This window comes from Leuciscus leuciscus, assembly GCF_965113295.1.
Source record: "Leuciscus leuciscus genome assembly, chromosome: 15".
Classification (NCBI taxonomy): domain Eukaryota; kingdom Metazoa; phylum Chordata; class Actinopteri; order Cypriniformes; family Leuciscidae; genus Leuciscus; species Leuciscus leuciscus.
The window spans coordinates 22,657,726-22,718,673 of record NC_138739.1 but is presented as its reverse complement, the minus strand read 5'-3'; the positions used below and the strand labels follow the sequence as shown (position 1 = coordinate 22,718,673).

Below are 60,948 nucleotides of genomic sequence, written 5' to 3'. Positions count from 1 at the left end.
TCCTTTGGCCCGGGGTGAAGGTCATGCTGGACTCACTGTAAACTTTGTTTCTGTGAAATGCTGGATGTTCAGGTTATTAAATATGGGCCATTGAGTTTGTGGCACTTGCTTTGTGGCAGTTTGAACTAGCCTTGCAACTTCAATAACATTGTAATGTTTTCTGCATGTTATGTTTGTTGTTGCTGTGGAGCTGAATGATTTTTTACTTCCCAAACAATCATGAGTGAAGCGTCTCTAATGAGCTGAGAATTCATTGAAAATGGTTTCGGATTTCATATCTTTTTATAAATATGACACTAAGATACATTTTAATTACCCATATGGTTGCTTAGAGGTTGCCAGGGCATTGCTATGCGGTTGCTAGGATGTATTGGGTTGCATTACGGCTGCTGAGGGATTGTTAGTGGTTGCCATAGTGGTGTTCAAGGATCTGCTAGTGTCTTTTATTTTATGCGCATTGCTGTGCAGTTGGTGGGTGGTTGTCAGGGCAGTGCTTTATGGTTGCTAAGGTGGTCTGTGCTTTGCTATGTAGCTGGTTAGGCATTGTAGGCGGTTGTGGTTTCCAGGGTGACTACATGGTTTTTCAAGCATTGCTAAACGATCTCTCAGATATTCTCTAAAGCTATATTTTAGAATATTGCTATGTAGCTGCTAAGGTGTTGTGCGTGGTTGCTATGGTTGTATGTTGTATGATTTGTTGGAGTGTGGTAAGTGGCTTTTAGTATGCTACTGCCAAGATAGTGTTAGTTAGATAGTGTATAGCTGGTTGCCAGGGCGTTGCTATGTGGTTGCAAGTCTATTCACAGGAGTTTTTAGCGCATTTCTATGGGTTACTAGGTGTTGCTATGCGGTTGCTAAGGTATTCTGAGTGATTTATCATAGAGTGCTATGCAGTTGGTAACGTTTTTAGGCTGAGTTGCTGAGTAACTAAGGCATTGTGTGTTCTCAGTAGTTTTAGCGCATTTATATGCAGTTGATAGGGTATTGCTATCCAGTTACTAACTAAGGTGTTGCTATGCAGTAGGGCTGGGTAAAAATATTGATTTCTCTATTTTAATCTATCTGTTTCTATGCAGTTACTAGGGTATTGCTATGCGGTTGCTATAGGTCAGTTGATAAATGAAGACATTGTAGAGCACCTGCCGGCATACAATAAATCGCAATATGATATGAAACAAAGTCTCAGATTTCACATTCTGTACATTTTATTACGAAATTAAAAAAACAAATACCGTTTTGGCGCTCTTTAATCTGGCGCGAAAACTTGGTGTTGCAGCATCACATCCAGCAAAGGCAAAGCACACGTGAGTGACGTGAACTGATCATCTCTTTACTATTTACACGAAATATGAATGAACATTAGAGGTATGTTGAAAGATACAGTAAAACCTACCGAATTCCGTAACAGATTAACAATATGTTATTCTACCTCAGAAAAGTCATTCAGTGACCAAAAACTCGTTAGTCAGCTAGAAAAAGCAACTTGCTAAATATAAACCATATTACATAGGCCTATTCATTATATAATTTTACTGTTCTTCACAATTTAAATGTTAATATTGCAAAAACCGAATTGAAGTAGAAACGGTTATTATAAAGTTAGTATTATAACTTTATTATTATAGCATAGTTTTCAGCATTAGTTGAGAATTTTTCTTGAGAAAATTTGCCATCTGATTTAGCCTACCGTATGCAAATGAATCGATATCGATATGGCACAAATTTGTGTCAATACCCAGCCCTACTATGCAGTTGCCAAGGTGTTCTGAGTGTTTTTACATGCGCATTGCTATTCAGTTAGGCTACTAATTTCGTTGTGGTTTTCAGTTCATTGCTGAGCACTTGTAGGTGGTTTTAAGGGTGGATTTTAATGCACATGGTTAGGGTGTTACCCAGCTAACAATTTAACGTTCTGGGAACGTTAGTTTTTGGTTCCCAAGAACGTTCCCTATTGGTTAGCCAGGCAAGTTTTCTTTACGTTAATAGAACGTTCCCTATAGGTTAGGGGAACGTTCCCGGAAGGTTCTCGGAACGTTCCCGGAAGGCTCTCCTAGCGTCTACACATCCTGATATGCCTGTACACAAATTATAGGTCTACAAAAAACATATTCTACATTGTTTATTGTTCAAACACTTAAGAATCCTATGAATATATTATTATTACAATAAATTGAATTTACAGAAACTATCATTAATAAGTAAATCAATCAGTTTGTATTAAATAAATAAATCAGCACACAATCCATGTTTTTGTTGATTCTTTGTTTAATTATCAACCTAAAATAAGTCATCAAAAACAGCGTTAGCAAAATGTATTCAGGAACAGTAATTTACATTTAATATTTCAAACATGAAAATATTTCAATAAAAAAAACTGCACAAACATTTTAATTAAAACTATCTTTTTGCAAACTGTAGCCTATAACTTACAACAAAATTGAAAAAGTCTTAATTTATATACAATATACATGAATGTGCCAATCTTCACTCCGCTCAAAACATTTAAACTCCCAAAACCATCTGCAAATTTAACAAGAAAATAAAAAGACAACGCGTTACATGGACACACAATCCCATGCCAAAATTCAAGCCCTGTAATGGCATTAATATTCATCCGGAGCAAATGAAAAGAGTGAGGTGGGATTGTGTGTCACAAGCTGTAGGAGATATGAGAGCACGAGCACTGCTGGTATCGTGTATTTATTCAGATATTTCAGCATCAATGTGTATAGAAAAATGTATATATTTGAAAACACTACATTGCATTTATTTATATTGCACTATTTATTATTTCAGACTACAAATCAAAAAAGGAATGTTTTATATAGGGGTAAGGATACCCATTAAGCCTATGTACCCTTTAAGCCCACTTTCGACTCTGAAGTCAAATAAAAAACAGAGAAAATAATATTCAAATCTAGTGAACTCTGACCTGCGAATTTGCTCTACATATAACGTATAAGTCTCACCTCCAATGAAGAATTTGAAAACCTGTAACTGCTGTGTTGTTTATGAGAGAGAAAGAGAAAAAAGTTTGAAACTATATCAATTTTTTTTTTTTTTTTTTTTTTGTGACTTTACACCTACAAATTCCACTGTCACAGGTGCTCAGTTTTGCTATAATGATGCCCTCACAGAACATGGTAATAATCAGCCATCCATGCAAAAGCAAAGGTCGGTGTAGTTTACAGGAACATCTGTCCAGGCCAACATCTGATGCCTTGATGCCTTCCGCTGGGATCCCAGAAAACCTGAAATAAAAAAAATAGTACAGTTCAAAATCTATCATACATACATCTCATCTGGTATCACAAATTATCATTCCAGGTTCACTTTAAGATATTGAATTGCACGATATTGAAAAATTTAGAGTTTATTTAGAGATATCAGCCGTATGGCTAAGTGCAGGCGCTAACGGCTCCGGGTTTGTATCTGGTAAATTACCCCACTAATAATGCCCAGAATGGTACCAAACTTCTACAGTAGTACAATTAGGTTCTGTACTCATTAAAAGAGGCATTGGAAAGTTTGTAAGTACATCAGGAGTTTATTGAAAGCAGTGAAACCAACAGCGAGAGATGGGAGTTTTGTTGTTTGTCAGTTGTTGATGACGTTTCTGGTTTCCATCTGCTCTCGCGCAACACACGTGCGCGCTCCAGTGTTTGATCACGCGCATGCGCATTAAAACACTTCAAAGTCACGCAGCATTTAAATAAACATATAGAATTAAAATATATAACATAATTTAAAATATCATTAATAAAAAGTTATTGCGAATAGATCTGAACGTTGTTGGTTATCTTATAACCTTAGGGGACCGTACTGACGACGTTGTCAGTTGGTAATCTGCCTGTTAATAGTAAGTGATATTAAAATAATAACCTGCAGAGAACGTTCCCAGAACGTCCTCTTTAGGTTATAAAAATAAAAACTAAAATAACCTGCAGGAAACGTTCTAGGAAGGTTCTCTTTAGGTTATAAAACTAAAAACTAAAATAACCTGCAGGAAACGTTCTAGGAAGGTTCTCTTTAGGTTATAAAACTAAAAACTAAAATAACCTGCAGGAAACGTTCTAGGAAGGTTCTCTTTAGGTTATAAAACTAAAAACTAAAATAACCTGCAGGAAACGTTCTGGGAAGGTTCTCTTTAGGTTATAAAAATAAAAAAATAAAATAACCTGCAGGGAACGTTCTGGGAGGTTCTCTTTAGGTTATAAAAATAAAACCTAAAATAACCTGCAGGAAACGTTCTGGGAAGGTTCTCTTTAGGTTATAAAAATTAAACCTAAAAATAACCTACAGAGAACGTTCCTAGAACGTTCTTATTTGGTTCCCAAAAAAAGAACCAAATGAGAACCATATGGGAACGTTAGGGGAACGTTCTGTGTTTGCTGGGTTGCTATGCAGTGTTTAATGTCTCGTTTCCACCAAGCGGTACAGTACGGTACAGTACAGTACGATTCGGGACGGTAAATCCTGATCCGTCTTGCGTTTCCACCGCCAACAGTGCCATAGCCTACTTAATAGGCGTGGTGTAGCCTGTGCCGGAAAGAAGTGATCGACGTCATTTTCGCGCGAAGAAGAAAGCAACATAGTAAACAACAATGGATGACATACAGTAGATCTAGTTCTTGCTTCTCGGCATGTGGCTGTTTATCACAAGAAGCCACGTTGCCAAGTCCGGACTTGCCAGGTCCGACTCAGGAGAATGACTCCCGAGGACGCGGGAACAGCGCGTTCTTGAAAGCGTCACTCAGCTCTCTCTGCTCCTCCGGGTATCTCTGTGTACATTTTAGGCAATAATAAAAGGAAATATGTTATAAAACACCACTCTGCCTCTTTTCGTTTTCATTTAAAGCCACACAAATGTGGTTCAGGCAACACATTGATATATTCACTGCATGTATAACGTTTGCCTATTTATAACAAAACAAAATATAAAACAACCCTGCCTCTTTTCGTTAAATTTTTTTAAATATTAAACATATTACTATGATCCAGGCAATATGTGCATTTGTACTCTGATCATCTTCACGGTAATAAAATGAATGACAAAACTCAACCCTGTCTCTTTTTGTTAAATTTCAGTTTTATCAATAATAGTCATTATATAAGTAAAAAGGTAGAAGCTATACAATAAGAAATAAAGCAAACAAATCAGTCAAACATACAAAGTCAGTGCTCTACTCTAACGTTCCAACGGTAAAGTTAAATAGCCCAAATATATATAAAGTTATGAAACTTCACTTAGCCCTCAGCCAAAACGATTGGCCAGGGAACAAATTATAGATTCACGAGACCAAATATCCCCCGCTAGGTAAACAGAATTATATCTCACGTTATAACCACTACAGACGTCAGAGTCAGCGGCAAACGTCAGAACGACTAGCCGAGGAAAGGCTGTTCCAGGGGGGGTACATGAGCGCCGAGCGCCCGGTGATCGCCTGGATCTCACAACCTGGATCTCACAACCTGGATCTCACAACGTGGATCTCACAACCTGGATCAAATTTTCATAAATCTTTACACATAAACCACAGATTTGAGCTTTAAACAACTACATTCTCGCCTGAAAAACTGAATAACAATAACAGTAGTATTATATATCAACTGTTATGTCTTCTTATGTTGTCATTCCCCTTGTAGCACGCGCAAGTGACGATTCTCTGTCAATCAATCAACGTTCTGCAGTGAGTCTAGCTCCACCCTTTAGGTACTGTGCTAGGTCCCCCAACGGAAGGGTACAGAAAAAGTGGTACGGTACGGTTCGGCATTTTGGTACCATTCACACATTTTGACAGTGGAAACGGAAATAATTACGTACCATACCATACTGGGTACTGTACCGTACCATACCTTAGGTGAAAACGTGCCATAAAGTTTTCTCTGTGGTTTTTAGTGAATTGCTGAGCATTTGCTAAGGCAATGTAGCAAATGTGCAGGGTGTTACTACTGTATGTTGTAGCAAGTGTGTTTTTACTAGTTTTAGTGCATGTGCAGCTGTTAAAGTATTCTGAGTGGTTTTTCATGCAATGCTTTTCAGTTCCTAATTTCATTGTGGTTTTTAGTTCATTGCTGAGCTCTTGGTTTTCAGGGTGTTCAGAGTTGATTTTAGTGCATTGTTATATGGTTACTAGGGTGTTGCTATGCAGTTGCCAATGTGTTCTGACTCCTGAATGTTTTTTCATGAATTGTTATGCGGTTGCTAAGGCTTTCTCTGTGGTTTTCAGTGCAATGCTAAGCAGTTGCTAAGCCATTGTAGGTGGTTGCCAGGGCGTTACTATGTGGTTGCAAAAGTGTTCTTAGTAGTTTTTAGTGGTTTTCTATTAATTTCTTAGTTGTTTTGACTGCAATTAGCACAGTAATATGCATTTGCTAGAGTGTTCTGGGTGGTTGCATACTGACAAAGAGCCCAACCTCAAGTCTTCATAATATTCCGGTCTGTAGCAGATATGGCTCAAGTCCCTCTTTTAAGGACCTTGTTTATCATCTGCTGTACAAAAACTGTCCAATCACTTAGAAAAGTAATAGCACACCTCTTCTCAAAAAGACGAGTCAATGCATGATGCGTTACATGACAAAGTTTAATATTTAGCAAACACTCTTAATTATTATGTGGCACAAAAACCCTCAAGAGAATTGGGTCGACAAACTTTAAAAAATAAATTAAAAAAATAAATAATGACCACTTTTAACCTGACATGCACATAATTTTGTTTTCTTTTCAAAGTGAACATTTTTATCTCTGTCAATAGTTTCACTATTCAGCAGACAGACACAATAGCAGGAACTCTCAAAGTCTCAAACTGATGACACAGCAGAACCGCAGAGTGAACACTGCTGTTTTTAACTTTATTGAATGTCTGCTTTCCAATTTCAATCTACTGCAATCTAATAATCTAATAATACTTTTTAAATTACACTTTTATTCTTTTTTCAACAAGTGCACTTAAATAAAAGTCTAAAAAGACTCTTGAAGGGAAATAGAATAAAAGGTATAAAAGTTTTTGATTGTTCAAATAATATTTTATCAATCCAGTAGGTCAAATGGTAGAGCAATGCGCTAAGGACTCCAAGGTCACGGGTTGAATTCCCACAGAAAACAGCAACTGATAAAATATTTTAGATAAACGTGCTGCTAAAGGCACAAATGTTGCTGTTTAAATATCTTGTTTTCTCACAGGTTTCTCACTTTAAATAACAAGGCGACCTTAACTCTAACCCTAACTCTGCTGGCACTAAATGTCTGTGTGACCCTGTGAGATAAAGAAAAATGTGCTAATGCTCAATGTACCGTTTTCAAATTCTGCTGAACCCAGCAATCTTGTCAGCTGACAAACATGGACTTCCCAAACCAACATGGAAGCGATGCAGTGGAGGAAATCCGGTGATTTTCCTGTCAGGAAAAGATGTTTTTCTCACCCTTACTCTTGCTTGAAGCCGCTGTGTGGTCATATCAAACCTCTCTCGCTCTGTGTCAAGCTGCTCAACATGCAAATCCTTGAAAGCACATGAGCAAAAAGGTCTGAAGAGGTTTTTCTGGAGATGTTTGAAGTCGAGATATCCAGTTGTGTCCTGTGACTGGAGATTGTGGCCGGTCTCGGGAGATGCTTTTTTGTTTGTGTTACATGTTTATCTGACTACTTTTCAGGAGTTTTTCTGGCTTTGAGGAATTAGACATGTCTTATCTTTTCATTTTGGGACTCACGGTACTGTGGACTATACAGATTCAAGTAAGTTGCTTTTTTTTTGTAATTGATCAGTGTACTGGTACTGAACCATTATACATTTGTATGGGTGGTATAATTTATAATACTTTTTAGACATGTACAGTTCTGTGCTGATGCTGTGGTATTCTTTGAAATAATATGTAAACGCCTTGTAAAAAGTGGCAATACCATGGTACTTTGCTGATGCCAGATGATAAATACTATGATACTTTGATTACTATGATAGATAGTATGATAGACCCCAAAGCTGTCCATCATACTATCTATAATAGTATAAATCAAAGTACCATATATTATCGTAAGGTGTTGAAAGTGAAGTCTATGTCTTTAAGTAACTATTTAAATGATTTGTTAAAAGCTGTACCATGGTATTCTTTGAATGATCATGTAAATACTACACTATATGAATATGCACTTTTAAAATAGTACTATGGTATTTTTGTTTTTGGATCATGGTAGTACCAAGTGTTATAGTATTTACATGGTACTCCACGCCACGGCACTTCCTTGAATACCATGGTACATCCACTAAAAAAGTTATATTGTCATAGTACCAGGTTCACTTTTTTTTTTTTTTTTTACTGATCACTGTAACATGTTACTGACCCATTAATTTTGTAAGGGTGGTATAATTAAATTTATAATACTTTTTTGGACATGTATTACCATAGTATTGCAAAAAGTGGGGGTACCCTGGTACAGTACTTTGCTGATATCTGATGATAATGCCATGGTACTTTGATTTATACTTTGTTATACTCATACTATGTTATACCAATATTTTGGGCCAAAAATCCCATGGTATTTGTCCAAAGGAAAATTATAGTGTCATGGTAATTTTAGTACAAGTATAACACATAGTCCATGTTATATATGTAAATGGTTTGTGAATATGGATATGGTACCATCATAATGAATAATACATATTTGGACCTGAACCATGATAATTCCATGGTATTTTTATATAGATACTATGGTATATGAATATCCTAAACATGTGAACTCAACATACCCAGATAGTATCCAGATGTGGGCCACATGTTAAAATTAATGTGAGCCTGAAGTGGCCCACATGTAAAATAGGAAATATGGTCGAACTATCCTAAGCTACATGTGGGCCTTTTTAGGCAAAGCACCACGGCTTATGGCAAACTGGATGGGACCCTAAAGTGGCCCATGTGGTAAATGGAGAATATTTCCCAAATATCACAAAACAAATGTGGGCTACCGTTTGAAAAAATGTGGCACACTCGGAAAAAGTCTAATCTGGGTGTAAACCAAAAGTGGCCAACATACATTGTAGAAAATGTGTCCCAATTATATTTAAAAATATATAATATATATCAGGGCCAGTTTTGACAAAGACATGGGACAGTAATCGCTGGTGAATATACAAAAGTACAAATGTATTATTAAAAACAATGCTAATGAAGGCGTAAAACGTAAAAAATCTTAAGTAATATTTTTCACATTCTGAGATGTGACCCACATTAGGGGCAGGATTGGTATATTTGCTTCATTCATTCATAGCTGACATGTAGCTATGCTGTGACTTACATGTGGCCCAGATCTGGCAAACAGGACCATCATTCCACGCGGTATGTGGGCCGGATCTGGGCCATAGCAGTTTTGCTATCTGGCGGGGTATCAAAGTTTCGTACTATTATCATCACTAAAACATGGTACTTTGTACCACACTGTGAAGATTTACATTGAAAGATTTGATTTTCTCGTAAAACTCTTTAATTCATTTTTCGTGTTGAGTCTCATTGGGTTTCTGTCGTTCCAGGCCACCCCTAATCGCTGCGATTCGCCCGTTACAATCCTGAACAAAACTCCCTGCACATCCTGCGCTGTCGCCGCTGCCGTCGTCTGCCCGAGAGGGTTCAGGAAGATCACCAAGAGCCCCGAATTCTGCAGGTGTGTCATTATCCAGCCCTTTCCTTTCCGTTCGCTCAGTATGTTTGTGTCTAATGTGTTATTGTCCTGTTTCAGTTATGTGGTGGAAATCGGGGATCGTCAGGTAGAGCAGCAAGGGTGCGCTCATACCTGTCAGGGGGTTACGACAGTCCAACAGTGCTGTCCGGGCTTCTGGGGGCCCCTGTGCTTGCGTGAGTTACAATGACCCCAAAAAACACTTAAGATACACAAAAAAATTCATGAATGTCGTTGCTTTATATGAAATATACAAGTATATGTAATATATACCGTAGATAAGTCCTTACATTTTTTAGGGCCACCATTTATCAGTTTTTCCTGAACTCTACTAGTCAAGTACAGTGATATCACTTAATGGTTAAATGTCTGAGCTGGTAACACAAAGAACTGCAGGTTGAAAGTTACTGTAAGTTGCTTTGGGTATAAGAAAGTATCTACTATGTGATGAATTTCCTAACCAGTCCTGTGTGTTTCTCCAGCTTGCCCTAGCTGGTCAGAACAGACGTGTAATGGTCATGGTACATGTAATTCTGGAAAATCAGGAAATGGCACCTGTGTTTGTGATGTAAGTGCATCTGAGTTTTAATTTTAATGTCAAACAAATTTATGTTAAAATAGATGCTTTATTTATTTATTTCAATTTTATTTAAATAAGTCTTGCTAGGGTAAGTAATAACAAACGTAATAATAATATAAATTTATAGAAAATTAGAGTTACTTTTTTAATTCGCAACACAGTTATGTTATATGAATTGTTATATTAATTCACCAGTTTCTTTGTTGGTATATTTATTTATTTACTTTAATTAACTAAGTTGCTAGTTCAATTAATATAATTAATAAATAATAATAATAATATAACAATACAAATAATAATATAATAATATTTTCAAATATGTTCAAATACTTACATTTTATATTAATTGTAGCTTAAAATTCGGTTGAAATATATAAATAAACAAATAAATAAATAAACAAGCACTTATGTGTTTGTTTATTAGTAGAGGCCAAAAGTGATATCCAGCCTAGAAAAATGGACATCTTCACCCTTATTATTAATATGAATTAATGCATGCATAATATGCATTTTATTTAATTTTATAAAAAAAATTATTAAATAAAAAGAATAATATCTTTTCCTGTGAGATTTTAGTTTTTATCTTGAATAGTAAAATAAAACCTGTAGCTGTAATTTGCCAAATATTTTTGTCAAATAAATACCTTAATTACATTTAGTGTTTTGTTCTTCCCTCATATTTATAATATTTTAAAAATATAAACATTTTCCACATGCTTTGATGGTTCATTTGAACTTGTAGGGTTGTTAAAAACAAATATCCCCTCCGGACATCACTTTTGGCGACTACTGTGTGTAAGCCTTGTTGGGGCAAGACAAGTAAATGTTCACTAAATAACTAAACAAACAATTTATAATATATTAGAGGGACGCTTTTAAATGTTAGGCTCTTCTATTTCAGTTTTATGTTAATTCAGTAATAACATGTTTTTTGCTGAAATTTATTTAAATATGTCTTGTTCAGGGGTATTTGTAACTTATAATAATAATAATCATCATCATCATCAACACTTTTACAGGAGGGATATACAGGTTTTGCGTGCCAGAACTGTTTGAATAAGAATGCCTATGGAGACCACTGCCGTTCAGGTCTGTTATTTGTACGACAGTAACTTCTGATCGCAATAAGTTAATAATAACCATTTTTGAAGATAAAACGGTCTAACTGTAAAACTATTGTAGAGTGCAGCTGCTTGAATGGAAAGTGTGACTCAGGACCCGAAGGAAATGGCGAATGTTACTGTCAGCCGCCATATATAGGACCAAAGTGCGATAAAGGTAATTTAAGTTAATCCACCCATTTCTCATTGAATATACAATTGCTTATCATTAAATATCATTATAAGTTAAATATCATTATGTTGATTTTGCTCTGCAGTTTCTTCATATTGTCCAAGCTGCCCTCCATACTCATATTGTAAGGGAGACGACACAGGCGCCGTGTGTGAATGTCTGAAGGGATACAAAAAGATCGGACAAGAGTGTATAGGTACTTCCCTGACCCTGATGTTTAGCTACATGCTAAACAATAAATACATGTAGTGTTTTATGTCATGCTTTGTAAATTTTGGTTAATTTTCCTCTCATTTTAAAAGTACACCATGTAACTTTTTTTTTTTTCCAAATTAACAAAATGTAAATGATGTCAATACATCATCAATCCTTCTTCCCAAACGTGTTTTTGTCTTACCCTGATTAACTATGGTGAGCCTATTATAAGTGTTTATATTTTAGAACTGTCGGGATGTTTTTTTGCGGGAAATACAGTGCGTCACTCGCCTGTGCGTGTCTCGTCATATCTGGAAATAGAGAAAAGTTGACAAATACTTTGACACGTGTTTGACGTGGGAGTGTCAGAGGTTAGTTGTCACAACAAGTGGGAAAGTGGGAAACCTCCAGAGAATCACGCGACAGAGCTCGTAATAAAACAAGAATCAACATTGGCTTGGCTTTTCAGAGATGGCGAGAACTGAGGGATTTGAAATGTTGTAAAAGTGACGCATAGATGCCGTTTTTATTACTCAACAGATGAGTAAGGTCTTTTATTGAACAGATAAACTGTCATATGTAGCTCTCAAACAGAGTTCATTGTGAAGCATTATCTATTGTGCAGCGGCGGTTCATTATGGTTGTTGTAGCGCTGTACTGGAATTTATTTACAAGGAAGTACCGTGTATATTAATGGGTAAAGCTACAGTAACGTCTTCAGCTAGTCAGCTTGAGATCCTTTCCGTCACGCAGAGCCGAAGCACAACCAAAACAATGTTCTTCTGCAAAATGCAGTTTTTTTTTTTTTACCACTAGAGGGCCAAAAGTTACATAGTGTACCTTTAAATACAAAAGAGGCTAGTCCCTATCCATCATCTCTTCTACCCTGTTCCAGGTGTGTGTTCGCCAGGAATATGTGACGTGAACGCTAAATGTTCATTTAGCGGTGGGAAGTTTCAATGCGAGTGTGAAGAGGGATTCAAGGGAGACGGATATCACTGCGTTCCCATCAACCCCTGCGACACTAATAACGGAAGCTGTCCTGTGGAGTCCACCCTCTGTGAATTTACAGGCCCAGATAAGGTGAGCAATGCATTGTGGGATGGAATTTGAATCTGAAGCTAATGTAGAACTCAATATTGTTTGTTATATGAGATTTGTGTGCGTTTCCTCTCCAGTCGAAGTGTGTGTGTTTGCCCGGATCAGAGTCACCTGACCCGTCCAAGGGTTGCAAGCCAAAGCCTGTCTGTACGCCGGGCTCATGCCACAGCAGCGCTCGCTGCGAGGTGAACTCCAACGGCTCGCCCAGGTCTGTCCCGGTGCTTCCCTCACAATAATAATACGACAGTGCCACACTATTCACTGAGAGAATCTCACAAAACCTTTCCAAAACACGTTCAGGTCACATTTCACCCAAAATCAGAAGAAAAAACATATTCAATTATATTTTGTTAAATGAAAATTAAGCAAATTTTTTAGTTCATTGCAATATTTTTCACATATTTCAAGATATTTTACATCACATTTCTCATTGCCGTGATGCATCTGGATGATTTAGTTAAAAATAGTGTAATATTGTTCATTTAAAATAAGCATGATTTGAGATTAATAAATGATTTTATGCATTGTGATTGCACTTTCCTCCTGATTTATCATTACCGTAATGCAAAGAAATGTAATTATCATTATGAAATATATTATATTTCTGATTTGTCTCCATCTGTCAAAGGATGTTTAAAATGTTTTTATATATTTACGTATTAATACATCATGATAGTATTTGTTGTGCTGCTATTGATTAATGCTGATTTTAATTACAAAGTATTACAGTAATTTTAACTGTATTGCAGTAATGATATTCTAAAGATACTTATAGATACTTAAACATCTGGATGCATAATAGTAATATTAAAGAAAAAAATACTGAAGAAAACTTGTTTAAAAGTTAAGAAATGTTGTTTAATTAAAGTAAAGCGTTTGGACCATTGCAATTTATTGAATTTTGACATGATTTTCATGACAATTTTACACCACAGTTGTCATTGCTCTTGATGCATCTGCATGTTTTACTTAAAAAGGCTGTAATGAAATCATTTTAAATTTAAATCAATACAAAGATTTACATTAATTAATTGTGTATGCATTGCGAAAACTTTAATCAGAATTAAGCACATTTCCCCCTAAATTCTCATTGCCGTAATGCAAAGAAATCGAATTTTCAATTGCTTAAATGTACGTTTAAATAATGTCACAATGCAAAAAAAAAAATTCTAAATGGTTCTTAAATATGCTTATTTTTCTTAACAAAAATATCAAATATATTTTAACATACATAAATTGTGTTTTAATGCCTCTAAAAGTGCTAATTATAAAAATGTACGACTCTTCCCTGAATGTTATGAAAATATTATATAGACATTGCATTAACTGCTCAACGGCCCCCCCTTGGGGTGAATCATTTATGCATGGCAACTTTAACACAAATCTGTGTAGTAATGTAGTGAATTGTTTTCATTGATGTTTTCTGATATTAATTGTGACAATTGGCGACAACATTTGTATGCCACATTATTTCCAGTGTAAAGAGATCCGTGGTAATGAGTGATTCTGTCGCGTCATGCATAGCTGAGATGTTTGGCTCAGATGCTCGCTGAAGGCCGGGGTATAAACCGAGACGTTTCATTTTTTTCAGATGCCGCTGCACCGCTCAGCAGATTGGCGATGGCAGACGTTGCTATGGTAACCTCATGGAAAGAGTTCTGGAGCTGGACAGAGAGGGCAGTCAGGCAGGAAACCTCACTGGAAGCATGCGCTTCTTTGGTGGGTCCTTTGAGATCACCAAACCCACTTTTCTGGGTTTTTTTTACATGCAACTTTAATGGAACACTTCAGCCTGTTTTATCAGTTTGAAAGCAGTATTAGATGTGCTTACAGTGTGTTCTGGCTTTCAGAGCAAGCGTGCGAGTTCATTCTGAGCCAACACGGCCCATTCACTGCGTTCATTCCTGTGGGGCAGAATCCATTCCAAGTGGGTTGAAGCACACTGAAAAACACACAAACAAACAGTCTGTGTTTCATGTCCTCATTATGTTTCCTGTTTTTTGTGACAACTTCCCGCTTGTCTCAAGCAGACACTTGTAGGAAAATCCTCCAGCAACATCCTGAATGCAGTGTGTAAAAATCACCTCATCCTTGGACAGAAACTTTACAGTGATCTGGAGGGGAAAGACATGTGGATGTACGGAGGAGAAAAGATCAGATTTAAAACAAAAAAGGTATCATCTATCTATCTATCTATCTATCTATCTATCTATCTATCTATCTATCTATCTATCTGTCTGTCTATCTATATATCTACCTATCTGTCTGTCTGTCTGTCTGTCTGTCTATCTATCTATCTATCTATCTATCTATCTATCTGTCTGTCTGTCTGTGTGTCTGTCTATCTATCTACCTGTCTGTCTGTCTGTCTGTCTGTCTGTCTGTCTGTCTATCTATCTATCTGTCTGTCTGTCTGTCTATCTATCTATCTATCTATCTATCTATCTATCTATCTATCTATCTATCTGTCTGTCTGTCTGTCTGTCTGTCCAGCCCGTTCTCATCCCAAGTCGTCATATACTGACGCTTTTGACATTTCGTCTACATCGAACGCACATGGCACCCTTTAAGGCCAATTTATACTTCTGCGTCGAGTGTACGCCGTAGTGTACGTCGTAGGCTACGCACGTAGGCGACGCCGTCGTGAGCATTTATACTTCTGCGAATGTCTGTGTTGCTCTGCAGTTACACCGCCGAAACGCTAGTTGGCGCGGGTGGGTTTTAATGTTCCAGTTCCACTGTGTTTACATTCCTCGCGGCTATTTTGAGTTTAGGTTTCTACGAGCAATGGCGACTGAAGGAGTCATACAGATGGCTGTATTTCCGCACTTCTTCAAGCAATCTCTCGGTCACTTGGTCTATTTCCATGGCTCTTCACTGATCTTCGGAATTTAAAAATGGCGGGCGGGCGGTGCAGAGTGCAGAAGATCATTCCGGAAATGCGTAGGAGGAAAACGCGATGCTATCCAGCCGACCAATCACAGATTTTGCGGTCCGCGTCGCCGCGACGCGTAGTTACATTTTTGAGGAGGTGCGCGTCAGGGTACGGCGAAGGGTACGACGTATGGTACACGTCAATGCGTATGCTACGCCGTACCTTCTACGCGCACCCGACGCAGAAGTATAAATTGGCCTTTAGCGTCAATATGAGACGTAGATAGATATGGGCCAGAAGGCGCCTCCTAGCGGTCTAACCCTAACCCTACCCCAGACCTAAACCTACCCATAACCGAACAAAGCTCTGTGCGTATCATATTGACGCTAAAGGGTGCCATACGTGTGCGTTCGATGTAGACGAAATGTCAAAAGCGTCAGTGCATGACGCCCTAGGTTTCACTATAAACCACGATAAAATGTACTGACGGTTAGTATTATCGTTAAAAATGTAATTAGCATTAAAACCGTGTTTGATTATCGCGATTTTAATAACTCACTGTAAATCCTGTCCAGCCAGCAACAGTCTGACGCAGGCGCAGCGCGCAATGTTGTTGTTTTTTATTCGAGAAGGAATGGCGAAAGGCAGTGACCGTACTCGGGAGATTTTTCAGCGTTTTAAGGGGACCAAATCTGAGGTGTGGTCATATTTTGGCTTTTACCAAAGTCCTGAGTGAAACTTAATCGAGGATGGTCACTACAATAAGGGGGAAAAACTTCAAATCTGCCGAGTCCTCTTGTGTGACCATCACCCACTGTTTATAGCGAACGCAAGGCAAGTTAACTTACCAAAAACTACGTCTGGGAAATAATTGGGCACAAAATGTTGTTTTGAGTTGAAATATTTTATCTCACTCACTTGAAATAAACGTGAAGCTTCCGCGAATAAAAGTTCGCAGCAAGTGGCTTTGAGCCAAAGACGAACGAACAAATTCAAACAAGACTATCATTGTACACTATTACACCGATTTTTTTTTTTTTACCCCACAATTACGGACACATATTGAATTGAGATTAATGTTTTAAATCTTACCTGTTTATAAATCCATTTTATACAGCGTACAAAACAATCGCCCAAGAACGGAGACGCAACACGGCAACTTGTATTTGAATGAAACGAGAGAGCGCGTGCGCGTCCGTTGCGATACATGGATCTGCGCTGTGTTATAATGCGTTGCTATTGACGACAGTCATTATAAGGAAGAAAATGCCACAGAATATAATCTTGCTTGAAAAAGTGCATAGAGCTGCTTGTTTTATTTGTTGTTTGTTGTTTTTCAAATATTAAACTGTTTTTAGTGTGAGCATCAGTTCTTTTTGAACACTTTCATCTCGTTTTACAAAACCGTGATAATATTGATAATCACGATAATTTTGGTCACTATAATCGTGATATGAAATTTTCATACCGTCCCATCCCTACTATCTACCTGTCTGTCTGTCTATCTATCTGTCTGTCTGTCTATCTATCTATCTATCTATCTATCTATCTATCTATCTATCTATCTGTCTGTCTGTCTGTCTGTCTGTCTGTCTGTCTGTCTGTCTATCTGTCTGCCTGTTTATCTATCTATCTATCTATCTATCTGTCTGTCTGTCTGTCTGTCTGTCTGTCTGTCTGTCTGTCTATCTATCTATCTATCTATCTATCTATCTGTCTGTCTGCCTGTTTATCTATCTATCTATCTATCTATCTATCTACCTGTCTGTCTGTCTGTCTGTCTGTCTATCTATCTATCTATCTATCTATCTATCTATCTATCTATCTATCTATCTATCTATCTATCTATCTATCTATCTACTTGTCTGTCTATCTACCTGTCTGTCTGTCTGTCTATCTATCTATCTATCTATCTATCTATCTATCTATCTATCTATCTATCTGTCTGTCTGTCTTTCTGTCTGTCTGTCTGTCTGTCTGTCTGTCTGTCTGTCTGTCTGTCTATCTATCTATATATCTACCTGTCTGTCTGTCTATCTATCAGTCTATCTATCTGTCTGTCTATCTATCTATCCATCTATCTATCTATCTGTCTGTCTGTCTGTCTGTCTGTCTACCTATCTATCTATCGATCTACCTGTCTATCTATCTATCTATCTATCTATCTGTCTGCCTGTTTATCTATCTATCTATCTATCTATCTATCTATCTATCTATCTATCTATCTATCTATCTATCTATCTATCTATCTATCTATCTATCTATCTATCTATCTACCTGTCTGTCTGTCTGTCTGTCTATCTATCTATCTATCTATCTATCTATCTATCTACTTGTCTGTCTATCTACCTGTCTGTCTGTCTGTCTATCTACCTGTCTGTCTGTCTGTCTATCTATCTATCTATCTATCTATCTATCTATCTATCTATCTATCTATCTATCTATCTATCTATCTATCTATCTATCTATCTATCTATCTATCTATCTATCTGTCTGTCTGTCTGTCTATCTGTCTATCTACCTGTCTGTCTGTCTATCTATCTGTCTATCTATCTGTCTGTCTATCTATCTATCTATCTATCTATCTATCTATCTATCTATCTATCTATCTATCTATCTATCTATCTGTCTGTCTGTCTGTCTGTCTGTCTATCTATCTATCTATCTATCTATCTATCTATCTATCTATCTATCTATCTATCTATCTATCTATCTATCTATCTATCTATCTATCTATCTATCCATATATCTATATATCTATCTGTCTGTCTGTCTATATATCTATCTACCTGTCTATCTATATATCTATATATCTATCTGTCTGTCTGTCTGTCTGTCTATCCGTCTAGTCTATCCTAGTCTGTCTTGTCTAGTCTAGTCTTTTCGTTGATTTTTGCACGTGTCTGCAGCACTTCATCCTGATGAGAGATCCAGACGTATTATTTACTATACTTGAGAGTGACATCCCAGCTTCCAACGGAATAATTCATATTATTGACAAGCCCTTTACTCTTACTCATATCGAATCCTCAAACAACAACATGGAGGTAAAGTCATTCTTTCTATTTCACAACCAACTGATCTAGTAATATCTGATGAATGATACACAGCAACACCCACTAATGTAGATGTTCTTTTCTGCAACCTCAAGCTCTCCTCCAAGACCATCGGGGAGATTTTCAGAGAGGATGAAAGGTTCAATCGATTCCTGTCTCTGGTTGATGTGAGTGATCTCCTATCGGGCTCGCTTTCTGCATTTCTTCACTGAACCCAAGCATTCAAATATTTTGTCTCTTTCTGCTGCAGAATTGTGGAGCCATGCTACCAATCAGAGGTTCAGGTCCTCTTACAGTTTTTGTTCCAACCAACAAAGCCATCGACAAATTCAGAGACGGAAGTCTTATGTACATGCTGAATGATGTGAGCTGCCCATATGTGTTTTTTGTCTCTGATGAAGCTGGATATGTATAATCAAGTTATTTGGATCCAAGTTTTACTCATTGTTTTAATCAAATCCATAGCATATTTATATATTCGTTCGTAACACTGATTTTTCATCTCTTTGTTATAAAGGCCAAACCAAAGCTTCAGACGCTTCTGAAACACCATATGTTCTCCCTGGCCGCTGTAAGTCTCTCTTTGACCTCTGGAATGTAATAAATGGTTTCCCACAGTTATTTTGACGTTAAAATGGGGCATTTATGTACATCGCTTTGGAGAACCCCTGAAATGGTTTGACGAATGCAGTTTTCTTGAAATGTGAAGTTGGGGAAGCACATATTATCTTTTTAAAAGTTTTTATAGTGTTTAGTTTGTCACAGCCTGCAAAACCATGATTTGCTTCATGCTAATGCTAGTCATTTGCAAGTTATTTATCCTGTTTTAAACAGCATTTAATTGGACAAAAAAGGGTACGCCCCTGAGCAGTAGATGATTTGGGTGATATCTAGTTCTGTGAAGCTCTTGCGAGATTAGCATTTGCTACCTCAAAGGTTAAGAGTAGGGTTGCTTCGAGACTCAAAATAAACGCTATGTACAAATGTTGTGTCAGATCTTTGGCCATTTAGACAGCCATACTTTTGGACCATTTTCCAACTGCTAAAAGGTTACTGTCAATTTCAGTACACTATTTGTCAATGTCAGTACACTAGCATATATATATATATACAGACCTTTTCCAAAAAATTTGAATATCATGGAAAAGTTAATTTATTTCCATAATTCCATTCAAAACGTTAAACTTCCATAGATTATAGATTCAGGGCCCACAACTTAAACGATTTCAAGTATTTAGTTGTTTATTTGCACATAATTTGGGCTTCCAGCTCATAAAACCCACGAAAACAGGATTTAAAAAAATTGGAATATTACATGAAATCACACAGTAATTACACAGTGATACCATGGTCATTGAACCAGGTTTTGGTTATTTTGGCAGTGTGGGCAGGTGCAAATCCTGCTGGAAAATGAAGTCAGCATCTCCATAAAGCTTGTCTGCTGAAGGAAGCATGAAGTGCTCTGAAAATGTCCTGGTAGACGGCTGTGTTGAGTGGACAGCACAGTGGACCAACACCAGCCGATGACATGGCTCCCCAAACCAACAGAGACTGTGGAAACTTCACACTGGACTTCAAGCATCTTGGACTGTGTGCCTCTCCATTCTTCCTCCAGACTCTGGGACCTTGGTTTCCAAATGAGATGCAAAATTTGCTCTCATCAGAAAAGAGGACTTTGGTCCACTGTGCTTTATTAAATCCAGAGTCAACGCAGCCGTCTACCAGAACATTTTCAGAGCACTTCATGCTGACTTCATTTTCCAGCAGGATTTGCACCTGCCCACACTGCCAAAAGAACCAAAACCTGGTTCAATGACCTTGGTATTACTGTGTAATTACTGTGTGATTTCATGTTATATTCAAATTTTTTGAAATCCTGTTTTTGTGGGTTTTATGAGCTGGAAGCCCAAATTATGTACAATTAAACAACTAGATACTTGAAATCGCTTAAATTGTGGGCCCTGATTCTATAATCTATGGACGTTTAACGTTTTGAATGGAATTATGGAAATAAATAAACTTTTCCATGATATTCAAATTTTTTGGAAAGGGTCTGTATATGTAGCCATAAACTAAAATCTCCAAATTTGATTTAATTAGTCTTTTAATTAGTCTTTAAACTAGTCAGTAAGTGCAGTATTTAGTTGACTATTTGGGTCAGTGACTTATATAATACTAAATGTATGTTTGAGTTTTTAAAAAGTTCCATAGTTATGCAATGGATAACATATATCATATCATATATCTTATACTTAGATCACTGTGGACCAGCTCGCCAGCATGTCTGAGATTACGACCATGGCCAATGAGATCTTAAGGATCAATGCCTCTGAGGATGTAAGTGACTGTCCTTCATGGATTGCATTGGCTGTAACTCCTGATGGCAATGACACATTTTTATAAGATTTGGGGCAAATGTGTTGGGCCTCATTCAGTGTACAATACAACAATTTGGTGACTTAGTGGCAGTACATTAAAAAGGAATTGAAAATAATGGGATTCTTGTTTTTACATCCTCTCAATCAATCCACAGGGAAGAGTCTTTTTGGGTGATAAAGGAATACTTCTCGAAACGAAAGACATTGTCGCGGCCAATGGAATCATTCACCTGATCGATGGAGTTCTTGTACCTTCCTCCATAGTTCCCATAATGCCCCATCGTTGTGACATTAATGGGAGCAGGATCATATTTGTAAGTGCCTTTTTATTGGGATCTTTTTGTTAATGTGTGATGACATAATTCTTGTATATGTGGCCAGTATCAACACCAGAATCTTCTCTAGGACAAGGCACTAAATATTAAGCAAATTTATGTGAAGTAAATAAAATCATAGGTTAATTATAGTCATCCGACATTATAATTCTGGCTTCTGCATGAACTGGTCACAATATTTAACACAACTTTAATAGGCTAACACAACTTTATTTAATTTTAATAATAATAATTTTAAATGTTTTTCACAGTGTACTTGCATGGCCAAGTTTCCAAATGGAATTGCAAAAAAACACTGAAATTGATTAATTAAATATGTACATAAATATAACTTTTTTTTAAATTAATAATAATATAAATAATTGTATTTATTTATTAATTGTTTGTTTGTTTGTCAAATACAATTCATTTATTTATTTTGGTAAATAAAGATTTTCTATGAATTCTATACATTTTATTGCTTCTCTCCATAGGGTTCCTGCGTCCGATGTAGTCATCTTTATGAGACACAATGTCCACCTGGAAGTGTTGAGCTGGTAATACTAATTTCAGTTATTTATTAACTAAATCAGACATCTTTAATCAATACGCAATTGTTAAAAGACATTTTAAATGAATGGGTTTTCAACATTACAATTACAAATGAAGAGAATCAGAACATGAGGACCACTGACAAGAGTGTTGAACATAATTTATTCAAACAAAAGCTGCATTTGGGCTTTTTTTTCCCCACTTGATAGACAGGTCATCTTAAAGACTGCGAGCCACTTCCTGATCGCCGATGGTCATACTTGTTGTTCGAGGAAGGCTGTGCCAAATACTGCAACATTACTCAGATGGTATGAAAACAAGGTCTTAGTTCCTTCAAATGCATTGATCAATAAATATTCTGAATTATTTATAATGAATAATCTGTGAGATGTTTTGCCATCTTGTTTGCAGACGCCGCAGTGTTGCAATGGTTTCTATGGGCCGGACTGTAAGCCGTGCATTGGAGGTTTCCAGCACCCATGTTATGATAAAGGAACTGTAAGTATGTTAGTATGAAGACACTATGAACGCGACTTCAGCAGAAGAAAGTGTTGCTGTTTATTTGTCATGTCTCCGTCCGTAGTGTTTTGACGGCATCTATGGAAACGGCTCCTGTAAGTGTGAACCAGCGTTTAAGGGCGTAGGGTGTCACCTCTGCTCAGACCCCAACAAACATGGAGAGAACTGTGATGAAGGTGAAGTTATATACCTTATATGGTTTTTTTTAAGTACTTTGTTCTGTCTCTTTGACCAAACCGTGACCCGCCGCTGATGCAGTACCAGCGGTCGTGACCTTCTCCTCTCCTTGCGCTCTGTTCGGTCCTGTAGATTGCCGCTGTGTCCATGGCGTCTGTGATAGCAGGCCTGGCAGTATGGGGCTGTGTAGGAAAGGATCCTGTCTGGAGGGGTTTTCAGGGGACCTTTGTGACCAGACCCCCACCCCTTGCAATTCAGACGGCGTCCTTGTGCACTGCCACGTTCACGCCAAATGTGTCTACAACAATGGACAAACCATGTTAGTGTCACTTGAGCATGATGTGTAGATCATTATAGACTGCCCGGATGTTTATTTTATTTTATTTTATTTTTTAAATAGTCAGGGTTGTTTTATTTAATTGTATTTCATTTTAGAATTTTTTTTAATGCTAGATTGTTTTACAATCAAATACTTTTACCATGCAATGCCCATCATTTTATTTTATTTATACATTTTTTACAGTCAGGGTTGTTTTATTTAATTTTAGATTTTTTTTTATGCTTGATAGTTTTACAATTTTACCATGCAATGCCCATCCTTTTATTTTATTTTATTTTATTTTATTATTATTCTTTATTTTTTTACAGTCATGGTTGTTTATTTTATTTTATTTTATTTTATTTTATTTTATTTTATTTTATTTTATTTTATTTTATTTTATTTTATTTTATTTTATTTTATTTTATTTTATTTTATTTTATTTTATTTTACTTATTTTATTTTATAAATGTTTTAGATATTTTTGATTGTTTTACAATCAAATACTTTTACCCTGCAATTCCCATAATTTTATTTTACTTTATTTTATTATTATTATTTATTTTTTTACTGTCATGGTTGTTTAATTAATTTAATTTAATTTAATTTAATTTAATTTAATTTAATTTAATTTAATTTAATTTAATTTAATTTAATTTAATTTAATTTAATTTAATTTAATTTAATTTTAGAAATGTTTTTGATATTTGATTGTTTTACAATCAAATACTTTTACCCTGCAATTCCCATCATTTTAATTTTCTTTATTTTACAATCAGATTTTTATTTTATTTTAGACAACATTTTCGGCCAGTATTTTGACAAACGTTATTTTTACGTTTTTTACAACCCCATACTTTTACTCTGCACTGCCCATTGAAGCAATCATCTTAGCTGTATCAGTGTCTTTGTGTTTAACTGTTGTAATGTGCCGACTTGTTAATCTTTGGCGTGTTATTGATCTATCGCACATTGTGCTGTAGGTGTGTTTGTCTGCCTGGATACGAAGGAGACGGTTACACCTGCACTGAAACCAATCTCTGCCTCCATCCTGAGAGAGGAGGCTGCGACGTCAATGTGAGACACATGTATTTCCCTTATTTTCCAGCAGTTTGCCTCTAGCCCTCAGATGTAGAACAAATATAAAGTGATGTCTGCCTTGTTTTTACTAGAACATCAGAATTCAGAAGTTGCAGCGATTCAAAGTCGCCCCTTTGATTCAAACTGACACATGAAAATGATTTCCAGCATTGGCCAGGGTTGAATTTTGGCACCTCAACAAAAAGTAGATAACAGCACTGGAGTTACTTAAGGATGCAATGTGTAAAAATAAAACCCTGATAATTCTGATCAGATTACATCTTTTATAATTTAATCAGAGCTGTATTTTGCTGGCACAAAAGCAGAAGGAACCGAATGTTTATGTCAATAGAATGAATCAGATTTTTCATTATAAGATTAACATATTCGCTAGAATGTATTAGTAATTTCATTAGAAATATATTATATTTTAGTAGAATAGTCTGAGGGCATTATGAGCAAAGCTAAGAAACCTCTGGCCCTTTGTGAAAATTGTTTAGCTATAAGAGTGAAGATAATATTGAAATAATAATAATAAACTAATTGGCAGTGTGCCACCATTAAAAAGAAGCCAAGAAGGTTAATAAATAATTGTAGAGGGAGATTGGGGATGAGCCCAAAAAAAAAAGGAAAAAAAATTAGGATGTCCTAATTTCGACTTTTTATGTCATATTCACATTTTACCAAAGAATGTTTTTTTTTTCTTATGTGGTGGAAATGGCCTTTCATAGCAACTCCTACAGTGTGAAATGTATCGCTACTTATATTATATTAGAAAGTAGTCTGTAAATGTAATTTCTCCCACCAGCCTTAGTTACATCAGCAGAAGGTTAGGAAATGCTATGAAAACCAGCAGAAATAGTATGAAAGCCAACTTTTGTATTCATTATTATACAACCTGCTGAAACATGCGCAATATGACAATGTTCAGGTATTTAAGTCGGTTTAACTCTTTTTGTGTGTGTGTGTGTGTGTGTGTGTGTGTTTAATAGGCCATGTGTACGTACGATGCTGGAAAGGTGAACTGTGTTTGTATGGAAGGATGGACCGGTGATGGGAGTCTGTGTGTGGAGATCAATAACTGCCTGCTGGAGAGTCGTGGTGGATGTCATGAAAGTGCAGACTGCTCCCCGACTGCCCCAGGACAGGTAATGATCCTGATACCATCACATGGATTGATAAATAACCTGTTAGTCTAGATGGGAAGTGCCCAAAAAGTGAAAGTGAGGAGCATTTATGGGTACAAGTCGGGAACCGGCCTACCTTACATATTTCAAGGGTGCTGAGTCCAAAAAAACTGGTTCCCAAGCAAAATTTTGAGTTTTTGACCTTCTAATTTGCATATCAAAATGGCCGCCAAATTGCCTATCTTGCTCAGTCGTTGGACCATTTTTTTTGTAAGTAGGCAATCAAGATGAGGAAATTAAGTTTCTAGATCGATAGTCAAGGGTCAGAGCAAAGATATAATGGAGGCTCACTGCCTTTTTTATGTATATATTTATGCAAAATACCAACTTTTAAGGTGAAATTAAGCATTATTTGTGTCATTTTTTAAGGCCGACATACATATTCAATCAATATCACTCTTAAATGTTCCCAGTGTATATATGATATGTGATGTATTCCATATTACATAATAACTAAGAAAAAACACCATTGCAAGTTGTCTGAGATTTCATTTTTTATGCAAATTAAGGCGAGACACTACAGGTGAATAGGGTAACATTTTTAACTAGCAGATATCACCATGAAACTTTCACAGTTGATTACCTACATTAAGATGAGAAAAAAAATGTATTACAAGTTTTCTGTAATTTAATGTTTAAATATGCAAATTAGGCAATATCTAATCAAATGTGCACTAATTTGCATATATTTAAAACAACGAAATCTGAGTATTGGATAAAGCCAGGTTAAAAATGATTTTTTCATTGTGTTCACATATTAGATGGGAAAAAAAATACAGAGGGATTTATGGATATCTACTTTTGTTATCCTGTAAATCAGAATATACTGTCAATAGCCTTAAAAAAATGATTTTCGCCATGTTTTTTGGAATAAAATGTTATATAAATCAGGCTAGGAATAATATATTTACAAATCCCTCTGTAAATGTCTTCATAATATAACTAGGTACAAGACTGGAAAGTTTGGTGTATAGGTGCTACTGAAGTGGAGCGTCATCCATGTGGTTTCCTTAGTCTGCTTCCGAAGCCTTCACCGGCCCCAAGCAGGAGGACGGCACCGCCCGTCTCCGCCCCTTAGCCGGCCAAAACGCCAGGCTAAGCAGCACTCCTGAGATGGGCAGCTTGGAGTTAGGGCTCAGTTCTTCTCAGGAGCTGGTAGCAGGACCACTCCTTCCCCCGGTGGAGGGCCGGGGGAGAATCTTTTTTCTAAGAACTGATGCCCCTTCCTCCGAGTCCCAAGAGGCCATGGATGGCAGTGTGCGACGCTCTGCCTCGCCACTCTTGTCCCCCTCTGTCACCAGACCTCTGTCAGAGCAGGCCCCCCGTGGAACACTGGTCCTTCCCTGGCCTCCTCTGTCAGGATGCGGCAATGACCGTGCCCCCACACCGGGTCGCTACGCCGCCCACGTCCGGACCGTTCATTCCACTTCGCTGCCCTACCGAGGGTACGTCTGTGGTTCCCATGACCCCGCTGGTTCAGTTCTTGGGAGCCTGGCTAGAGCTTCCCAACCTGTCCCGCTGGGTTGAGAGAACCACCAGGCTCGGCTATGCGATTCAGTTCGCACGATCTCCTCCCCGCCTCCGGGGAGTCCGTTACACTATGGTGGGTGGCAATGCCCCTGTTACTGGCGAAAGGTGCAGTCGAGATTGTCCCTCCAGCCGAAATGAAGTCCGGGTTCTACAGCCCTTACTTCATTGTACCGAAGAAAACCGGTGGGTTACGGCCAATCCTGGACCTGCACGTCTTGAACCGATCCCTTCACAGGCATCCGTTCAAGATGCTCACGTGCTTTCATGGCTTCAGCCTCTCCCTAGAGAATGGAGACTCCATCCAAAGACAGTTCAGCTGATTTGGGATCAGTTCGGGGACGCACAGGTAGACCTGTTTGCCTCCCACGACTCGTCCCATTGCGGCACGGACACACTGGTGCACAGCTGGCCGCGGGGCCTTTGCAAGTATGCATTTCCCCCAGTGAGCCTTCTTGCACAGACCCTGTGCAAGCTCAGGGAGGACAGGAAGAAGGTAATTTTGGTTGCCCCTCATTGACACAACCGGACCTGGTTCTCCAAACTAGTCCTCCTCGCGACAGCACCTCCTTGGCCAATCCCTCTGAGGAACGACCTGCTTTATCAGGGACGGTGCACCCTATGGTACCCTCATCCCGATCTTTGGAACCTTCACGTGTGGCTCCTGGATGGGATGAGGCAGGTTTGAGTACCCAACCACCAGCGGTAGTGGCTACCATCACTTCCGCTAGAGCATCGTCCACGAGACATGCCTACGCGTTGAAGTGGAACCTCTTCGTCACCTGGTGCTCTTCTCGCAGAGAAGACCCCAGAAAATGCCCGATCAGTGTCGTGCTTTCCTTCCTGCAAGAAGGGTTGGGCCGAAGGCAGTCTCCCTCCACCCTGAAAGTGTACGTTGCCGCTCCTCGGCGAAGAAACATATCTGCATGGTGCCAGCATACTTCCTTATATACCCATGAGGTAAGGCGGAGTTACGCAATGCAAATTCCGCAGACCCATGGCATTTCTTTGCCAATGGCTCGTTTTATTTCTCGAAGATGAGAGGCTTTCTAAGCGAAACCCCATTCGTCGTCATGATGTAACGTCTCCGTTCCCTACTCAGGGAACGAGGGTTACATATGTAACCGAGACGTTTTACACCCCCCTCTCAGAAGCCTTGGACATTTGGGACAATGTTTCAAAAAATATTTTCTCTAACCTCAAACCCTTTCTCCCATATTGTATGTAGTAGCAGCAACCATGTGTGGCCCACTATAGTCTTCTATCAAATAGCAGTTTTCATTGGTTCCATGAGAGTGGGGCCAGCCCATAAAAATATCTTAAATTTTAACGTCTAGTCGGTCCACAGTCTAATTCTGCTCTTTTTGGTTTTCAACTATTGTTTTTGTCTGACTTTTATTATGAAGTTTTGTCTGTGGGTCATAATTTGTCATTTTCTTTGCAGTTTCATCTGAGATGCATCTGAAATCGGTCACAAGTTCACTTGTTCATTATAGTGAATGGCACATGTACTTTATGGAGAAAAGAGAAATGAAATTGAGTGAGCAGCTTAAGATGACGAAATTTGTGTGTGCCAGTAGAAATAACTATTTTACACCTTAAAAAATAATGCGATAATAACTTTACATGGTATAATGAAAATAAATAACTTGTTCACTTGTTCTCATATTCATGTCATATTTAATAGATAGTTCATTCATTTTAATAGAATAATAATACAAAAACTACAAAAAAGAATTAACACAATGATATAATTTTATTATTTTTACTTATAAATTTGCCATAAAAAGCAATAAATAGAGCACATAATACATGAAAGCTGTATTCCTTTCAGGGTTATCTGGTTTTGGTTATTTTTAGTTTTCTCCACATGGACTCTGTTTGTGTTTTCACCTTGGTTAGCTTGTCTTCATGGTTGTTAATTTGATTCATTACTCAGTTCAGGTGTGTGTTGTGTTCAGGTGTTCATGTCTCATTATCCTCTAACTACTTAAGTTCAGATCAGTTTGTGTTTCGTGTTGAGTCTCGTCTATGTGTAGTTGTGTTTGGATGTACCTCTTTGGATTACTCTGTTGGAGCATTAAAGCCTAACTTTCGTCGTCGATTCTTTGGTGTTTTTGTTTTCCGTCTTGTTTGTGTTTTGCTTGGGGCCGGTGAATGCTTCGGAAGCAGACTAAGGAAACCACATGGATGACGCTCCACTTCAGTAGCACCTTTACACCAAACTTTTGTACTTGTACCTAGTTATAGTTATATTATGTTATATTATGAAGACATTTACAGAGGGATTTGTAAATATATTATTCCTAGCCTGATTTATATAACATTTTATTCCAAAAAACATGGCGAAAATCATTTTTTTAAGGCTATTGACAGTATTTTCTGATTTACAGGATAACAAAAGTAGATATCCATAAATCCCTCTGTATTTTTTTTTCCCATCTAACATGTGAACACAATGAAAATTTTTTTTTAACCTGGCTTTATCCAATACTCAGATTTCGTTGTTTTAAATCTATGCAAATTAGTGCATATTTGATTAGATATGGCCTAATTTGCATATTTAAACATTAAATTACAGAAAACTTGTAATACATTTTGTTTCTCATCTTAATGTAGGTATTCAACTGTGAAAGTTTCATGGTGATATCTGCTAGTTAAAAATGTTACCCTATTCACCTGTAGTGTCTCGCCTTAATTTGCATAAAAAAACTTGCAATGGTGTTTTTCTTAGTTATTATGTAATATGGAATACATCACATATCATATATACACTGGGAACATTTAAGAGTGATATTGATTGAATATGTATGTCGGCCTTAAAAAAATTACACAAATAATGCTTAATTTCACCTTAAAAGTTGGTATTTTGCATATATATACATAAAAAAGGCAGTGAGCCTCCATTATATCTTTGCTCTGACCCTTGACTATGATCTAGAAACTTAATTTCCTCATCTTGATTGCCTACTTCCAAAAAAACTAGGGGAAAATGGCCCAACGACTGAGCAAGATAGGCAATTTGGCGGCCATTTTGATATGCAAATTAGAAGGTAAAAAACTCAAAATTTCGCTTGGGAACCAGTTTTTTTGGACTCAGCACCCTTGAAATATGTAAGGTAGGCCGGTTCCCGACTTGTACCCATAAATGCTCTTCACTTCTTATAGAAGGCCATTTTTCAAAAATCCGTCTAGACTATGTGAGGATACAGTTAACCTGTAGGACAGAAAAATATTAATATATCAATTGTCTCTCCTAGACAGTATTGAGATTAAATGGAGCTCTAATTGAAAGCCTTTTGCATCTACGTGTCTTCTCTAGTCCTTAAATTAGTCTCTAGTCCGGGTCAATTTGCCCAGAACACATTTTCGAGTTAGAAATACAGGTTATCCTAAGATGTTTTTTCTTGGAAGTTTGTGTTGTGGAATGTGTGTACGAAATTTCTATAGCGATTAGGATGTTAGAGGGTCAATTTGACATGTAATTTGTCAGTTTCTCAACTAGCCTCTGATGATATTTATATAATTTTTTTTTGCATTTGACAGTTTGAAGAAATATAACTGTGTTTAAATTTGGCTGGGAATCGAACCCATGCTCTATTTTTTAAGCTTCAGAAAAGCACACAAAAATACACAAAATGTATAATATTATAATATAATTTATAATATTCACATTTTGTGAAAAAAACTTTTTTTTTTTAAACCCTAAAAAAACCCCCAGTTCTTATGTTAACTTTTTTGTAATGTTTAAGAAGTATTGATGTTAACATTTTACTATTTTTACCTGATTTTAATTTTAATTTTATTTTTTCATAGTGAATGAACAATTCATTTAGTGAATTGTATTCAATCCAATTAGGGGCAATTTGACCTGGAACCACGATCATGGTATCCAGACATTTTACGTAATGCAAGGGCTAGACATCTCAATAATGTTTCAAATACCAAAGTCTGCAATCAAGTCAGAGATCTCAATATGAACTCATATATTTCTCATCAAATTCTTTGAATTTCAAATGCTCTGAGCTGCTATCCACAATTATTTTATAGCTCTGTACTCCTTATTGTTTGACAACTATTTTCTGACTTATGCAAGTTTGCAATTCTCCGAAGGAACTTTAGGAAAGAGACTGAATTTATACCAGAAAAATTACCATTGCACATCCAGACCTGAGTTTTGCTCGACTTATCTTTCTGTTCAGAATGAATGTAGCTGCAAGAAAGGCTACATGGGAGATGGCATCGTCTGTAAAATCGTCAACCCCTGTTTGTCCGATAACGGAGGCTGCCATTCTCTGGTCTGTATTTCATCCTTGCCTCCAATGTACAACATAATAACCAGTCAAAATGAGGCTAAATTTAAGGCTAAAACTCCTTTATGCTAGTATGTAATGTTGTGTAACTGCCCGAAAATGTTTCCAGGCCTTGTGTAAATTGAAGAGTCCTGGAACACGTGAATGCACATGCCCAAGAGAATACGAAGGTGACGGACTCACGTGTTATGGAAACATACTTATGGTAAGATGACGCATTCTTTTAATCATAAGGATTTAAATCGGCTGTCAACATCATGGACACACACAAATACATATACACAATGGACATATTCACAATAGATTTGTTCCAAAAAACTGATTTGGATCAAATTAATTTGTTACATATGTTACATGTACTTACCATAGTAATAACAGTAAATTAAACTAATTTAACTAAACCTCAACCAAACCCTAATCCTACCCTAACCCTATACAGTAGTATACATGTTGTTAAGTAATATTACTCAGTACTTAAATATATAATTACACTGTAAATACACCTTAAAATAAAGTGTAACCCATTTCTTTATTAATGTTTTTATTTTCAGGAGCTAGATGGAAATTCTATGTTTTATAATTTCAATCGCTACCTTAAAGTAAGTACATCTTTACTTGAGTAAATTGTCAATGAGTCTGTTTACAAAAAATTATAGTGACCTGATTGAAAGAAAATGTATTATTTATTAAACAAATATTATTCAACAACATTTTTGTGTTTGTCTTCAGAGGCACAAAGTGATTGAGAGTGACAGCCGAGTCACGGCTTTGGTTCCATCTAAAGTTGCTTTCAGGAACCTCAGCGATTCAGACGAGTCTTTTTGGTTTGATTATTACAGGCTGCCTCACCTTCTACAGTATGTGTTTGGATTGACATTGAGAACTGATTTATGAGGTTTGCAGAAGAGAATAAATACCATGAGATAATTTCCTGTGTGCAATTTCTGTCTAGAGTTCATTTTTTAGAGGGGATCTACACCTCTGAAGACTTACTGCAGCAAGTTGGTAAAACAGTCCAGACTATAGGAAAGACTAAATGGGAGGTGCAAAGCAACGGCGGGGTAACGGTCACACAAACCCCACCCCTCGGATTAATTACAGCCTTAAATTGGTAATCTTTCACTGACCTGTTCACCCTTGTGTCCCTAGGAGCTCATGATCGGCAATGCTACCATTCTTGTCCCAGACCTCAAGGCAATAAATGGGTGCATTCACATTATTGACACGGTAATTCAACTTTGCAAAGATGGTGTCTGGTGTTTAAAATACCAAACCAAAAGTATTAAACTTAAGTGCATTCCACACTTTTTGTGCAACGAGTTTACAATAAACAAGAAAATGGGATTTCCCATGGACTTACATGAAAGGAGGGACCCAAGACATATCTAGAGACCAGAATAACTGCATAGCAACACCCTAGCAATGGCCTAAAAACATGTAGAACACATTAGCTACTGCATAGCAATGCCCTAGCAACTACCTAAAACACCCTAGCAACAACATAGCAAAATCATTGAACACACTCAAAATCTCTTGGCAATTGCATAGAATTGCCTTGAAAACATTTAGAACATCTTATCAACTGCATAGCAACACCCTAGCAACAACAGAGCAACACCCTAAAAACATTTAGAACACCTTAACAGCACCTTGGCAAACTAGCTTTGTGGTGCCAAATTTTTTACCAAGATCACTCAGATTTTCTTCTGAAATAGACCATATTATTCACCTCATTCTGTGAAATATGACATTTTTTATACATAACAAATCTGTTTTTCTCGCAGGTTCTTCGACCCGCTCTATCTGATATTCCTCCACCACCTCCCACTTTGATGAAGGTCCTAAACAACACGCCAGAATTCAGCCTTTTCAGGCAGGCGGCACTGGTGAGTTTCTGCCATTTACCCAGAGATTTAACTTGCTCAATATTTTCAAAAAGAGTAACATAATAACTGAATACTGATTTTGTTACACAAGCATAGTTGTTTCTACTTTTTTAGCTTTACGACTTGGAAAACAGTATCCCAACTAGAGATTACACCATTTTTGTCCCGTATGACAGTGCCATAAAAGAGTACCTGAATAAAACAAACTCTACACAACTGGTGAGTGAAACTTTTTGAAACAATGTTTGATCATATCAGTCATGAAGTTGACGAAATTGTCTCTTTTCAACAGAGCAGAGACATTGTAAAATATCATGTAATTACAAGCGAGCAACTCTTCCCTGAACACTTGGGCCATGGACTCTTCAAAAACACGTTTTTGGGAAATGGCACTCAGATCATGTTTTATGTGGACACTGAAAATCAGGTATTGCACAACTGGCAACAACTCATGTTCTGTACAGTGCTTAGATGAAAATAGTTGTGATTAACTATTCCTAAACTCCAGACGATGGCCAATGACGTTCCCATAAATGGAAGCTTCATTGAGACGAGGCATGGCACAGTGTTCGGGATCCCACGTGTCTTAGACCTTCACAAGAACCACTGCAGTAAAGATGTGTTTTTAAAAATTTCTGTAAGTTTCTGTTGGTACTTCTGAGGTTACTTTCTCGAAGTGGCATTACGAACAAAGCTAAGGAACGTTTGCTTTCTTTGCAGGGCCGCTGTGGAGATTGTACTGCTGCACCAAAATGCCTCTATGATGCCAAACCTGTAAGATGGGTTCATTGTTGTTTTAGTTTGTTCTTAACTTTCATGTTATTCATAATGGTAAAAGTAAGAAAAAGGAAGTTTATGATTCGTTCTTCTCATCGTTTCTTCAGATACAGCCAAAGTACCCTCCAAATATGAAGTCAAACTGTAAATACAGGACAAGAGTTGGAAAAAAGAGAATAATGGTGCCGGGCTGTCACATTGACTGTTTGAGAACAACAAAGGTACCTAATTTTCTAAGGTCAGAAGCTTACTGAACAAGTATGCAAACTCAGACGTCACTGATTGTGGTGCACAGTCCTGTTGTATGTACTTGAGGGCACTTTTACTTGAGTTTACGCTACAGATCCATCGATTTCAATGAGGACGGTGCAAGGGTTAGTTCACCCAAAAATTACAATTCTGTCATCATTTACCCCCCAAACCCATAAGACTTTGGTTCATCTTCAAGATATTTTTAATGAAATCTGAGAGGTTTCTGTAAATAAAAGTCAAAATTAAATCTGTTCATATAAAGCAATTGTATCTCCTCATAAGACTTGAATGAAAGTGCTTGATTCATATGGATTTGTTTTATGATGACTTTATGACATTTTTAGATCTTCTAAGTTTTGGTTACCTGGACTTTCAATGGAGGGACAGAAACATTGTAGATTTCATTAAAAATGTAATCATTTGTGTTTCGAAGTTGAGTCTTATAAGTTTGGAATGACATCAGGGCGAATAATGACAATATAATTTTTTTCAGTGTACTATCCCTTTAAGGATGTCGAGGAAGGATGTAAGGCTTTGTGCTATATTCATACTTTATTTTAAACTGAACTATAAACATGTTGACAGTTTAACAAACTTCAAACTGTTGCTTCGTCTTGACATTCATTGACCCTGAAAGAAAAGACTAACCATAGAAGAAGAGTTTATAATAGTCTCTTCTACAGCGCCCACTTGCGACAACACTGAATATGCAAGCTATACTTCTGTTTGGACACGTTTCGGAACAATACAATGTGTTAAATCAAGATCGCGGTGCTAGAAATGCTTTTTGGACCGGAGTATTGTGTGCTGGACTGGTCGGGTTTACACCTTTAAATTCAGATTCCAATTCAGAACTCATAATAACTTTCCTTACAGGACCACTCCTGCTGTCCAGGATACTTCGGGCATGAATGCTCCAAATGTCCTGGGACTGTGGATAACTGGTGCTCCAACAACGGTCAATGCGAGGACGGGCTGTTCGGCCGCGGGGAGTGTCTCTGTAAAGAGGGCTTCCATGGAACGGCCTGTGAGATGTGTGAACCTGGCAGATACGGAAAAGACTGCAAGTCAGGTAACATCTATGAGCAATTTTTTCATTCTATGATCTTGGCATTCTGTTAGTGTTGTTCACATTTTTTTGAACAGACCCTTGTAAAGCAATTTTTTTGGTTCGGCAGAATGTCACTGTGAACATGGCAAATGTTTGGACGGTATGGAGGGAAATGGGCAATGCATTTGTTTCAAAGGTTGGAAGGGAGTGAGTTGCTCTGTTGGTCAGTATTAAGGTCAAATGGCAACATTTTGTGTCAGATCGCATGTTTCTTACCTTAATGCACTTGACGTCATAAAAATGTGTATTTTGCAGCGGTAGTTGATGATGCCTGTGGTGGAGTTTGTGATGTCAATGCCAAGTAAGTATGTAAAATATACATATAAGGCACTTTATATTTTTAACAAATTCATCAGTGTTTATAGTTAAATATTATTCTGCCAGCTGTATCTCAGGAGGTTCAGGGACTCCTCCAACTTGTTCCTGTACCGCTGGTTATAAGGGTAACGGGACTTTTTGCAAAGGTTTGTCTGTTTCATTGCTAAGTTTGTCGTTGACGTTTTTTTTTCTCAGTGACAGTGAAATCAATATTCACCTTGTTTACTTTCTGAATACACATTGTAAATGCTTTGCATATGCCTTCCACAGAAATTGACCCATGTGCCACAGACAATGGAGGGTGTTCCACAAATGCAAACTGCACAAAAACATCACCCGGTGAAAGGAGCTGCGCATGTAAAGCCGGCTTCGTTGGTGATGGGGTTGTGTGTCTCGGTAAAAGAGTGATTCACTTCCTGTAATATCCAAATGGGTAGCATGGATCCAATGAAATTTGTGTTTTAGATTTGACATGTGCATCAATGCATCTGTGCGACATTTTTATTTTTGTTTAGCATTTAAAACTTTTCTGATTCCTATAGTGTTGTTGTTGTTGTGCAGGTCTGCTGCCTATGGTTTCTTTGATGTTAATTTAGTATTATAATTAGCATTGATTATGTTTTATTTACCGTTTCATGTACATGTGATGTGTGCTTAGGGTGTGCCTCAGGGCTCTGTATTGGGCTCAATTATCAGTTTTGCATTGTCTGCAAGCATTTACTTTTTTAAACTTGTTTAATTGTGTTCTCACTACAGAAATAGACGCCTGCTTAGTGGACAATGGAGGATGTGACAAAAATGCTTTATGCATGAAAACTGGACCAAACAGGGTTTGTGTCACCAATTATAGTTAATGCCTAACAACAAGTGTTAACGTTAAGAAGTGAACATTAAAATGTTGTGCATTACATTTGTTACAGGTTGCATGTGCATGCAAGCCTGGTTTTATTTCCATTGGACATAGATGTTTTGCAGTTAATCCTTGTCGGAAGGTAACAGATTTCAAAGACAGTATTATGGCAAATTATTTTAAATCTATAAGGTATTTTTGTATGCAATAATCTTTATTTTGTTTTTATTACAGAATAATGGCGACTGCAGTATTAATGCTCTTTGCAGATACCTCGGTGATGGGGAACGTAATTGCACATGCTATATTGGCTACAAAGGAGATGGTTTTAAGTGTGCAGGAACTGTCAGTAGAGTTAGTATCATTTAAGATGAATTTTAAGGTTAAATATAATGATTGACCAAACATGATAAACAACAGCTTCTGATTTTAAAATGAATCTCTGAATTTATTGCAGGAGCTTCTTCGTATTCCTGAGGCAGCATGGTTGCGAAGAAGTTTAGGTGTAAGTGCATGTTTAAACTAGCTAATTTCTTTATATATTTGAAATATATTTACAATAATAATGTGAAATATGTGTATGTTATAGGTAGCGAGAGTCCGAGATTTGTACAGTCAAGGACCTTTCACTGTGTTTGCTCCTCATGCAGATTATGTCGCAAACTTTTCGGTATGCTGCGCTCCCACAAACTGCATCACTCAAAAATATTACAACATTATAAGTCACTTCATCTCCTGTGCTAAGAAGTTTGCTTACCTAATCTGATGTCACCTGATATTCAAGAAGTTAAGAATAGACTTTTTAATATATCGGTATTGATTTGATAGTAAAAAAGTAGGCGTTACATAATAAATGTTGTTTTTCGAAGTTGTGTTAAAAGTTAAATGCATGCAAGATTGCGAAGGCACTTTTTTTTCTTTAGAAATAGTGTACACCATTGTACATTTGCACAAATCAAAAAGTTTTCAAATCTTTTCTATTGTTATTTCATATAATTTCTTGTCATGACAGACTCCACAGATTGAACCATGGATAAATTCAAGTCACATGTCAGATCTGCTGCGTTACCACATTGTCAGTTGTGAAGAATTGCGTGAATCAGACCTCAAATCTGTTAAAGAAGTTGTCACCAGTAGCGGATATAAATTACGCTTCAGCGTAAGAGATGTGAGTACTTGAAGTGTCAAACACATTTTGTATTTTCGATATTGAATTTTTCTCTGAATTAAGGTCGGAAATTAACAGTGGCTTGGGGAAAAAATGCCACCAAAATGAACAAAAATGCCTTCCAAATTCAAGATACTGAGGCGAAAAAACAATTATTCCACCTTTGAAAATAATTAAGCATCATAAAGAAAACGGTAAATGCCATGTTTGTAGTGTAAAGATGACTTTTGTGGAGATTGATACAATTTTATTGGCAATAGCCTATAGTATTCTGATTGATTAATTGAATTGAATACATCTAATAATTTTACATATAAAAGACAACACAGATTCATTTAATTAGGTGATTATAACAATTTCCCCTACAAAGGTGAAAAAATGTCTCTGCAAATCATTTCCCCTTATTGGAAAAGTTGATTTGAACCATATGCCTTTGTCTCTCAGGGTGTTGTGTACATCAATGACAATACAAAGATCATCACCAGTGACGTTGAGTGCTCCAATGGAGTCATACATTTTATAGACAAGGTCCTCTTTCCGTATGAACTAACGGGCAAGGCAGATATCAACACTACTGTATGTAACTCAACCAATGGCTACCATGTTTGTGAAAAAAATAAAATATTTTATAAAAATATCATTCCACAAAGTGAAACTCAATTTATGTTGCAGCTGAACATTACAGCAGCTGCTGAACAATATGGCTTCAAAATCTTCAGCAAGCTCCTGCAGGTAATATTTTTGCTGTAGATTCAGATTTTTGGGTTATCAATCCAGATGCATTATTCTTACAAACGTCTTCCAAAAACATCATGCCTGTCATGTCTTCATCTAAACAGGATGCGGAATTGATGCATGTAGTGCAACATCAACCCTTTTACCCATTCACCATGTTCTGGCCAACGGATGACGTTTTTAACAGACTCCCCGAGGATAGAAAGACATGGCTGTACAGTGAAGACCATCGTGATAAACTACAAGCCTACCTCAAAGCTCACATAGTCCGCGACCAGAGAGTAAATGAAACTCAAACCTAACTGAATTTTGTGAAATGATTTAAAACATTTAATGAAATCAAGTTATATATCAAAGTACCATGGTGTTACCATTTGATAGCGTCACTGTACCATAGTACTTTCTTTTAAGGATCACAAAACTGTTTTGGTTGTATGTTTCCAGGTAGTTGCTGTTGCTCTCACTGCTGAGAAAAGCTTGGAAACATTGATTGGATCAGAGCTCACCTTCAGCTGCAACAAAGATTTAACTGTAAGTATTTGGATGAGGAATAATTAGCAAAGAATTCAAAATATCAGAACTGGAACGAAATATTTATTATTAGAAATATGAATACATATTTGTCTTTTTAATTTCTCTTTGTCGAACATTTAAAACTTGACATAAGCCAATTTAGCTAACACATCCTGATAAAAAAAAGTCTGAAATATGAGATTGGGAACTACACCCTGCACCATTGTGAATTCATTTGAAGTATTTCATTCATTGGCGTTTTATTGAATGTAAATTTGCTCACGTCTCATTGACTGATTTTCAGGGCGACATCTTAATCAATGGAAACAATGCCAGAATCGTAGCGCGAAACATGCAGTTCGACTCAGGAATCGCTCATGGGATTGATAAGCTTCTGGAGCCGCCGAGCATTGGCGCTCGCTGCGATGACTTCGCAAGCATAGAAATAAAGGTACAAAACTTGTTGTTGATTTGAGACTAAGATAATGTTCATGCTCTTAGAAATTTAAGTGAGATTATTAATATCACCAAAAATGGCACAAAATAAAAAGTAAAGCACAATTGGAAAAAAGCACGTGTGCAGAAAAGTTTGTGCATTTTTTTTGTTCAACTTAGTTCCACTACTGGTACAACAAACTTGCTTCAGAGTGATTTGAACATTAAAACACATGGGCCATCCTAACGTTGTGATAACGACGTTGTTTGTTTTCAGGGACCTTGCGGTTCTTGCGGTTTGCAATCCCGTTGTCCCATCGGATCAGAGGACACAGTGAGTGTATCTCATCATATCTTGTTGATTTGTGGTTCTGCTGCGTTAACATACCTTCAGCAGTCAGCACTTTATTGACTTACTTTTTGTTATTTTTTGGTTTAATGATGTTTTATTGACTTTTTAAATATTTTTTGGTTCTGTTGCATTAACAAAGCTTTTGCAGTCAGCACTATATTGACTTATGCTTATACAAACGTAGCATGCATTGATCCAGACCGATCTCTTCTTACAGAACAGAACTAGCATATGTAGACGACCCTATTCCCCTTACATGTACAGACGGCCCAGTTATTACGGTTTGTACTCGTACGGTTACGGATACAACTCCTACAGAGATTGGCTTGGCTGTAATCGGATATGTACGAAAATGACGTGGGATGCAAAGTGCTGTAAAAACCACTTCGGAAGAGACTGTCAAGGTGAGAATTGAACATATGTTGCATGAAATGATGCAGCCAGTTGGTGTAAAACTGTGTTGGTTTGTGGTTTAGTGTGTCCTGGTGGTCTCGAGGCGCCGTGTGGAGAGCATGGAGGCTGCGATGACGGGCGCACCGGCACAGGAGCTTGTAAATGTCACAGTGGTTTTGTTGGCATAGGCTGTGAGCTGTGTGAAAAGAATCACTTTGGGCCAAACTGCACAGGTAACCCATTCAGTCAGCCCTGTTTTAAATCCGTGAACTATTCCTAAACAATTCGTTATGCAATATGCACAAGCATTGGTGAAGACTAAGTGAACAGGCAAATCAGAGAACCGAACTGTAAGAATAATTATGCAGAGTACTACATAATATGTAGGAACCGAGTCCAAAATTAACAGAACTGTTGGTAGAAATTGGCTTTTTGAAGGAGATAAAATAGAGCTACTGACAAGTTGGCTGGTACCATTTTAATTGAAATCATTGTCAGTTTTCACACTTTTCGAATAGTTTTTGGTCTTTGTTAAATTTTTTGCATTAATCTCACAAAAATATAGTGAGGTTTATGCTTTAAAGAAGAAAATTTGAGAATTTTCCAAAAGGGTAAGAAAAATAAACTTCAATTTTCTAAATTCACGAGGTACTGGAGACTGATGACTTTTATATTGAAATGTATTTTTATGGTAGTTGTACTACTCTACTTTGTTAACAGCTATAATTCACAATTTATAATTTTTTTCTTACAGCATGTAACTGCACCAGCAATGGCAATTGTAATGACGGTCTGGATGGTGATGGCAGCTGTTTCTGTCAAGAGGGGTGGACTGGTAAATACTGTGAATCAAAAATCGGTAAGAGCAGGCTTCACATGGAAAACTGTATTGAATGTATTGGATTATTAAGATATGTTTGGGGTTAAATACGAGACGAAATCTGCATAGATTACCAGAGAAAATGTTTTTGACTTGTTCAACAATGAAATGAAATAAATTGTTGAAAAATATCACCATGGTGCCCCTAAAGGGAGCCCCTAAAAGGGACATGGTGGAGGAAAAAAATATGAGATGGGTCGAAAAATGAGGTCAATGTTTTGCTTTTTCTTACAAATATTGTGCATTCCCTTGAGAAACTTTGTGTTCGCTAGCAAAATATTTGCATTCCCCCAAGAGACTTTGCATTCGCAAGCAAAATGTTTGTGTTCTCCTGGGAAACTTTGCATTTGCTCGCAAAAATTTGTGTCCCCCTGAGAAACTGCGTTCGCTCGCAAAATATTTGAGTTCCCCCCAGAAACTTTGCGTTCGCTCGCAAAATGTTTTCGTCTTCCCGGGAAACTTTATGTTCGCTTGCACAATGGTTGTGTTCCCCCAAGACAATTTGTGTTCGTTTGCAACATTTTTGAGTTCCCCTGACAAACTTTGTGTTCGTTCGCAAAATGTTTGCTTTCCCCATTTCATATTTTTTTCCATCACCATGTCACTTTATGGGCTCCATACAATTACTCACTTACAATTCTGCAAACAAAAAATCTTCAATATTTTAGGTAATTTAAAAAGTATTTAGAACAAGACAAATTTACTTTTATAAAATGTTATTACATTTTGACGATATTAAATGAAACCAGATTTTGTGATGTTTATACTAAAAAAGAAGAAAAAAATATATTATATTGGTGTATGAAAAATAAACACATTTATTATGTATTTATTTTATAATGATTAATATTTATTATATTACCTTGAAACAAGTTCAGTTATCTTTATACTGGAAAACAAGACAAAATCCTGTTTTTTGTTTTGTTTTTTTTGGGGCAGTGATTTTTTGCAACAATTCATAATTTTAAATGTAAATTTTCTCGTTTTTCTATCAAGTGCATTTTGTTGTTTGTTTAAAGCATTTTTTTAACCGACACTCTCTTTTGCCTGTTATTTAACAGAAGTCAAGCCGGTCTGCTCTCCCGCATGTGATCTCAACGCAGTATGCCTCCCTAATAATCAGTGCGAATGTGTGCCGCCCTACGGAGGAGATGGCATCAACTGCACGGGTGGGTTTTGAATCACATCTATTGTATTAAGAACAAGAACAATAACTATAAAAAACAATATCATTCTGTTTATTCTAAGCGCGTGCTCCAGTTATGTTGTCTTCTGCTTTAAATGCTAAAGCTCTTCAAAGTATTATGGATTCTGATTGGCTGTCAATGCTTTTATCCTTCATTAGCTGGAAAACATTGTTCTAAAAACGTATATATTTTCTCTGTGATGTTGTCGTTATAGTTGTGGTGTGGACTCTGCTATTCTTTTATATTTAGAACTATTTTTAGAACTATATCTTTATCAATATTTTTATAGTTATCACCCTTGGTGTGAACGGGTCTTTAGAGTAACCGACTGTAAGATGTCTATTCTAAATTCACATGTCCTATTGCCATAAACTCACTTAAGATATTAAGTCTTAAAGGGATAGTTCACTCAAAAATGAAAATTGTGTCATCACTTACTCAACCTCGTGTTGTTCTAAACCTGTATGGGTTTCTCTGTTCTGTTGAACACAAAAGAAAGATATTTTGAAGAATGTCGGTAACCAAACAGTTGATGGACCCCATTGACTTCCATAGTATTTTTTTTTCACACTATGGAAGTCAATGGGGTCCATCAACTGTTTGGTTACCGACATTCTTCAAAATATCTTATTTTGTGTTCAACAGAACAGAGAAACCCATACAGGTTTAGAACAACACGAGGTTGAGTAAGTGATGACACAATTTTCATTTTTGAGTGAACTATCCCTTTAAGTCTTGTTTTATGAAAAAATATAAATACACATTTTCCTTAATTTCCTTTCCATCATTTTCCTTCTCAAGTATATGTATCTTGATTTAAGAATTTTCAGGTATTTGTAATGGAAAACAAGAAGTGTACCCATTCGTAGTCTATTGTGGATGCTTCCCAATGGATAAAATCGAATTTCATCCTACATTTGTACTCTTTTTTTTTTTTTAGCTCCGGATCTTTGCAGTGAATATAACGGAGGCTGCCACGAAGAAGCAGACTGTTTGCAGACCGGTGTCAACGTTAGCTGTTCCTGTCAGACCGGATACTCTGGAGACGGACGCATCTGCATGCCCATCAACCGATGTGTAGAGGAGCCGAACGGTGGCTGCAGCGATTTCGCAGAATGCATTTACAGAGGACCTGTACGTGCAACTTTTGCTTTTCATTGTTGTTATTTGCCGAGAGCTGTTAAAGTTCAACGAAATGTGTAACATTTACCTTGTGGCAGAACATGAGGCGCTGCGAATGTCTCAGGGGGTACGTGGGAAACGGAATCCAGTGCTTGGAGAAAGTGGTGCCCCCTGTTGACCGCTGTCTGGAGGAGAACGGTGGCTGCGACCCCAAAGCGATTTGCAAAGACCTTCATTTCCACAGTATGATTTTACAATTCAAAAAGTTAACAAACATTTTTTTGTTAAGGCAAGACACAAAGTTTGGTGTATGCATGTGCTGCTGAAGTGGAGATTTCTGACTCACGGCTTTTAAAGATGTGTATTGTAATTGAAATCTACAGACACAAGTAGATAAAGTGTAATAAATGTTTTAATTCCACTGATCTGAAAATTGTCCAAATAGCCCAAAATCTCAAATTTGACCAATGCATGAAACAGTGCTTTTTCCTGTAGTGTCTTACCTTAGAAACAAATTCTTTCGTTCTTGCGTTTCAGCAAAAACAGCAGGTGTTTTCCACCTGCGCTCTTCTGAGGGGAAGTATAAACTGGATTTCATCCGAGCACAGGAAGCTTGTAAGGCTGAGGGAGCCACTCTTGCTACGGTCTCGCAGCTGTCTGATGCGCAACAGGTGACATTTGACCCCGACTTAAGACTGCACACATCCTGCATTTACCGTGTCATAACAGCAACAGCTTTTGAGCTTAAGTTGCCAAAAAATATCACTGCCAAAAAAGGCCTATTGTCAATGTATGAATCAAGGCTCACACATCAAAGTCACTTTCAAACCGAGCAGCTTTCTGTTGGTTGGTGCGGTGAATTCACATGACCAACTTGAATATAAGCGAAAACTGCATGGGGAACCATTTCGCCCTCCTGCGAAACTGAACATGCAGATTCCTATTGAAATAGAATTTGGCTCGTGTAATTTCGCCAAGCTACAGTAAATGTGATGCAGCTTTAGACAGCGGTTCTGCAAACAATTTTGCAGGTTTTTTTTTTTTTTAAGTAAAAAAATCTTAATCTTTATTAAATCATACATTTTTCATTCAGCAACGATCAATGGAAAATGCATCACATTTTGCACAAAAATATTAATACTGTTTTCTGACATTGATAATGATTGATAATGACAAATGTGTCTTGAGCACCAAATAATTTTAGTATGATTTCTGAAGGATCATGTGACAGTGAAAACTGGAGTAATGGCTGGATAATTTCCATTATAAAATAAAGCTTTTCTTATTGTTCCAGTTGGGAATGCATCTATGTGTGGCAGGATGGATTGATGGGAAGAAAGTGGGCTATCCGATCCGGTTTCCCTCTGCTAAATGTGGAGACAATCAAGTCGGTATTGTGTTGTACAAAGACCCAGTCAACGCCAGTTGGCCGTACGATGCGTACTGCTACAGGATGAATGGTCAGGAAATGCTTCTAATTTAAAATGTAATTTAACATTTCACAGAATCTAAACAGTCTTGATGTGAAATGACGGGCATTTTTATCTTATACAGAGGTGTCTTGTGAATGTGGACCTGGATACGTTGGAAGCGGGGAATTCTGTAATGGAGACTTGGCCTCGGTTGTGGCCTCCATTTCCAATTTTTCAGTGTTTTACACAGTAAGTAACCTCAAACTACAGAAAACAATGTCGCGTTTACAATGTTTACAGTAAACTTGTACTGTGCATTACCGTAAACTCAAGTATTTATACTACTGTTCAAAAGTTTGGGGTTTTCTGACTGAAATTAGTACATTTATTCATCAAGGACGCATTAAATTGATCAAAAGAGATAATGAAGACATTAAGAATGTTATAAAAGTTTTTATATTTCAAATATATTCTGTTATTTGGAACTTTCTGTTCATCAAAGAATATTGAAAAAAAAAGTATCACGGTTTTCACAAAAATATGATGCAACACTTGTTTTCAACATTGATAATAATAAATGTTTTTCAGCATCAAATCAGCATATTAGAATGATTTCTGAAGGATCATGTGACACTGAAGAGTAATGATGCTGAAAATACAGCTTTCATCACAGGAATTAATTATTATTAATAGATTAAAATAGAAAACAGTTATTTTAAATTGTAATCATATTTCACAATATATTACTGTAATTTATCAAATTAATGCAGCCTTGGTGAGAAAAAAACATTAAAATATTACTGATCCCAAAATTCAGAAATATGTTCCTGGTCAGTCTCTTAAACATTAATTATAACATATAATTTTAATTATAAATTACAACTTATATCTTTTGATTAATTACCCAATGTCAAGGAAATTAAAAGGAGGGAAATAAAGCGCTAAAGTTAGGATGATAGGATGAATGTTTTTGGAATCCAGCTAACAAAACATCACAGAATTCATTAAATCCATTGCTAAAACTTAGAGATGTTTTCTGCTGTTGTTTCCCTTCCAAAATAATGTCACTTCCTGGAGGATGATGTCATCAAGGAACTGGCTTTTCTAATTAAAAGCAAAAGACTAACAGGATGGAAAGCGGATGGAAAACATATTCCCAAAAAAACGTTTTGTTTTTAATAATTTTGGTTAAAGAAAGGAAAAATTAAGCAATGAAAAACAAATCTTAATGAAAAACAACAACTGAAGTGAATAGATTTTTTTGTCACTCAATTGCTGCCAATTGAAATTAAGTAATATTTTCAACAAGGAACATTCCTCTAATTTCATAACAATGGAGTCATGTTTCCTGTCGGTTTCCTTCTACAGACTTTACTGAAGTACGCCGAGGATGGAGAGGAGGGCAAGAACCTGCTGAAGTCCTTGTCTGACAAATCTTTAAACATTACAGTTTTTGTACCTCATAACGCCGGTTTCTCTGCAAACAAGGTGATTATCAATATAAGCCCAAAATAATTCTCATATGAACATTTTTTAAGTGTGAAAACTAACAAAGAAAGGAGGAACCATTTGGACACGCTCTTTCTCTGCTGGCCTTGATTCAGTTTGTGTCCTTTTTCAGACTTTATCATTGAGGGATTTGCAGTATCATATATCTAGCATCAATAGTCTTCACTACTACGAGGACATGAAGCACAACACTGTAATCCCGTCTCAACTGGGCTCCGACCTCATTGTAACGATTCCCTCCAATTCCACCAGTCAGGCTGAGGTAAACAAACCCACGCAGCTTTACACCGTTCAGGGATCACTTTCTAGACAATGTCAAGCAATCTGTATGCTTTATTGGTTTCCACAGAACTCTCAACCCCAAAAACTGGTGAATAAGAAGGTTATATTGGACTGGAACATTCCAGCCATCAATGGTCTGATCCATGTCATTGATGGGCCTTTGAGAGCTCCACCTGTTCCAGTAAGTGGCCACTTTTGTATGAGTACAATGGAGCATATTGGTGAACTGCTCTGCTTTATCCATTATGGATGTAGAGGCAGAATTCATTTAGAGGATCATGGATAATTGCATTTACACCAATGGTTTAGATTGCAGCAGTTATGTTTTGCACTTTTCATCAATCCACCCACCCATCCATCCGTCCATCTGTCCGTTCCTCTGTTCATCCATCCATCCACCCACCCATCCATCCGTCCGTTCCTCTATTCATCCATCCATCCTCCCACCCATCCATCCACCCACCCAATCATCCATCACTCCGTCCTTTCCTCTATTTATCCATCTATCCTCCCACCCACCCGTTCGTCCCTCTATCCATCCATCCACCCACCCACCCACCCACCCATCCGTCTGTTCCTCTATTCATTCATCCATCTATCCTCCCACCCATCCATCCATCCATCCATCCATCATCCCACCCATCCATCCATCCATCATCCATCCATCCGTCCATTCCTCTATTCATCCATCCATCTATCCTCCCACCCACCCGTCCGTCCCTCCCTCTATCCATCCCTCTATCCATCCCTCCATCCACCCATCCATCCATCCATCCACCCATCCATCCATCCGTTCCTCTATTCATCCATCTATCCTCCCACCCACCCGTCCGTCCCTCTATCCATCCCTCTATCCATCCATCCACCCATCCATTCGTCCGTCCGTCCCTCTATCCATCCATCCCTCTATCCATCCACCCACCCACCCATCCATCCATCTGTTCCTCTATTCATCCATCTATCCTCCCACCCATCCATCCGTCTGTTCCTCTATTTATCCATCTATCCTCCCACCCATCCATCCTTCCGTCCGTTCCTCTATTCATCCATCTATCCTCCCACTCACCCGTCCGTCCCTCTCTCTATCCATCCCTCTATCCATCCACCCATCCATCCATCCATCCATCCATCCACCCACCCACCCACCCACTCACCCATCCATTCACCCATCCATTCACCCATCCATTCACCCATCCATTCATCCATTATTTTAATTATAAAAGTCGTTAATGGTGTTACATACGGTGAAATTTACAATCTAATTTTCAGGTGCCAGCAGTCCTTCCGATCTCACAGTCCAGCGGTGTCGCAGTGACCACTGTGCTGATTGTCATCGCCATTGTTGGGATTGTCGCTGGGCTCGCATACTATTTCTTCAAGCACAAGAATGATGCCTTTCGCTTCCAGTACTTCAAGGTAAGTTGGCGTAATGGAGCTTCAGATATTTATCTTGACTTGACAAAGACACTTTAACATTGTACAAACTTGACCTAAATGTCTGACTCTAATTCTACTAGTTTTCTAGCTACATAAAACTGTATGTCTGTCTGTGTTGTATCTATCTATCTATCTATCTATCTATCTATCTATCTATCTATGACTGTGCGGATGAATTTGACCCTTCACGACAGATAATGCTTTACAATGAAATCTGTTAGAGAGCTACATATGGCAATTTATCTGTTTAATAAAATACTTTACTCACCTGTTGAGTAATAAAAAATACATCTCCGCATTGCTTTCACAACATTTCAAATCCCTCAATTCTCGCCATCTCCGAAAAGCCAAGCCAATGTTGATTCTGGTTGAAGATGAATGAGTGTAATGCCTTATTTATCGTTCAACAGAATGATGATGAAGATGGTGCTTCCACAAAAGGTGGTGGAAACTCTGCTTTAGTATCCATCCCAAACCCTTTATACAGCGGCTACAGGGCATTTGCAGAACCATTTGGGGTAAATATAAAAAAACCTATGTGCTTGTAATTTTAACAACTTGCAATTATTTGACCATTTCTACTGGTCAAACACATCTGTAGACGAGTTATCCTTATCTATATTTGTTTGTTTCAGGATTCACCCGCTACAGACACACCCAACCTCCTCGATTAGCACAGACAGCAGCGTCGACCTCCTCTCCCTTTGTTTACCTGCTATCAGTCAACTACTACAGACTACCTGGCTGGAGGAAGTTTCCACAACACTTTTTTATATGGTTGAACCTAAAAATAAAAGACCCTAATTATGTCCTAGACAACATCAGCCTACCGTGGTGCTTTCAGTTCAATAAAGACATCTGCTAAAACACTGGGTACATTTGTTAGTTTACCTGTTGTTTTTGAGAGGGTTCTCTACTTGGTCAATCGTAAAGAAAATCAACTGTCCAGGGACTAAAACCTGGGGTTTCATTAATGTCTCCAACTGCAATGCATAATCCCAAAGGTCTTGTTGACAAAACAGAAGGGTATTTTTGTCTTGTTCAGTAATATTGCAGACAACTGAAGCATAACGCAGGAGGGAGAAGAGCGAAAATTCCCCAGAGGAAAACTACCACCTGTTACTTGATGGGAAGACAACATCCTTTATTTATGCCTGCAATAGATTGGAAAATTGGTCAGATTAAAAAAAGTCAATGTTTTGATTTTAGTGTGAGATTTCAGTTTTTTTTAATGAAAAACAAGTTAAAATGTTCAGCGTTTTGAACTGAGATAAGTATACATTTTAGACTTTAGTTGAATTCAAATTTTATGTTGCGGTTTTGGCAGATGCTAGAAAGCAAAGACGAATCACAACCGAGTGTGTATTTGAATTTAAGAAAGTAGACCAATCTCAATTTTTTTTAAATGTATAAATCTCAAAAACCACAAATAAATAATGCACTTAAACAAACATTACGTACAAAATATAGTTTAAAACGAGTGTGCATGTTAAACAGTTCAAGCTGAATTAATCCTAAATGTTTTTTGTTTTTTAAAGATAGTGTTTGATTAATTGTAAGGATGATATGTTTGATAAATATCAATGCAGCACTGCCTTGCAAATACTGAAGTAATAATTTGGTACATCAATCATTGGCAGTGAGTGTGTTAGGCCTCATACAGGAAGCTATTTTTGGCAAGCAAAAACGGGCCTAACAGCTATATACAGTTTTGAATGGACTGTGGTGATAAACAACTTCAAAAAGATCATACAACAGTGCATTGACTATTCTGAGGTCCATTTTCTTTGCTAATTTCTGTGATTTGGGAAATATCCCGAGGGCTTTAGGACCCAGGGGCTAATGAGGACTGCAGTGTGTATTCATAGCTGGGCTTTTCCTCCACCATTCTTCCAGTTCCACTCATTTCCCATCCCCCCATTTTCATCGCGCTCTTCCGCAACAAAGCAGCGACACCCATCCCCACTCTAGACAGAGAGGCTTCTGGGTCACACACAAATCTGTCGTGTCACACCTTTCATTGTGTTTGCTTTGAAATGTATGAAAGGAGGAGACTATAACGTAGTCAAGGTGGCATGTGGTGTTTGTCTGTGAAAGCTAACAAATTTTTAAGTAAACATGGAGAGGTGGCCAGGTATTGGAGAAGAAATGCAGCTTGCTGACTTTGAGTGAGATAAATCAAAATAAACCTGTTGTTCAGCGAGCAAATATCAAGTTTGGACAGCAAAACAAAATGGCAAAAGAAGAGTTATATAGAGGTCCGAGCACCACATTGAGCAAAGACGTTTTAAAAATCCACCTCGCATCTACAAAATCATGCAAATAATGATCAGTATTGTTTTCAAAACAACATAAACGAATTTTCTCTAAATAGCTAAACTGCATTTGTTGTTACATTGTCTAACCGTTCTTACGTTTAGCCATCAGTTTCTATGAATGTGGCCAGAACTGGCTGCCCACCAAAACCACATGCCCAGAACAGACCTCCCTGAGGCCTTCGGGAGCCACCAAGAGGCGTACATCAGCTCCAAAGAAGTTGCAGTCCTTTCAATAATTCAGCAATCTGTAGTTATGTCATGCCAAACAGAGTTCCTCAAATGCCAAAGAAATAATGTGGCGATGAGACCAGAAGTTTAGGATTGGCCTTGTGTTGGTTTGGTGGATTTGGTTCAGTCCCTACATTTTTACTGTGTGACCGTGTTGAACTGTTCTTTTTAGAGCTTCAAGAATGAGGTGTTTAAACCCAGGATTTTTTTATTATCTGTCTAGCCAAATAAAAATCTTTGAATCCAAACAATAAGTCCTTGAGACAGGAAACTTGTCGCACCATGAGTGGTTATGTAATTAGATCCATATTTTTAGCAAAACCTACTTCTGCGAAATATTCGCAATTATTTTCCCCAAACCAGTTAAGCACAAACCCTGCCCCACAGCCAATTCAAAAGATTTCATTGGTCAACTCAATCAGAAAACCCCTAACCTAAACCCAAATGTTAACCCTAATATAGCATTGGTACACCTCCTGATATATCTATCAGCTATCGCATTACTGTGCTGATCCATCCATTAAGACTGAACTTTTATTGACGGGCGATAGCTTGACTCAGTTTACCAATGAAATCCGCTGTGGAGTGGGGTTTACGCTTAACTGGTTTGGGAAAATAGTCGTCTAACGCTAGTTTCCCGATTGGAATGACACCAGAGCAGGAAGATTGAACCGGACTACATATAAGTATATGGCTACTATTATGGCTGAAACTTAAATGGAATGAGTTATTTTCATAAGCTTTGGTACACCCAAGAAAGTTCCAGTTTCTTGGTTCCAGAGGCCTGGATAAAATGTGCTAAAAACATTCTATCAAAGTGAGGCGCCATCATGCGTTTCATGCACAGTCTGTAAGTAGATATACAGCTCTGGAAAAAATTTACACCACTGCAAAAGTTTCTCTGGATTTTCTTTTTATATGTTTGAGTAAAATGAAATTTTTTGTTTTATTATAGAAACTACTGACAACATTTCTTCCAGAGTTGAAATAAATGTTTGGTCATTTAGAGCTTTTTTTTGCAGAAAATGATAACTGGTCAAATTAACAAAAATATGCCATGTCTTCGAATAATGCAAAGAAAACAACACGATACTGACATTTTCACTTAGGAAGAGTTTAGAAATCAATATTTTGTGGAATAATCCTGATTTCCAATCACAGCTTACATGCATCTTGGCATGCTCTCTATCAGTCGGTCACATTGCTGTTGGGCGACTTAATGGCACTCCTGGCACAAAAATCCAAACAGCTCGGCTTTGTTTGATAGCTTGCGACCTCGATCCCTCTTGATTACGTTCCATAGGTTTTCAGTGGGGTTCAGGTCTGGAGTTTGGGCTGACCATGACACGGTCTTGATCTGGTGGTTCTCAATCCACACTTTGATCGGACTATGTGGAATGGAGCATATTGAAACTTGGTAGAGAATTGGTGATGATCTGGGGGTTTTCAGTAAGGCTGGAATCGGGCAGATTCGTCTTTGTGAAGGATGTATGACTCGAGCCACATAAAAGGTTATCCTGAAAGAAAAATTGCTTCCTTCTGCTGTGACAATGTTCCCCAACTCGAAGGATTTGTTTTTCCCACAGGACAACACTCTAATCCACACAGCCAATCAAGATGTGGATGGAGGACCACCAGATCAAGACCCTGTCATGGCCAGCCCAAACTCCTGACCAGGGGTCTCATTTATAATACTGTGCGTAGGATCCTTCCTAAAAGTGTACGTGCAACCGAAAGCCAAAAATGGCATATGATAAAAAAATTTCAGACTTATAAAAACGTGCGACGCCAGAACCTGCGCAAAATTCCCTTTATAAATCCCAGTCAGCAGAAGACCCTGTCTCCTCCCCGAAATAACCATATATGGAGCTTACAACGCCTAGTTTTACTATGCATATCCTCATCTGCATATTATTTGCATATGCATATTCATCCATGTGATACCATGTTTAACGGTACAAGACATTACAAAAATATGAGATACGGATTTAAGCAAAATCCCCAGAATTAAATTAACTCAGAGAACATTTGGTCCCACTCTAAAGAATATTAAAGTAACTCTGAATCAGAGTTCAAGTTAATGAGATAGGCTAATTCAGTGATTAATTAAGTGATGATTGAGCATTAGTGATGAACACCTGCTAGTAACAAGCAGAATCACTGAAGGGAAGAATAACTCTCTAATATTTTTCCTGACCAAAAGTGGTGCGCAAATTTTCCCATCAAGTTTGTTTTTATAAATCACAACTTATGCGTCGGAAGTGGCGTATGCCTTTTTCAGGGCATGCTTTGTGCCGCAACGCAACAGGCCCTTGAATGAGGCCCTTGAACCCTACTGAAAACCTCAGGAATGTGATCAAGAGGAAGATGGAAGGCCCTCAAGCCATCAAACAAGCCGAGCTGCTTGATTTTTTGTTCATTTTACTAAAAACACATATAAATAGTAAATCGAGAGAAACTACATAGTGTCGGCCCAGATCTGGCCCACATCTGGTACAAGTGGATTCCACAGATCTGGGTCAACACTATGTTGCTGTCTGGGGCTCTTATGTATTTCCAGAGCTGTATATTCTATGAGACAGCAATTCATATTATTCTCATTCCAAACAACTTGGCCTCAAGAATTATTGGTGTGAATCAAATCATTCCTTTTGCATCTTATATTATTTGCCACAATGTACAACAATGATAAACATTGGAAATATTTGCATCTTCCCTTTTACAAACCTTCATTTGTTACATCTCAAAAAATATGGCTTTAAATACCCTACAGTGAATTCCAATTATTGCTTCTTGCAGCTTTATTTTAATCTGGCAAGACTGGCATTTCTCCAAATTCACATGCCAAGACCAGAAAAGCAAAGTGAAATAGAGGCCACCAAGTGGCCTATGGCAACTTAAAAGAAACTGTGGTCCTCCATGACAGATGGTTGAAATAATACACAAGGCAACACATGCCTTACGCATTTCACAAATGTAGAATAAAGCCTTTGTAGAAAGATATCGCATCATGGGTGGAATTTGGACAATGCCACGTGAAAAATTTCAACGTCATTCAAGCTGAAAAATTTGAGATACTGAAATGTTAAACAAAGACTTAATGGTGTGAAGAGACCAGACTTTTCAAAACATTCATGCTTTGATAGCAAGCACTACGTTGGCTGATTTTGTGAGAAGAATGGTGCATCATGTTTTAGGGCTGCTTCTCTTTTACAAGGCTGGAAAATGGTTGGACCAAAGGACAAGAACATCCTGGTGGAAAATCTGCTGCCTTTTACAAAAGCACTGGGAAGGATAAGATGGTTCATCTTCTAACACAATTAAATTCTAAAATAATATATTTTTTTTTTAATGGATTCACTTAATTGCAGTGCTTTTTGGCTAAACCCCCTTTATCGTGGCAGTAACATCAATATGGCAAAACACAACAATGTTAAACAAAAAACAATTAAATAAACTAATAGTAATAATCAGAATAAGCAATTCATCAGCCAACTAACATCTGCCAAGTTCATTAACCAAACATTAAGTATTTATGGTTGCCAAGCAACTTTGCATAGTAATATAAAATTCAATTTGTGCAGTTTTCTGGTGTGTATATTAGATATTTTAAAACTGCTTTGAACATAGTAGCTTTTAGAGCTGGAAGAACTAATTTCATTTTTCATTGGCCATAACATTATGTAACCATGACCAAGCTTGATAAAACAGCTAATGGAGATATCAAAATTACTACATTTTTGATTGATGTTGCCTGTTCATTTTAAAAAAGGACACACTGATACCCCAGTAATCCACACCAAACATTTCTCAAACATATTTTAATTCACAACTCGATAACAGTAACTAAAGATACAACACTGACATTTACAGCTTTTGAGTGTCACAGATTCAACTGGATGGAAATAAAAACTGAAAAACAGGAAAAATTCTGCTTGTATTTTGCACCGTGGATGAAAGATTTTTAACAGGACCAATATGTTGGTTAACTCACAACTTAAATCTCGAACAAATTCTAAACGATTGCCTTGTGGCACCAATACACTGCTGCATTGCCATAATCTACTTTAGCTTGGGAGAAAAAAAAACGTTATAAACCAAAGGCCTTAGGCGTTGCTGAATGCTAACTTCAATCTCACGTATCTCTTCCTCCTCTTGTGCATAAGAAGCAAATTTCCATCCTGTTGTGCCTTGCTCTATGCACATAAATCATGAACATCCTCAACAAATGAAACCTGGTGAGACAGAAAATTGACATTAATAAAATATCTTGAGCAAGACTTAATGGACAACCTGAATGCATTTTGCCTTCTCCAATAAGATACTACCATTAGAAGTCACCTTAATTAGTGCTGGATCAAGACCACCGTATTGAAGATCAGTTTATCATTTTCAAAATCTGGTTAAACGTGTAGAAGGCAATCAAGATGGCAACAATTTAACAAACAGAAACATGGACCAACCAACTCCTGGATGTATGGAATGAAAGATATACAGAATCAACTACAGGATTAAGGACAACAACATTATCCTATTCAAGTGTTTGAGGTACGTTCAATCAATGGACAGGCAAGTCCACTGTTTGACAGGATGCTGAGAACTCAGAAAATGAAGCAAATTTGTTTTATTTTTTCAATTCCTTGTGTTCATGGCACCAACAAAACTTTAAAAGAAATGAAATACCAGGGTTGGCACATTTAAAAAAAATGTTTTGGAATTTGTGAGTAGTGGATTGCAGAATGAAACAAGTACATTGAGAAGGAAAGAGTACAAAGATTCAGTTATTTTTCACTCTTCTCAAAGAATAAGGCCATTTATTTTGCCCTGAAATTAAATTAATCTTCAAAAAAGTGCCCCCAACTTGAACATGTTAGAATCTAAACAAAAATATATGCAGTCTATGCCGGCAGACTAACACATTACAAAACTGGTGATGTCAAAAAAAAACTGGGCAACATTGACATCAACAGGATCGAAGGATGTAGAAAACCATAAAGACCAACTTAGTTTAGGCTATCATTGTCTTTTCAAGCAGTAGCATGTAATAAATCACTCTACAAATTCAGTCTGTTCCCATGATCCAGTAAGACAGCAGTCCATGCCCACAATATTCCAACAAAAGGAGCATTCTGGGAACTGCATAGTCATAAATAAGGGTTTGTTCATCAGTCCAATCCTTCAGAAGTTAGATAAAAAATACAAAACAAAAAGTAGGTTGGGATGTGTCAGGGAAACAAAATACTGAGAGCAGGAAAAAAAGCATCCCATCTTTGGATTATGATGTCAGTAACTACTTGACGATAATTGCAAAATTTGGAGGTAACTGTAATGCTCCCATCCAGAGTTAACCTAGGGTTTGTTTCCAAAAAAACGCAACTCTGCAAAACAAGGAAACTTAACAAAAGAGGAAACAAAAACAAATCCCCAGCAAAAGTCTATACAGAGTCAAGAAGGGGATGGATCTGTATCACAGGTGACAAGTTAACTTGCAAGATTTTCTGTGCCTTCCTCCTCACCTCCTCATCTGTGACAGAATCGTCGACTTTTATAACCTTCCACTCGAGACCGTTGCCATTCAGTCTAGAAACGTCTTGTCCATTGGTGAGTGTCGACTGGGACCAGTTGAAGCTTTGAAAATGGAGTCTCCTCACTGAACCATTGTCTAGACCACTGGTCATCACGTCAGGTTTACCTGATACCATTTCAATGTTCTTATAAATGCTACCATCTTTAAGACCAAACCCATTTTGACAGACTACTGGGGCAGAGTCTCCAATAAGGGCATCATCTACTTTGAACGGACATGACAAAACGCGTTTGTTGTCCAAGGCAACTACGTTTGATGTCTGACTGCCATTTTCTGTGGGAGAGTACGGAATTCCAGAGCGATCCGGTGGCCGTCCCACAGCAAAACTGGGTGCGCTTTTTGAATCAGCACCAAAGTGAATTTGCAACCTTGCGGTGTGGCCTCCGCTCAACCCCTTTATGTTTGTTAGCTTGAGGCACTGCTGCGCTTGAACAGAATGTTTATCTAGCATTGCCGTTGCAACATTCTGCTTAAGACGGTCCACCGAGAGATTGGTAAGCAGGATCTTGGGTTGGTTTTGGAGAATGTCCTTTGCTGCTCTACTGAGCATCGAGTAATTCACATCCTTGGTCTTGCTCAAACCTTTCCGTCCTCGCTTCTTGCAAGGTTTCTGAACCTTCTGAACCTTGCTGCCAATCTTGGAAGAGATTGGCTCTGTGGTGCAAGACGTGTATCCGTACACATCTTTGCTCCTCAAAATCACAGGCTTGGCTCCTTCTTTCCTCAGCTCTTGAAGAAAGGACATCATTTGTCTCTCAGTGTTCGACAGATCCTTGGACATGGGGTTAAAGACCCTTAGGGCCTCTTCGAGGGCAGTGTGTCCAGCTGGGGCAAATCTGGCCCAGGAATGGACTACCCTCCCCATGCCCTGCTCTTCAAAATTCATGGTGCACCTTCACAGCTGGTATGCATAAGGACTTCAGGTGTCTGTGAATACGAAAAGGATATGGTGATGATTTATGAATGCACATATAAATTACAGTTTATAGTAGCTAGCTAGTATGAAGAACTTTTAAAGGTAGTGTACATTTTAAAGGTGAAGTATAAATTCTGCAAAAAATAGCACCAAATGGATAGCAAAAATACATGACTGCTTTCAAAAGGAATTTTTTCAGTTGATTCCAACTGCAGTTCCATGACACAAACACACAGCATTGGTAAAGCCAATGTTGATATGTTGGGCTACTCAAACAAAGAACAGTTGACATTCTTCTGTAAAACAGCAACACAATGTTTAACAGTTTCTGCACATAAAAGATTAAGTGTGTTTTATTAAAACACTAGAAGTTCAACTGGGTTGGCCATAACATAAATCAGCAGACATTTCAAACAGACAAGTAGTTACTAGTTAGGAGGTTATCTTTAAAGATGTAGACCTAGATTTAAACTACTCCCTCTAAAACATCCAACTCAGACTGATGTAGTTTGGTAAAACACTTTTTTCATTGGCTGTTTTGGGTCTAAACAGTACCATGACTCAACTAGATACAACATCCTGGTTTTCAGTTTGGACATTGAAAAAATGTCAATTTCTTGAATCATTCTTCAGAAGTGCTCGACAAAAACTAGCTATATTATTTATTTATTTAAAAAAAAAAAAAAGGTAAAACTGTATTTTAACATTAAAAAATTTATGAAATGGCAAATGTAAATTATATAATTGAATTTTCATTTTGCACCAAACGTTGCACAAATGTAATGGAAATTGTAAATTTAAATACAGAAATGCATTGCCATTTTACATATTGCGTTGTCATTTTGCATATTACATTTCAAATTGAATATTGCTACCTATATGCTTCCATAGCACAGTAAAGATTACATTTATATGAATGCATTAGTGAGAGAGCAATAGCGTGTGAATTAATTCTACCTGGCCGCTAGGGGTGCAATGGATCGCAGTTGATCCGTGAATCCATACGGACCAGGGCCCACGGTTCAGCACGCATGCGATTCGCGGATTAACTGCCCAGTTTAACCATCATAGAGTGAAAGTTTATCATTTGGAAATTTTTTGTCTTGCCAATTTACACATTCAAACTAATTTAAAGGGGTCATATAATGGTACATGCACTTTTACAAGCTGATTGTACTGAAATGTGTGTTGGCAGTGCCTGTACACAACCATCATAAAATGATACAAATCCATCCAGTGTTTTTTTTTTTTTTATCTTCCTATATGTTTCCTCCCATCTCAAATCAAGCTGTTCGATTTTGTGACGTCACAATATCGACGCCCCTCCCACGATGGTTGATTGACAAAAGCGTTTCAACACAGACCCGCCCTCGCGCCCTCGTGAGCGTCCTGTCAATCATGGCCCGCGCCGACCGGCGTGTTCAGTGTTGATAGCTGGAGCACTGAGTAGAATGGCGTCTAAGTTATTGTGGTGTTCTGTTCTTCGGTGCAATAACGAACACAGCAGTCATATTGATGTTCCTAAATCCGTACAGCTGAAGACGCAGTGGCTGAGTTTGTTTTCGAAGGGAATATTACTCACGATCAACGTCAATGCTTTCATGTTTGCGCAAATCATTTCACACACCAGACTGCTTTACAAACGAGGGTCAGTAAAGCTGGTTATTTGCTAAGAAGCTGCTCCTGAAAAAAGGATTGCCATACTATTCGTGTTCCTGCTGCACCTCCAGAAGAACTGAAGTGAGTGTAACGTTTTATTGACCTTTATATTAATCTTTATATTAATCTTTGCAAATCGCTTGCACGCTTCACGAATGCGGCTATTTTTACACTCAGGGTACATTACAGCATGTTTTCTATGTATGACGTTCTCAATATAATTCATAATCCCATGTTTATAATGAACAACGCGTTATGGTTATTGTGTAACAAACAGTGTACACACAGAACAGAGGGGCGGGGTGAGCAAAGCTCATTATCATTTAAAGACACATGCACTTAAACGGCGTGCTGAAAACAGAGCTGTTTTTGACCAGGTAAAATTAGTGTTTTCTTACAATACTAATGAGAATTTTTAATTAAAGTATATTACAAACTTTTAATTTAGACCCTAAAGAATCATATTAGCTTGTACAAAAATGACATTATATGACCCCTTTAAATGGGGACGAAGAGGCGAAAATCGGGACTCACGTGTTATCTGCAGGCACAGCCGCACACACTTGAAGCGTGGGCACGCAAAGAGAGAGAGGAGCGTTTCAGATAGTGCTCGAACACCGAATTGATTCCTCTTTTGCATTTCCTTGCACTTGAACAGACACATACACACAAAATTATGTCAAAATACCCGTCTCGACAAGTATTCTCTCGGTTATGTCATAAGTGAACAGTTGAGAAAGAAACCAGATGTTTGTCAGCATTCGGTCTTAAAGTGAAGTAGACCTAATTTCCTGCAGTTGTCTGTCATTAATGTTAATAAAACAACAAAATACAGCTTTAACAAAGATGAACCTATATTTAATTTCTACAGTGAACAAATAGTGTTATTTTACATTTAGGCCTAATTATCAATTTCTGTACCTGAATACTACTGTTAGACTTTGTAACTTTGTTATTTAGTATTAATCTCTGCTTGTAATTTGTGAATTTGTTCTTATTTTATTACTGACTGTTCACTTGTCTTTAATAATGTTTGAACAATCAGTCAAGTGTGCTTTAAGTAATAAATGAAGAGCAAAGTTACGCTTTGTAAAGAGCGCTCGCTCATGTGGCTGTGCGCGACTCTGTGTGGTTAAATGTAGCTACTTTCATCTCAAAATGCTTTGACGCAAATTTTATGTAAACAGTCAGTTATATCTTAAGGGATTTAAAAGACAGGACAAACCAGGACAAATCTTATATTTCACAAAAAAACAAAAACACCCAATTAGATTATTTTCCAAAATCGTTCAGCCTAGTTACAATGCAGCACGCATTAGTTTAGAAAGCGTCTTGTGGAGCGCTCTCAGAGTATGCATTTATTTGTCATTTTAACTGGTTGACTAAAGATTTCTTATCCTGTTGCGCCCTCTATAGGCCATGACCAGTGACTAGTCAATGTCAAGCTTAAAGTGTCATGGCAAAGCTTTAAAGTCAACTAGTCTATGCAAACCCTATGGTGCATTCCTATAAATAATAATAAAAAAAAACCTAAAGGAGCACTGTCCTGAAACTTTTTACGTAACTTCAGGGCACGGTGAAAAATAAGAACAATAAAAAAAAAAAAACACTAATGCCGGGTTCAGACTACACAATATCAGCCTGATTTTGGCACGATCTGCTTAGGACTCCACGTAGGGTGTCAATGGTGATTCGTAAACTACAATGGGCGTTGGAACGCAATAATTAATTGCTTTAATAGTGTGTCATAGTGGACGACAACCGACGCTTTACAGTGTCAAGACAGAAAGAATAACAGGTTTAATTTATTTCCATGATGTTGACCAAATAATAGCATAAAAGCTCATCCGTACACAGCTTTCAAACACGGCGAAACAAAAGAGACACTATGGTCTTGGTGCTGCTAGGTTGAATTATGCAATAGAGAAAAGGTTCATTGAGCTATGGCAACAGTACTCCTGCCTTTATATTTCCTCAAGGTTTGCCGCAGTCTGCCGGATCCAGGCTGTATCCAGATCTGATGAAGGACCTGTGCCTGGACGCGACGACAGCACAGTCCTGAAGTGTCAACTAGTCTCTCCCCTGTGAAGGCCTCCCTCCCCTCCCTTTACCTCTCTACAGATAAAGAGTTGTGGGGATAATTCCAGTTTGCGTGGCTACGTGGAAGCAATACAAATTCTGTATTATAAATTTTAAGGCCAGACAAGTAGTTTGTTGAGGGTTGGTTTGTAGGGAAGGACTACACGCCTGCGCACATATATTTACGCCTGCGCACATATATTCAAACGCGCATACCTAAAGACTGAACTCGTAATACGCATGTGCATGCCATCAGCGTTCTCACAAGTTCACGTTTTTGAACTTTGTGCAGAAAGAACTTAAGTTTTCTGTTAAAACTGGTCGATGTTTTACATTTGTTTCAAGTGTAAACAAGTTTAAAAAAATCAGTGCAGTAAAAAAAAAAAAAAAATCCAGATGCAATCTATTAAA

General features: G+C 37.5%; 2 protein-coding genes and 1 long non-coding RNA gene across 4 annotated transcripts; 1 reads left to right on the top strand and 2 right to left on the bottom strand.

Annotated features, from left to right (window-relative positions):
- Positions 1 to 2,247: 2,247 nt before the first annotated feature.
- LOC309474997 lies at positions 2,248 to 7,420 on the bottom strand. Of its 2 annotated transcripts, none has more exons than XR_014197465.1 (2): positions 7,295 to 7,420; positions 2,248 to 3,251 (listed from the first exon to the last, which is right to left on the bottom strand). It is a non-coding gene; the product is annotated as an uncharacterized lncRNA (long non-coding RNA). The 2 variants fall into 2 exon arrangements; XR_014197466.1 differs by lacking the exon at positions 7,295 to 7,420 and adding an exon at positions 4,618 to 4,777.
- Positions 7,421 to 7,427: 7 nt separating this feature from the next.
- On the top strand, positions 7,428 to 48,624 carry stab1 (stabilin 1). Its single transcript, XM_082137604.1, has 69 exons — positions 7,428 to 7,733; positions 9,520 to 9,650; positions 9,726 to 9,841; positions 10,148 to 10,233; positions 11,265 to 11,334; positions 11,428 to 11,523; positions 11,624 to 11,734; positions 12,629 to 12,816; positions 12,912 to 13,042; positions 14,426 to 14,553; positions 14,685 to 14,761; positions 14,865 to 15,008; positions 18,619 to 18,756; positions 18,861 to 18,932; positions 19,016 to 19,129; positions 19,283 to 19,336; positions 21,022 to 21,102; positions 21,299 to 21,457; positions 21,952 to 22,014; positions 22,219 to 22,317; positions 22,421 to 22,507; positions 22,593 to 22,704; positions 22,838 to 23,024; positions 24,008 to 24,101; positions 25,097 to 25,252; positions 31,021 to 31,116; positions 31,241 to 31,336; positions 31,683 to 31,730; positions 31,861 to 31,988; positions 32,084 to 32,192; positions 32,281 to 32,358; positions 32,916 to 33,017; positions 33,132 to 33,236; positions 33,310 to 33,444; positions 33,526 to 33,654; positions 33,738 to 33,791; positions 33,902 to 34,015; positions 34,923 to 35,118; positions 35,225 to 35,320; positions 35,413 to 35,458; positions 35,542 to 35,621; positions 35,746 to 35,871; positions 36,232 to 36,305; positions 36,396 to 36,467; positions 36,560 to 36,679; positions 36,783 to 36,830; positions 36,915 to 36,995; positions 37,338 to 37,493; positions 37,938 to 38,069; positions 38,166 to 38,225; positions 38,333 to 38,509; positions 38,673 to 38,759; positions 39,046 to 39,192; positions 39,454 to 39,510; positions 39,746 to 39,932; positions 40,005 to 40,154; positions 40,676 to 40,780; positions 41,863 to 41,970; positions 42,929 to 43,122; positions 43,209 to 43,353; positions 43,648 to 43,781; positions 44,405 to 44,570; positions 44,665 to 44,771; positions 45,891 to 46,010; positions 46,144 to 46,293; positions 46,381 to 46,494; positions 47,583 to 47,729; positions 48,161 to 48,268; positions 48,386 to 48,624. The coding sequence occupies exons 1-69, from the start codon at positions 7,680 to 7,682 to the stop codon at positions 48,422 to 48,424; spliced, it is 7,671 nt and encodes a 2,556-aa protein (XP_081993730.1). The 5' UTR covers positions 7,428 to 7,679; the 3' UTR covers positions 48,425 to 48,624.
- A 5,478-nt stretch (positions 48,625 to 54,102) lies between these two features.
- Positions 54,103 to 57,461, bottom strand: ccdc71 (coiled-coil domain containing 71). The gene is made up of 2 exons (XM_082137605.1): positions 55,813 to 57,461; positions 54,103 to 54,531 (listed from the first exon to the last, which is right to left on the bottom strand). The coding sequence occupies exons 1-2, from the start codon at positions 56,767 to 56,769 to the stop codon at positions 54,493 to 54,495; spliced, it is 996 nt and encodes a 331-aa protein (XP_081993731.1). The 5' UTR covers positions 56,770 to 57,461; the 3' UTR covers positions 54,103 to 54,492.
- Between the last annotated feature and the right edge of the window lie 3,487 nt (positions 57,462 to 60,948).

Coding starts and splice junctions, on each gene's coding strand:
- ccdc71 (XM_082137605.1), bottom strand. CDS start 56,769: ATGAATTTTGAAGAGCAGGGCATGGGGAGGGTAGTCCATTCCTGGGCC. Junction 54,532..55,812: donor ATTCTGTCACAGATGAGGAG/GTGAGGAGGAAG, acceptor CTGTCTCACCAG/GTTTCATTTGTTGAGGATGT.
- stab1 (XM_082137604.1), top strand. CDS start 7,680: ATGTCTTATCTTTTCATTTTGGGACTCACGGTACTGTGGACTATACAG. Junction 35,459..35,541: donor GTTTGTGATGTCAATGCCAA/GTAAGTATGTAA, acceptor TTATTCTGCCAG/CTGTATCTCAGGAGGTTCAG. Junction 43,123..43,208: donor AATGCATTTACAGAGGACCT/GTACGTGCAACT, acceptor ACCTTGTGGCAG/AACATGAGGCGCTGCGAATG.